This window comes from Quercus lobata, chromosome 7 (assembly GCF_001633185.2).
Source record: "Quercus lobata isolate SW786 chromosome 7, ValleyOak3.0 Primary Assembly, whole genome shotgun sequence".
Lineage (NCBI taxonomy): Eukaryota > Viridiplantae > Streptophyta > Magnoliopsida > Fagales > Fagaceae > Quercus > Quercus lobata.
The window spans coordinates 26,758,282-26,826,309 of record NC_044910.1 but is presented as its reverse complement, the minus strand read 5'-3'; the positions used below and the strand labels follow the sequence as shown (position 1 = coordinate 26,826,309).

General features: G+C 40.2%; 4 protein-coding genes across 5 annotated transcripts; 2 read left to right on the top strand and 2 right to left on the bottom strand.

The window, feature by feature from the left end:
• Positions 1–14,350: 14,350 nt before the first annotated feature.
• On the top strand, positions 14,351–15,274 carry LOC115951814. Its single transcript, XM_031068957.1, has 2 exons — positions 14,351–14,779; positions 14,939–15,274. The coding sequence occupies exons 1-2, from the start codon at positions 14,351–14,353 to the stop codon at positions 15,272–15,274; spliced, it is 765 nt and encodes a 254-aa protein (XP_030924817.1).
• A 15,747-nt stretch (positions 15,275–31,021) lies between these two features.
• On the bottom strand, positions 31,022–32,290 carry LOC115951813. The gene is made up of 2 exons (XM_031068956.1): positions 31,457–32,290; positions 31,022–31,372 (listed from the first exon to the last, which is right to left on the bottom strand). The coding sequence occupies exons 1-2, from the start codon at positions 32,288–32,290 to the stop codon at positions 31,022–31,024; spliced, it is 1,185 nt and encodes a 394-aa protein (XP_030924816.1).
• A 1,245-nt stretch (positions 32,291–33,535) lies between these two features.
• On the bottom strand, positions 33,536–35,129 carry LOC115951812. Its single transcript, XM_031068955.1, has 2 exons — positions 34,946–35,129; positions 33,536–34,539 (listed from the first exon to the last, which is right to left on the bottom strand). The coding sequence occupies exons 1-2, from the start codon at positions 35,127–35,129 to the stop codon at positions 33,536–33,538; spliced, it is 1,188 nt and encodes a 395-aa protein (XP_030924815.1).
• Positions 35,130–51,930: 16,801 nt separating this feature from the next.
• On the top strand, positions 51,931–58,729 carry LOC115953680 (protein WVD2-like 4). 2 transcript variants are annotated; one of them, XM_031071438.1, is made up of 9 exons: positions 51,931–52,276; positions 55,693–55,967; positions 56,080–56,460; positions 56,544–56,602; positions 56,708–56,785; positions 56,895–56,988; positions 57,067–57,138; positions 57,265–57,372; positions 58,047–58,729. In XM_031071438.1, exons 2-9 carry the CDS (start codon positions 55,731–55,733, stop codon positions 58,557–58,559), a joined length of 1,542 nt encoding a protein of 513 aa, XP_030927298.1. In that variant the 5' UTR covers positions 51,931–52,276; positions 55,693–55,730; the 3' UTR covers positions 58,560–58,729. The 2 variants fall into 2 exon arrangements, with proteins under 2 accessions (XP_030927298.1, XP_030927297.1); XM_031071437.1 differs by having other exon boundaries at positions 51,931–52,293.
• Positions 58,730–68,028: the final 9,299 nt, after the last annotated feature.

Below are 68,028 nucleotides of genomic sequence, written 5' to 3'. Positions count from 1 at the left end.
TCGTACTCGGCCTCGTTGTTCGTAGCCGAGAACCCGAGCCTTAGCGATTTTTCAATGGCAATACCTTCAGGCGATATTAGAACTAGCCTAATTCCCGATCCTTTTTGGTTGGCCGCGCTGTCCACGTAGACTTTCCAACGCGAGATCTCCCGTGCTGAGATTGTGCCAACCGATTTTCCATCCACGTCTTCCTTCTCCGTTATTGTTTCTACAGAGGGTTCAGCGAATTCTGCGACTAGGTCCGCGAGGACTTGACCCTTGACAGAGGACCTAGGCATGTATTTAATATCAAAGGCCCCTAAAAGTGCACTCCACATGTTGATTACACGAGGAAGCTGGGTTAAAACAATGACCGTGTGTGCCTGAAAATAATGGGGGAGTTTTCGCGTGGCATGCACCACTGCTAGAATTGCTTTCTCCATTGGTAAGTAGCACACTTTAGCCTAATGTAATGATTTACTTATGTAATACACCGGTCGCTGTATTCCATTATTATCCCGTATCAATACCAGGCTTACAGCATGAGGGGCTACCGCTATGTATGCGAACAGTACCTCGTCCGCCTCAGAGCTAGACATGATGGGTGGTCACGACAAGTATTCTTTGAGTTACTGGAAGGCTAGGACACAATCCTCCGACCACTCAAACCCTTTCCACTTATTTATTAAGAGGTAGAAAGGTCGGCATCGGTCTGCAGATCGTGATCTCCCCCTTTGGCTATTCTGTGACAAAACCTTAAAACAAACTCTAGACTTAACATGTGAGTTAGGAACAGTTGAACAAAACTCACTCACACCTAACTCTAGAAGCTGTGAAGCACTTGAATCATATGAACATAATACTCCTGAAACACAACAATACACCATGATCATTGTAAGCAGAAAATCATAAAATGCATATGAAACAGGCAATATGTGATCAAGCAAAGATGGAGTTAAGAAACAAACCATGGCTTGATCAACCAAGTGAACACCACAAGGTAGTGATCACAGTGCTCATTCACACTTGGAATGAACACAAGGACATACAAGTTAACAAGCACAAGGCAAGATACTTATATGCTCAACACTCAACCAATGCATAATATACAAGGTATATGCATCTAGGAACAATCCTACAAGGGCACAAGAGTGACAGTACATAAATCAAAATGCAAGACATTTAGATTGAAGTACTGATTTCAACATAGCATAAAGGCTGCATTAAGTAAGGTACATACCATAAAACCTATAAACTATGCATAAAACATTAACCCTAAAAGCTTACAAAAGCACATGGGTACAAACTCAAAACTTCCTGAATATCATCATCAAAATATATAAAGGATTAAACCAAGAGTATAAGTTATGAGTTAGAAACAACTATACACCAAAAACACAGTGTATCAAACCCATAAAAACATTAAATACCCAAAACATAAGCATATATAGAAAAAGTCTCTGATTTTGACAACTTTGACAACTCCCCCTCAACACATTACTCCCCCTTAAGAGCTGCTTTTCTGCTTCTCATCATCAATATCATCTCCCCCTTTTTGACCGAAATGGCCAAAGGGTCACTGATCATGCTGTGTGGTGAAGCTGTCAAGTTTTGCAGACAAAACATCAATTTGGTCCTGCATGGCTCTCATCCTCTCAGAGTGCTCAGTCTGGACTTCTCTGATCCCATCAAGTCGTTCCAGAATGATTTGGAAAGCATCTGGAGGTGTATCTGAAGAAGTTGATGCTCTAGACCTTTTGCCACTCCTCCTGGGTGTTGAGGTTGATGCATACCCTGCTGCCTCTGCTTCAGTCTCCATTGGGATACCCTCTCCTTCATCACCTTCATCTTCTTCTCCTGGAAGCCTAACACTTATCCTTTTGCAGGTAAGCTTGTTAATTGCAGAGGGTGTGGACATGGGACTGATGTCTTGAGGGATTGGAACACCCTTCCTTCTAAAAATCCTCATTAGCAAACTGGGAAAGATCAATTTTGGCCTAGAGGTTGTTCTGGTCTCATCCACAATGGTGTCACATATGTGGGAACTTATGTCAATGAAATTCTTTTCTTTGAGATCCATCAGAAAAATTGCTCTAGCACAGTTGATTGTAGTCAACTTCTTTATGGGATAGAGGTTAAACATCATGATTATTGTTAGACACCTCATGTCCACTGGGAAGGCAGTGGTATTCAAACATTTTCCTTCTCTCTGCCCACCTATCCTTTGTTGAACTGTTTCAATAGAAACACTCCTATCCTTGTAATTGATAAATTCCTGATCTTCTAATCTATCAAGCCCTAGCACATCATCAATGACATGTGCATCCAAAATGAATTCTTTACCTCTAACCCAGCAACTTAACTCATTCTCCTTTATCACAGCATTTGAATAAAATTCCCTAATCAGGGGTTCACGCACTACAGGGAAATCACTCAGAAGCTTTTCCCATCCTCTTCCTTCAAAACAGCTGGGGATAAAGGATTGTCTTAAGTCCTCCAAATCTACAAATCTTTCTTGAATAATTCCTGCTTTCAAGAAGATATCCTTGTATATCTCAAAGTGATGAACTGACCTAAACAGTTTAGAATCCATTTTCAATCTTTTGTCAGCCTTCTTTGCAGGAGTTTTCTTCTTCGGAGGTGAGGGAACCATCTGTGAACAATCAGAAGAGGCCACAACAGCATAGAACAATATATGTGTAGAACTAGTCAGTACCATGTAATTAACAAAGAGATTTCAGCCACACAAAAGAACTTGAACACTTAAACAAGAAGCTACTTAAATCAACCACATGGATAAACAAGCCTAAACTAGAAAACACAAGAACAACAGGGAGAATGCAGGGAAAAATTCAGCAAATATAGGAACTATCCTAAAGGCAGATATATGTCATTGAGACATATAATGAAAAAATGATATGAATCATAATCAGCATTTTGAAACTAACAGATGCTCCCAACAGAATAACACAATATAATATGCACATTCAACACAGTAAAACTCACATCCTCAAACGGAACATTTTGAAACAACACAACAGCTCAAGATCAGATAAACTAAAAGACACACTTAGCTAAGCACAAGATGAAGACCAAAAGGGAAACAACCAAGATCAAAACAAATTTTAGCAACAGCATCAGCAAGCTAAGCATGAACATAGAGCAATAGCCGAATCACAAACCCATTTCTAAAACATAAACATATGCGAAAAATCAAAGGGAAAAACACAAAATCAAGTAGAAATGAGTTCAAAACTGAAAATCCATACCTGTGACTTGAAGAATTTGAGCAGAAAATATGCAACAATGGAGATTGGAAATGGGTGCACGGAGAGTTTGGGAAGGAGATAGTTTAGGGAGAAGATGAACAGTCACAAATGTTCGAGGGAAAACTGAAAAAGATTTAAAAACTGCTCCTATTTCTGCCAAACACGCATTTTTCACGACTTGATTGAGTCGCCACAAAGTCGCCAGTTCAAGCCGCCAAAACACTTAAGGACAAAAACTTGAAAAATTTTTCTAAGTGTTTTTCGCGACTGGAAGGTCTACCTGCGAGTGAGTCGCGAGATGAGCCGCGAAAATCTCTGAGTAACCTTCGCGATTGGACCTTCCACTTGCGAACAAGTCGCCAAAAATGACCCGCGAAGACGCGACTGAGGCACGCGACTTGACATACCCGCGACTAAGCCGCCAAAACAGGGCAAAATTGGATTTTTGAAATTTTCAGATTTTTCAAACAAAATACTTTCCAAAAACACCTAAAACACTCAAAAATCTTTTTGTGCTTGAATTAACAAAGATTGAGCATGTGAAAACACATTTCATCAAGCACAATCACACAAATGAATATGGCATTTATTGAACATAAACTTGTGTGTTGTGTGTAGATATCAACAATGAGATAGTCCTTAGTCTAATGTGAAGCTTCAATGATCAATTCAACCAAGACATACACAATTAGCACTAGATCATGTGACCCATCTCAATTATAGAAATATGTATATATGACCTCCCACAAAACTTGATAACATAATTTGGAGCTTTACATTTAACTCCACTTTTAATCATGACATTTGATCTTTTTGATCTTTTGAGGTAATCACCTCTCATTGTGAGAGTGATATTTGATATTTCACTTTAATGAACAAGCCTTTGGCCTTTTGAATGAATATTTTCTTTAATATAAAGTCGCTTACCCTTTTTCCTAGTCGAATACTAGAATGTGCGACAGGCTTTTACAGCTCAATATCTCTTTTCATATGGAGATTTACATTTGGTGAGCTCTTTTTAGCAAAAACAAAAAAAAAAAAAAAAATAGTGGGAAGATATATAGACACAAGTCTATGCATGTCTCAAGATCAATATAACCATTCACTAATCATTCATGACAAGTTTGAAGATCTATTTACAACAATCACATAGATTTCAAGATTTTCCTACAGTGATATGAGTGCAATGAAACAAGCAATGCTCGAAAATGCACAAAGCCATTAGCACAAAGGTACAAGGCAAAACAAGTTTTGAGACAAAAACTCAACAATGTCAATCAAACTTTTTGATTTTCTAATTTTTATGTGATTTTTGGATTATTGACACTAAAAGAAAAAAGATTGATAAAACAAAATTAAAAATATGCACAAGTAGGCAAACAAACAACCAACAGCAAAAACAACACGCAAACAAAAAAACATCGTCACAAAGCATAGGAAGTATTAATGCATGGACATGTTGTAATGCTTATGCATGAGTACCCTTTTTCACCCACACGTCACTTGCGTTTGGGGTGATTTCCTTATAGGATTGGGTATAGGAGTTAGGACTTTCAAACCTTCGTGAGAAGCTTTCCAAACAGTTGGTGAATGCACCAATCATCTTCATCACGTTCATCATTCCGGGATCACCATTCTGATCTCTAGATTGATCACCTGCCCAATTTCTTCTATAATTTCTAGGTCCTCCTGACCTTTGAGGAGTTGCACTATTCTTTGCTCTCAGCTTTTGGCAATTTGGTCGAGTATGTCCTTGAAGTCCGCAATAATGACACACATAAGTTGCTCTAGGACCTCTTTGTGGTCGTGGACGTGACTTGGCACGAGATTCAGACCTGCCCACAGATTGACTACGGGGATTCAGCATCCGTTGGTTCACCACATTCTTCTTCTCCTCCATCTTGAGCTTCTCATCAGTAAGGTCAGCTACAACTGGATCTTTGGCCTTTACAAACTTCACTTCTTTAGTGACATTTCCAGATGAACTACTTCCTCCGGTATATCCCAATCCGGATTTGTCTGAAAAGCTCTTTTGAGATGAGATAACATCATCTAGCTTCTTGGTGGTGACCCTCTCTATTTTAGCATTTGCTTGCACAACCTCATTCTCAAGAAATCTCACTTTTGTGTAAGTTTCGGACAACTCACCATTCAGTGTTTCTATCTCACATTTGGCCCCCCCTATATCGGATTAGGAGACTTTTGTAGTCCTCCTCTGCCCTCTTCATTTTTCTCACAGCAGTCTTGGCTACCCTTGTGTACTCACCCGACTTCTCCAAGAGTGAGTTATAATTCTCTTGAAGATTTGTTGTGCTTTCATCTTCTTCAGCATCTGATTCTTCAACAATTCCTAGTGATTCATCATCACTATGTTCTCCAAGGTCTTGTACAAGCAGATTCAACTCATCTGAGGACTCAACATGAGCAATGGTCATAAAAGCTGAATAGTTCCCCTCTCCATCACAGCTCTCTTCAGATTCTGAGTCAGATGAATCCAAGTCACTCAATGTCGTGGCATACACTTTACCTTTCGATTTCAAATAATTCGGACATTCCTTCTTAAAGTGTCCATGCCCGTTACATTCGAAGCAAGTGACACCTTGTGTAGGTTGGGATTCTTTTCCATCTTTCTTTTTGAATTCCCTTTTCTCCTTTCTAGAACTTTGGAATTTTCTTTTATCATCAAATTTGCCATTATTTTTGAATTTCAAGAACTTTCTGAAATTTTTGACAAGGTATGCAACATCTTTGTCAACCACATCTTCTCCCGATGAGTCTTGATCTTCCACCTTCTCATTAATGGTCTTTAGAGCAAGAGATTTACTCTTCCGTTGATTGAGCAGCGACATCTCATAAGTCCGCAGAGAACCAACCAGCTCCTATACTTTGATGTCATCAAGGTCCTTGCTCTCTTCAATCACTGTCACTTTAGCACGAAAACTTTTCGGCAATGATCGAAGGATCTTTCTTACAATTTTTGAATCCTCCGTTTTCTCCCCCAAGTTGAACTTGTTGACAACCACCTCATTTAGCTTCCCATAGAAAGAGTCAAAAGACTCATCCTCACTCATCTTGAGCTCCTCAAACCGAGTGGTCAGCATTTGCAACTTGGTGTCTTTCACTTTCTTCGTGCCTTCATAGGTGGTTTCCAAAATCTCCCATGCTTCTTTGGCAACGGTCATGTGAGAAATCCTGTGAAATTCATCTGGAGACACACCACAGAAAATAGCATTGAGTGCTTTACTGTTAGCATTAGATGCAGCAAATGCTGCCTTATCCCATGTGGATTTGGCTGCCTCAGGTCTGGTCCAACCAATCTCAACAGCATCCCAAACAGATTCATCAATAGAACACAGAAAAACTCTCATGCGAACCTTCCAAAAAGCATAATTACTACCATCAAAATATGGAGGTGCATTTAGGGATTGAGACCGATCCATCTCAGAAGGGAGTCAAGGATCACACAATGGTAATGAAACCAATAACAGTGTACCCGCTCTGATATCAAATGAAAGTTCAAAAACGTGTATAAACACCCTTGAACGTTTAGACCCCCAAATTACAACTTAACCAATTCAAGCAATATGTCAAACAACAAGTGTGCGGAAACTTAACATATGCTATAATATGAAATTGGTAAAAACTATCTAAGCCGAAACAAAACACAATCCACAGCAGATAATAAAAAGGCAAAGATAGAGAGGAAGGAAGATGCAAACACAAAGACAACACGCGATGTGTTATCGAAGAGGAAACCGAAGCTCTCGGCGTAAAACCTCTCCGCCGCCCTCCAAGCGGTAAACAATCCACTAGAAAATACAGTTGGGATACATAGACAGCAATAGACCCTCCAAGCCTAATCTACCCAGTGCACCTAAGCCCTTCAAGCTTCTTGCTCCAACGAGGTTGCGCCGAACCTTTTTCTTTTCTAGCTTCCCGGATTCCGCTACTAAACCGTAGCATCAACCAATGAAGATTGGTTCCTTCCTAACTGCTTCCCAGAAATCCAAACAGCTCTCTCACAGTAATGATAATGGTGAGAATCAGGTTTGGTATAATGCCTCTCAAGGATTTGACAATGGAGAGGAAGAGAGATGAGGAATTTGAAGAGACTCTAATGTATAGATTGTGGATGAATCAATCTTGTTTTTCTTTAGGGTTTCTCTCTCAAAATTCTCTCTGGAAGCTCTCTTACAATCGTGGGTAAAAGGGGTATTTATACTGGAGTGGGAGAGGAATGTGAAACGTCAGGTTTTACAAAACAGGGGTGGCTCGCGGCTTGACCTCGCGGCTTGACTAAGTCGCGAGATCCAATCACGAGATAACCGTATGGCCAGTTGTCCTGTTTTGTCCTGTAGTGCTCCAGCTTGCATGACTGTTCACCTTCCAGCATGCTTGGCACGTGTGCTGCGTCTGGCAGCTTGAAGCCGCGAGTCACCCGCGAGGCCTAGCCGCGAGTCTCTGTTTTCTTGCACACTCTTGAGCAATATTCACTCTATCTCACTCACTACCCTTACATCAAACCCACCTAAATACAGGGTTACTAAATGTTGAATTATAAGCAAATTTGGCACGGAATAAAGCTAATTAGATGGTTGAATAAATTCAACCTTACACGTGATATGAACCAGTTCAACACTGCGATCATGCCAGTGAGTTTCTGTATTTCTTTCGGATTTCGAGGAGCCTGTAGGCTATTAATTACTTTGATTTGATCTGGGCTTACCTCTATTCCTTTGTGAGTTACCAAATAGCCTAGGAATTTCCTAGATCCGACCCCAAATGAACACTTGGAAGCATTGAGCCGCAACTTATACTCCCTTAAGATGCCAAAGATGATCTCCAAGTCTTTCACGTGCTCGGACACCATCTTACTTTTTACTACCATATCGTCTATGTAGACTTCAATAACCTTACCTAGCTGAGGTTCGAACATTCTGGTCATCATCCTTTGGTAGGTTGACCCTGCGTTCTTTAGTCCAAAAGGCATCACCTTATAGTGGTAGTTTCTGACGGGTGTCATGAACGTCGTTTTCTCTTGATCCTCTAGTGTCAGTGGTATCTGATGATAGCCCTGGAAAGCGTCCAGGAAGTTCATCCGAGGGTGGCCTACAGTCGCATCTATCAATCAGTCAATTCGAGGTAACGAGAATGGTTCTTTCAGGTATGCCTTGTTCAAATCTATGAAGTCCATGTAGACTCGCTACTTTCCCATTTTCTTTCTTACCACCACCGTATTTGCCAGCCATTCGGGGTAAAAGACTTCTTTGATAGCCTCTGCCCTTTTCAGCTTCATCACTTTGTCTCTAACGGCACTGGCATGTTCTTTCGAGGGATGTCAGGGTGGTTACTTCTTTGGAATGGAAGATGGGTTAACATTCAAGTGATGACAAATGAGACTAAGGTCAACCCCCGGGGCATTGTAAGCGTCCCACGCAAACACTTCAACATTTCTCCTCAGAAACCTGACCAGTTCCTCTTTTTCTTTAGGAGGCAACTCCGAGCCAACCGGGAAAAATCTCTCTGGGTCATTGTCAATGATAAAATTTTCCAAACTTTCACACCTTATCTCCTCGGCTGGTTCACTGACTGGCCCTGCCAAGGTGGCTGGTTGCTATAAGTTTTCAGAAGCCAAGGACTCGGCCTTGGACCGACGTGAGATGGCGGCCTCCATACACTGCCTAGCCATGGCCTGATCTCCACAGATTTCTTCCACTTGGCCTTCGGACGGGTATTTTACCTTTTGGTGAAGTGTGGAAGACACGGCTTTTAGGGCATGGATCCATGGCCTGGCTACTATCGTTGTGTTGGGCAAGTAGGCATCGACCACGATAAAGTCCACCTCCACCACCTCTGACCTGGTCTGGATGGGTAATCTAATCTACCCTTTTGGTACAACTGTCTTCCCTTCGAAGCTGATAAGGGGAGAGTCATAAGCCTTCAAATCCTCCGGCCTTAAGTTCAGCCCCTTGTATAGATTAAGGTACATTACCTCTACCGCGCTGCCCGGGTCTACCAGTACCCTCTTCACATCAAAACCTCTGATTCTCAGCGTAACTACTAAGGCATCGTCGTGAGGTTGGATAGTTCCCCTCTTATCTTCATCCGAGAATCCTAATATTAAAGGGCTTCCCTTTCTAGACCTTTTACATTCTCTTTCCCTGTCCTCGGTAGAGAGCCGAGCTACGGACAGCACCTTGGAAGGAAATGAGCCGGTTCTTCCTGAAGCGGCGAGAATGACGTGTATCGTCCCCGTGGAAGGTCTTAATGATACGTCTTTTCGAGGTTCTTGCATTGCCTGGTCCAAATGACCGCTTGAGGGGTGCAAAAGGTGACGTAACTTTCCTTCTCGGACCAGCTAATCTAGGTGGTTCCATAGATTCCTGCAATCCTCAGTGGCATGCCCATGGTCTTGATGATAGTGACAATACAGGTTTTGGTTACGTTTCGAAAGGTCCCTGCCATTTTTCCCGGCCATCTGAATAAGGGTTTGTTCTTGACTTTCTCTAGCACTTGCTGTACTGGCTCTCTGAACACGGCATTAACCGTTTGCATGTTGCTTTGTCTAGCCTGTCTCAAAAAATTTCTCCTCTGCTGGTTATGGTTATATCGTTCCGACCTAAAATCATTCCCTTTGGGGGGAATGATCTTCTCCTTTCCTTTTCCTTGTAGCTGATCTTCTTCCACCCTTTTGTACTTGTCAATCTTATCTATCAACTGATGAACGTTAGCAACGGGTTTACCAGTGAGAGATTTCCTTAAGCCATGCTTGGTGGGGAGACTGCTTTTGAATGTGCTGATAGCGACATCATCGTGGTTCTCATCCAACTCGTTATACATCTCCCAATACCTATCCGAATACGCCTTTAGGGTTTTTCCCTCGCGCATGGACAAGGACAACAATGAACTTAGGGGTCGAGGGACTCTGCTATTTGTAATAAAGCGAGAACAAAAAGCCTGAGTGAGCTGCTTATAGGAGCCTATGGAATTTGCCTTCAGGCTATTGAACCATCTCATCGCCATTGGCCCTAAGCTGGACGGAAAAACACTTTGCACATCAGAGCCTCATTTTGGGAGTAGATGGCCATTCTTTGGTTGAGCTGGCTCACGTGCTCCATCGGGTCTACTCGAACGTTGTAGATGGCAAACGTTGGTTGATTAAAACGTCGGGGTAATTTAGCCCCTTCGATCCTGTGCGCGAAGGGTAATCTGGAGATTTGATCCAACACCTTATTCATGGTGTCATTACCCAATCCCTTGCTAGATGGGCTCTCATACCTTCGTGCAGGGCGCACCTCATTCTCGTAAGAAAAAGTTTCGCTCGGGGGAGTTCTCGACCTCCGTCTGTAGCTAATGTCCTCCTCCTCATTAGAGGACGCATCTGAACTAGAGGGAGATTGCTTTCGCCGTGCATGGCACAACTTTCTTTTCAAGTCTTCTATTTCTCGTTGCATGGCCTGATGATTGTTACGCCTTCAGGATGCACGACTACCTATTTGGGTACGGCTTTGGCTAGTCTGGGTAGTATGTATGCTTCCCTCATGATTTCCTCCATTGCCTAGATTTGTTCCCGGGTTGGGAGGATTATTTTACCATTGAAAGCCAACAGGTTCCGTTAGTTGAGGGTCAGCTTGGTGGGGATTCTCCAGGTGTGGACCTAATTCCGCCATGCCTAACCGTTGCACTTGCCAACACTTAAGTTCTTCTTCCCACAGACGGCGCCAATTGTAGGCGAATAATTTGGTGACCCAATCCTTGTCACTCAAGTCTTGGTCCAAAAGGTCCCACACAATGAATTTTTGTAGAGTATGGGTTAAAGAACTCGGTTTCAGTTAGTTTAAATGGTTTGATACATGGGTTAAGGGAATACACAAACAAGAACAAAAATGCCATTGTGTAGAAAGGTCTCCAGAAGTGATAAGGCTAAAAACTTGATTAATAGATACATATAAATGCAGTGAGGCTTCTCTACAGTATTCTCTCCTTTTTTTTTTCTTCATCCCTTCTCTTGGGGGACTTTTACATATTATATAGGCCATTTCCTATCATCTGGGCTTTACACTTATTGATCATCTAAACCCCCACTTGAGCACCTGTCCCATCAGACACCCCTCTCAATTCTTTGTGAGTTGCGATAGCCAAGGTAGCACTGTTTAGGGGTCTTCTCCTCATTAACGCAGCCAGGAGAGTAGTTGTAATGCATTTAATGTGGTGGTGGCAGCTTTTATTGAGATATTTCGGGTTTCCTTCCTTTTTACGTATTTGGAAGATGGACTATAGTGGCCAGGATGTACCTTTACTCCGGATTTTGCAGTATCCGAGGAGAAATTACTCCTCGGACATGTTCTCTTTGCCCCAGTGGGCCTGAATAAGGATTGCTTGGGCCACGCTGACTCTTCAAACGGGCTGCGTCCTCGGACGGGCCTAGGGCCCAGCCAGCCTGTTATTTTGGGCCGGTCCCCACAGTATCTACTAGATATTCATGGGAGTGGTTTTGTAAAATTGCATGAACATTAATGTGATTATATAGCCCATTTGTATTTTGCAAATGAGGCATATGCTACTGAAATAAGTAGTGAACAGTATATGATATACTTAACTTTGAGAATTTAATTCTAAAGTTAGGGTGAATGTTTTGAGCTATAAATTAGTATGCTCATCTTTTGGTATGTTTGGATCATAGAAAAATTTTGTATGCCTTGGTTTCTCTATGGTTTGGTATATAATGTGTTTGATGAATGTACCTTGTGTTGTGGGAACCATTTGATATGGGAAATAAGATTTTTCTTGAATTTGAGAGTTAGGTTGTGATTCATGTATAAGTTTAAATACTTAGGAAGAATTTGTCAATAATAAATTTTGGTCTTTCATTTAAGTGATGAGAACAAGAACATGGACACTTGAGCTCCTCTTACACAATCTATTGCGTCTTCTGTTTTCAGGCAATGGATGTGTGACATGTGCGTTTGATAAGTATAAGGATTGTTTAAAAAATTATTATGCATCAAAACCTTTTAGTTAGAGATATTACATAAAAGTATGATTTAAGTAAAGATATATGTTCGTGAGTTGTTCAGTCTTATATATATAATAATTTTAGCATATTGATGTTATTACTTATATCACGAACATAATATTTAAAATTGAAGTGGATATACTACTGTTATAAAATATTTATGTAAAAGCATAATTATCAGAAAAATTTAGTTTTCAGTTATTCCATTGTTATGATTTGAATTCAGCCAGTAGTGGTTATAGTACTAGTATTTCCATGAAGATTTTTATTGGCCATTATAAGTGGTGAGGACTCTATTGTACCCACCCTTGTTGGGAATGGCCAACTTGTGGAGGATGCCAACTGACCCCCATAGTTGATGATATGATTACATCGAAAGGGGTGATACCTTCTGATATGATTCCTGAGATTTCCTAGCATTGTGAGGATTGCTGGATGCCTAGCACTATGTACTAGAAGCCTCCGAAAGTTGTGATAGACTTATAATTGGACTGACTAATATGTATTGTAAGGGTAAAATTCCTAAGTCAAACAATGGGCCTTGGGCCCCGTACGGAGTCCAGCCACGACCAAGGAGAAAATGGGGCACCAGAAGACTTCCAGCCCAACCCTGATGAGCCCAACTTATTTAAAAAGACGTCCGAGGAGAAATGTCTCCTCGGACATACCAAATCTGGGTCCAACGTGCGCCCTATCCATAATGAAGAATCGTCCCAAATGAGTATGGGTAGTAAGGATGAGCCTCACAAAACTGGGAGAAGGAAGAGAGTATAAGACGTCCATGGGGAGACCACAACTGCCGCATTAAATGCAAGGAAGCTATTTTTCTGGCCGCATTAATGTGGAGAAGACAAGCAAACAGTGTTACCTTGGCCAATGCAACTCATAGAAAGATAGGGTGGATGTTCGATGGGACAGGCACTCGAGTGAAGGTTCAGATGATCAACAAGTGTAAGGCTGTTATTAATTTAAGGAGGCTATATAAGAGAAGGAAATCCCCATGAAGAGGGGATCGAAAAAGGAGAAGAAAGAAGGAGATATAGAGAGAGAAAAAGATTATAGCCTTTAAATCAGAAACAGAGGTGCACCCATATGTCTCCTTGGACTGAGTATTCAGTAGAGATAAAGGAGGTGTTCTTACGTCCAACCCGTTGCATGGCTTAAAATTAAGTAACATTCACTTCGTCAAGTCCTAGTTCTGTAACCCGCTCTCTACAAATTCATTGTTTAAGGTCCTTTGGGCCAGAACCACCTACTTGCTGGGCCTGGGCCCCAAAAACTGACCTTATAATTGGCGTCGTCTGTGGGAAGAACTTGTGTCTTGACAAGTGAAACCGTAAGAAATGGAAGGATCAGGTCCGCACCAGACCGGACGCGCAGATTCTCAACGGCAGGACAATTTTTTGAATCTCGAATGGGAGAAAGATCAAGACAAGCAGCGAGAGGGCAGTGTGAATACCTCCCACACGAGCAAGAGCCGCTCGAAAGGGAAAGGACATGCATCCCATAAGCAAAACGATCGAAAGGCTTTACAGCAAAAAATTGATGACTTGAAGAAAAAGCTGCACCGAGCGCAGCGAAGACATCCTTCACCCAGCTCGGACACTAGCAGTAATGAGGATAATGAATACAGGTGGAGATGAAGAACCCCTCCAAGCGAGACTTTTTCCTATGAGGAAGAGCTGCCTCGCAAACGCTGCCATAAAAGCCTATCTTACCAAGGCCTGGCCAACGATGCCATGAGCAAGGCCCTGGATTGCATCTCTCAGTCGCTTTTCACGCGTAGAATAGAGGGGGCAGAGCTTCATCGGCGGTTCCATCAACCAACATTTGCATATACAATGGTTGGAATAACCCAGTAGAGCATGTAAGCCAGTTTAATCAGAGGATGACTATCCATTCCAGGGACGAGGCGTTGATGTGTAAGGTGTTTCCGTCCAGCCTCGAACCTATGGCAATGAGATGGTTTGATGGCCTTAAGCCAAATTCCATAAATTCCTTTAAGCAGCTGACACAGGCTTTTGGTTCCCGCTTCATTACCAGCAGCAGAGTCCCTTAGCCCCTAGATTCCCTCCTATCCTTGTCCATGCGAGAAGAAGAGACATTGAAGGCCTATTCAGACAGGTACTGGGAAATGTATAATGAGATAGAGGGAAATTACGATGATGTCGCCATTAGTACGTTCAAGAGGGGCCTGCCGACAGAGCATGGCTTAAGGAAATCCCTGACTGGGAAACCGGTCACTAGTGTGCACCAACTCATGGACATAATTGACAAGTACAAAAGGGTCGAGGAAGACCAGCAGACGGGAAAGGGCAAAGTGAAGGTTGTCCCTCAGGAGAGGAGGGACTTCAGGTCGGACCATATTATCAATAGTAACAGGCCGAGAAGAGATTACTCAGAGCAGTCTGGATCCACTGGGGCGCAGGCAGTTCATGCTGTGTTCCAAGAACCATTACACAAGATCCTAGAGAAGATAAAGCACGAACTGTTCTTTCAATGGCCAAGCAGGATGGCAGGTGACCCCTTGAAACGTAACCAGAATCTGTATAGCGCGTACCACTAAGAGCCGGGTCACATCACAGATGATTGCAGGAATCTGAGAAACCATTTAGACCGGCTTGTCCGAGAAGGGAAGTTGAGGCATCTATTACATCACCCTGTGGGATGGCAGGAACAGTCAAACACCGAAACCAGGCAAAGCACATTAAGGCCACCCATTGGCACAATAAATGTCATTCTTGCTGCATCTAGAAGGACTGGTTCCCATCCTTTCAGAGTAATGTTAGTGGGCAGGCTCCCGGCTGAAGCGGACAACAGGGAATCCAAGAGGGCTAAAGCAATTGCCATGCCCTTAATCGGATTCTCGAATGAAGACAAACAGGGAACCTTTCAACCCCACGATGATGCCCTAGTCGTCACGCTCAGAATCGGAGGATACGACGTGAAGAGGGTGCTAGTTGATCAAGGCAGTGCCGTGGAAGTAATGTATCCCGACTTGTATAAATGATTGAACCAGAAGCCAGAGGACTTGTCGGCATACGACTCCCCTTTGATCAGCTTTGAAGGAAAAACTGTCACCCCGAAAGGCATGATCAGGCTACCTGTACAAACAGATTCAGACGTGGTGAAGGTGGACTTCATTGTGGTAGATGCATACTCCCCCTACACAACTATCGTGGCCAGACCATGGCTTTATGCACTAGGGGCTGTGTCATCAACCTTACACCAAAAAGTGAAGTATCCGTCAGGAGGTCAAGTGAAAGAAGTAATAGGGAACCAGGCGATGGCCAGGCAATGCATGGTGTCAGCAATCTCACGACGACCAAATAGTGAACCTTCCACCTCAGCTGAGAACGGCTTATAAAAATTAATGACTCCGGTCCCAGCTTCGGGTGGTGGAGGACCATTCATGGAGGTGAGTTGTGAGGATCTGGAGAACATACTCATCGGATCAGACCCAGAGAGGTTTTTTCAGGTCAGCTCAGAATTACCGCCCCAAGAGAAGTCAACACTAATTGATTTTCTCAGACAGAATGTGGACGTATTCGCCTGGGACACCTATGAGGCCCCTGGGGTTGACCTAGATTTCATCTGCCATCACCTTAATGTTAACCCGGCTGTAACACCTAAGAAGCAGCCTCCTCGGTGACCGTCGAAAGAACATGCAGACGCTGTGAGAGAGGAGGTCAAAAACTTGAAGAAAGCGGGGGCTATCAAGGAGGTATTCTACCCCGAATGGTTAGTCAACACAGTCGTGGTAAAAAAGAAGAATGGGAAATTGCGGGTCTATGTAGATTTCACGGACCTAAACAAGGCCTGCCCGAAGGATCCCTTCCCTATGCCGTGGATAGACCAATGGTTGATTCAACTGTCGAACACCCCCAAATGAGTTTTTTGGACGCCTTCCAGGGCTACCATCAGATACCCCTGGCTACTGAGGACCAAGAAAAAACTGCTTTTGTCACCCCCGTTGGAAATTATCATTATAAGGTGATGCCCTTTGACTTAAAGAATGTCGGGTCGACCTACCAAAGGATGATGACTAGGATGTTTGAACAGTAGATGGGAAAGAGCATTGAAATTTATATAGACGACATGGTGGTAAAAAGAAAATTGGTGGCCGACCATGTCAAAGACCTCGGTGACATCTTTCGAATTCCTGCTACTTAACGCGTCCAAGTGTTCATTTGGGGTGGGATCAAGGAAATTTTTAGGCTACATGGTGACCCACAGAGGCATCGAAGTTAACCCTGACCAAATTAGAGCTATACATAGCTTGTAGCCACCCCGGAATCCCAAAGAGGTCCAAAAGCTCACCGGCATGATCGCCACTTTAAATCGTTTCATTTCTCGCTCAGCGGATAGATGCAGGTCTTTCTTCCTCCTATTGAACAAGTGGAAGGGTTTCGAGTGAACTGAGGAGTGTGCTTTAGCTTTCCAACAACTTAAGGAATACCTCGTCTGACCACCAATTATGTCCAGTCCTGAGGCCGATGAGATGCTGTTTGCCTACATCGCTGTAGCCCCTCATGCAGTGAGCTTAGTGTTAATTCGAGAAGACAATGGCACACAACGGCCCGTTTACTACGTAAGCAAATCGCTCCACGAAGCGGAAACACGTTACCTCCCTCTCGAAAAGGCCGTTTTGGCAATTGTACAAGCCACACGAAAACTCCCCCACTATTTCCAGGCGCATACTGTAGTTGTGCTGACCCAGCTTCCACTGAGGTCCATTCTTCGAAGTGCTGACTACACCGGCAGAATTGCAAAATGGGGAACGATTCTGGGCGCCTTCGACATTAGATACATGCCTCGCACCGTTGTGAAAGGTCAGGTCCTCGCAGATCTAGTAGCTGAATTTACAGAGCCCACACCGGAAAGAAGGGAAGATTCAGGGTCACTAAGCCCTGACGGGAAACTGGTCAGCACAATCTCTCAGCAAGAATCGAATTGGTGGAAAGCACACATCGACGGCACAGCCAACCAGAGGGGCTTAGGCGTAGGGCTCGTTCTGGTCTCCCCCAAAGGGATCACCATCGAAAAATCGTTAAGGTTTGGTTTCTCAGCCACGAATAACGAAGCAGAGTATGAGGCACTATTGGAAGGAATGTCAATGATCCAGAAACTGGGTGGAAAATCCGCGAACATGTTCTCGGATTCGAGACTCGTCGTGGGACAAGTAAATGGGGAGTTGGAGGCGAAGGATGAAAGAATGCAAGAGTACTTAGCCCAGGTTAAACGCCTGCAGACCCATTTTTGTCACTTCTATCTGGTGCATGTGTCAAGAAGTAGGAACACCCATACTGATTCTCTTGCAACGCTAGCCACCTCTTCAGCTCAGCCACTTCCCCGGGTTATTCTAGTAGAAGATCTCTATTGCCCAACAACGACGAAGGCCAACAAAATACGAGTCCACAACGTCAGGGCTGGGCCTAGTTGGATGGATCCTCTAGTGCTGTTCTCAAAGCATGACACCTTACCAGACGATAAGAATGAGGCCGACAAGATTAGAAGGAAGGCCTCTCGATTCTGGTTGTCCGAGGACTCGAAACTGTACAGGGGCTCATTCTCAGGGCCGTACTTCCTGTGTGTGCACCCAGAGGCCACTGAACTCATCCTGGAGGAATTACACGAAGGAATTTGTGGAAGTCATAAGGGGGGTAGGTCCCTGTCTCATAGGGCCATAACGCAGGGTTACTGGTGGCCGAACATGCAGAAAGAGGCGTTGGAATATGTGAAGAAGTGCGATCAGTGCCAAAGGTTCGCCCCGAATATATACCAGCCGAGCGGAATACTTAACCCGTTGTCCAGCCCTTGGCCATTTGCACAGTGGGGCCTAGACATCCTAGGACCATTCCCTAAAGCAGTAGGGAACAAGAGATTTCTTCTCGTCGGCACGGATTATTTCACAAAATGGGTCAAAGCTGAAGCGCTGGCAAACATTAGGGACGTTGATGCCAAGAAATTTATTTGGAAAAATATCGTCACTAGATTCTGGATCCCTCACACACTGATCTCGGACAACGGCCTCCAGTTTGATAGTAAAGCTTTCAGAAGGTACTGTAGTAAGCTGGGAATTACCAACAGATACTCCACACCGGCTTACCCGCAGGGTAATGGGCAGGCAGAGGCCGTCAACAAAACTATAGTGAATGGGCTGAAAAAGAGGTTAGACGACGCGAAAGGGAGGTGGGTTGAAGAGTTGGCCCATGTCTTGTGGACATACCACACCACACCTCGCAAGTCCACAGGGGAAACCCCTTTTTCGATGACCTACGGGGCTAAGGCTGTCATTCTACTGAAGGTAAACTTCCCAACACAAAGGACCACTGGATTCTGCCCCGGTGCCAACAACGGACTTCTGGAAAAAAGCTTGGACGTCATCGAGGAAAGAAGGGAAAGCGTAATGGTGCAGCTTGCCCACTATCAGCAAAAGCTCAAGCAAGGTTACGATGCCAAGGTGAAGCTAAGGCCCTTGGCGCCCGGAGATCTAGTACTGAGGAAGGTCCTGGGCACTGCGAGAAACCCTGCGTAGAGGAAACTCAGACCAAATTAGGAAGGCCCATATCGTATCACCTCCATAGCCGGCATAGGAGCCTTCTTTTTGGAAGATTTGGATGAACGTGTAGTGCCACACCCTTGGAATGTAAATAACCTAAAAAGATACTGTTATTAATGAAAGACATAATTCTTGGCGCCACATTACTGTACAGCTACTTGGACTAAGTGTTAAACAGAACTCAAGTTCTGCCTGGCTCCTCGGACCATAGACTTGGGGGAAATTAACCTCAAATCCATCTTCACTAAGTGTTAAACAGAACCCAAGTCCTACCTGGCTCCTCGGACCACAGACTCGGGGGAAATTAACCTCGAATCCGTCTTCACTAAGTGTTAAACAAAACCCAAGTCCTGCCTGGCTCCTCGGACCACAGACTTGGGGGAAATTAACCTCGAATCCATCTTCACTAAGTGTTAAACAGAACCCAAGTCCTGCCTGGCTCCTCGGACCACATAAATTAACCTCGAATGTGTTAAACAGAACCCAAGGCCTGGCTCCTCGAACCATTTGGGGGAAATTAACCTCGAATCCATCTTCACTAAGTGTTAAACAGAACCCAAGTCCTGCCTGGCTCCTCGGACCACAGACTTGGGGGAAATTAACCTCGAATCCATCTTCACTAAGTGTTAAACAGAACCCAAGCTCTGCCTGGCTCCTCGAACCACATACTTGGGGGAAATTAACCTCGAATCCATCTTCACTAAGTGTTAAACAGAACCCAAGTCCTGCCTGGCTCCTCGGACCACAGACTTGGGGGAAATTAACCTCGAATCCATCTTCACTAAGTGTTAAACAGAACCCAAGCTCTGCCTGGCTCCTCGAACCACATACTTGGGGGAAATTAACCTCGAATCCATCTTCACTAAGTGTTAAACAGAACCCAAGTCCTGCCTGGCTCCTCGGACCACAGACTTGGGGGAAATTAACCTCGAATCCATCTTTACTAAGTGTTAAACAGAACCCAAGCTCTGCCTGGCTCCTCGAACCACATACTTGGGGGAAATTAACCTCGAAAGCCATTTTCACTAAGTGTTAAACATAACCCAAGTCCAGCCTAGCCCCTCGGACCACAGGCTTGTGGGAAATTAACCTCTAATCAGTCTTATCTAATTATTGACTATCATTTTTTTACATATTCATTCATTCGTTCATGCTTGGTTCTCAACAGTTAGTGGCAGAACAGACATTCATTCATGATGAAAGCAGAAAAAGGAAGTAGAACAGAAAAATTTAAAGGAAAACAACATCTTTCATTGAAATCCAAAAATGTTCTTTTACAAACATTAACAGAACAAAATATAAAAGGTAAAACAAAAAAAGGCAGCTACAAATAAAATCCTACACTACTTTCCTAAGTCTAAACCCTGAGTAGACTCAGGTTGATCATCTGTTGCCTGAGGTCCTGGAACAGCCTCCTTAGCTTGCGCGACAACATCCCTGATTGAGAGACTGTCCTCGGGCGACTTATCCTTCGCGGCCGGCTGCGCGTCCTCAGCTTCAGGCACAGGGGAGTCCGAGGCTAAGGCCTTCGTTGAGAGAGACTCCTCAGGGGCAACCGTGTCTAGAATCTCACGAATATCTTCTGGAAAAAAGATATACTCAACTTTCCGGAGATCGGAGTTCGCTGGAACTGCTGCCCGATCCAAGGCTACACCCCAAGACATGGTGATGTAATCCCTGCATACGGCGACCACCTCCTCGGTCAGCCTAAGCTTAGTGTCCCTGACTCCGCGATCATATGAGGTCACCACTACTTTCTCGACCGCTTCCCTAGCCACGCGGGCCGCCTCCTTGACCTTTGCAAGCTTGGCCTTGAGATCTGAGACCGCCTACTTCTATGTTGCGAGTTTTTCCTCGGACTGATGGAGCTGTTGGCGCAGATCCTCAGCTTGCTTGGTTGTGTTTTTAAGTCCGACTTCGGCGCTCGCGCGACCCTTTTACGCCTCTTTCACTTCACTGCTCAGGCGATCCTTCTCCTGCCTGAGGGTGCCGGCAGCCTTCTCAGCAGCTAGGCGGGACTGAGCCTCACTGTGCAGGTCCTCACGAGCCTTCTTGGCCCATTCCTCGGTAACAAAAATTTGTTGAGTAACCTACGCCAAAAAAAATAGAGGCCTAATTAAAAGAAAGTGACGAATAAACAAATATGTAATAAGAAAACTAGATAGGAGAAGTCTTCACTTATCATAGCCATGTCCCTCTTCAGCGACATCAAAAGGTCTGGTTACCAAGTAGCCCGAAGACCCTCCATATCACGAGGCAAAAGAAGGGGCTGTTGTAGGGCCTCAGCCAGGAACGACGCCTGCCCTCGTTGGGACTCCCATAGAGTCGCGTCCCAAGAAATCGGGACCCCATCCAACTCGAGCCGTGGCGACCATGTCCACTGTTCCCTCCGAATAGTCACCTCGTCTCGGCTATTAACGGACCTAGTCCTCTTCTCCTTAGGCTCTTTACCCTTCTTTTGGTGCTTGGCCTTTTTAGGGCCGACCTCGCCCTCTTCCAAATCTTCCACAGGCCTTTTTCGCCTCAAATTGGGCATAGGCTGTAATGCTGCATCCGATGTGGGAGGAAGAGGAGGAGGAGCCTTGGAGGTAGGCTGTTCCTTTGAGGCATCTTTGGAGGACTGCCCCTTGTTTCTGTTGGAAAGGAGGCCCCTAAGACCAGACCTTGGTTTCAGATCCATTCCTTCTTCCTCGATCTCTTGGCTGGTATCAACTTGTGCAATTACCAAACCAAGATTGGGGGCTGCCGAGGCACGGTCTAAGTCTAAATCGGAGTCCGAGAGCTCTACTGGCCTGGCCGACACCTCTCCCTCCTCTGCGAAGTGGAACTAGTCTATCTAATCTTCCAAGGACGAGTGCGAGGAACCAGCTTCTTCGCCTGGGACAACTGCTGTGGGAAGAGCACACTGAGCAGGCAGCTGGACAGGAGGTAAATCTCTCGAAGCGAGAAATCCCGGTATGGAGACGTCAATGCGTGCCAATCGTGGACTACCAGCTCTGATGGCTTGACCAGTGTCCACCAGAGCACGCGAAAGGGGCTCGTAATCCAAGATCAAAGAAGCAGCCCGTAGTTGCCCGTCCGCACTCACGTAAATTTCAGACCTCAGAAGGAAATTGAGTGCCGGGACGTTGACCAAAGTTAGCCGAGGAGTCGTTTGCTCCTTGTCTGCGAAGCCCAAAGAAAGGGTTACGTTAGTTCGAGGAGGCAAATAAGCAAAACCAAAACTGAAACAAAGAAAAGAAAGCTCAAGACTAAGGTCCCCTCTAAGAGATCTAATTCTACGGTGCCCCACCTGGTGTTCTTGCCCTGACCGGGTAATGAATACCGTCGTGCCATGGTCCGGAGACGATCAAAAGGTCGTCCTTCAAGCCTTTGTTGGACTTGGGAAGGTAGGATATCAACCTCACCTCGTCGGACCTGGACTTTAGGTAATATGATTCGCCGAGGCTATGGCATTCATATAGATGAACCATGTCGTGCCATGAAAGGCCAATGTTCATCTGATCGTTCAAAGCGTCTATGCACCCCAGGATCCCAAACATATTCGCGGCGCACTGGTAGGGGGCCAACCTATGACCACGCAAATAATCCCTAGTTATCCTCCTCATAGGGATCGTCATTCCTCCTTCCACAAAGGCTATCATTGGAATGGCGACCTGCCCCGTCTTTCTCCTGATCAAGATTTCCTCCAAAGAGCAATACTCTAAACCTACTTCCGGCGGAATACGGTACTTTGCCTTGAAGCCTTCCATACCTGCCAGAGAGTTTACCATTTTCTCAAGCTTACCTATCCCCCTAATCCTAGGCAACGCGAAGACGATTTACTTAAGGAAGAACACCGGGAAAGGCAACGGAAAGGAAGTGTGCACTTACGGGTGAGGAACTTGCTGGGAATCTTCAAAGGAGTGACTGCGGAGGCTTGAACGCTTTGAAAGAGAAGTTGCTGGAATGCTCTGGGTGCTTGAGTGCTTGTCCAAAAAATGGGGAGTAAACTCCTTTAAAAATCTTATATACCCGAGAGAAGCTAAACAGACTTACTCCCGCCTAGAGAAATGGAAATAATATCAACCGTTGATCTGGCGCCCCACCGTCGGATTGAAAGGATATAAATTCGCTAAGCGCAATAATTAGCAGCTCGTGGGTTATTAAACGCCTTCAGTAATAATGAGGCACGTGGGAAGCATATCCCCGCACGGGTGAAGCAGGAATCCATAATAAATGACCCTATGAATGTCAAAATCCCGCCTTTCCTCCTCGGATAAGAGAGAAAGAGCCGGAATTTTGAGGGGCTATTGTAAGGGTAAAATTCCCAAGTCAAAAAATGGGCCTTGGGCCCCGTACAGAGTCCAGCCACGACCAAGGAGAAAATGGGGCTCCAGAAGACTTCCAGCCCAACTCTGATGAGCCCAACTTATTTAAAAAGATGTCCAAGGAGGAATGTCTCCTCGGACATACCAAATCTGGGTCCAACGTGCGCCCTATCCATAATGAAGAATCGTCCCAAACGAATATGGGTAGTAAGGATGAGCCTCACAAAGCTGGGAGAAGGAAGAGAGTATAAGACGTCCATGGGGAGACCACAACTACCGCATTAAATGCAAGGAAGCTACTTTTCTGACCGCATTAATGTGGAGAAGACAAGAAAACAGTGTTACCTTGGCCAATGCAACTCACAGAAAGATAGGGTGGATATCCGATGGGACAGACACTCTAGTGAAGGTCCAGATGATCAACAAGTGTAAGACTGTTATTAATTTAAGGAGGCTATATAAGAGAAGGAAATCCCCATGAAGAGGGGATCGAAAAAGGAGAAGAAAGAAGGAGATATAGAGAGAGAAAAAGATTATAGCCTTTAAATCAGAAACAGAGGTGCATCCATATGTCTCCTCGGACTGAGTATCCAGTAGAGATAAAGGAGGTGTTCTTACGTCCAAACTGTTGCATAGCCTAAAATTAACTAACATTCACTTCGCCAAGTCCTAGTTTTGTAACCCGCTCTCTACAAATTCATTGTCTAAGGTCCTTTAGGCCAGAACCACCTACTTGCTGGGCCTGGGCCCCAAAAACTGACCTTACATGTATTATAAATGAGCTATTAAGCTATTTGGAAATTATAAGAAAAGTATGATGATAAGAAAAGTAAGTGGAATGTGTTATAGGTATGATGGAAAGTTTATGAGTCTATTTAAAGATAAGGTTACTGAATTATTTTAAGTTCCTTATTATGTCTTTTTATTTTTATATGAAAGGAAAATGATGTATTTTCATCTGAAATTTCATAAGTTATTTTAACAATAATATGAAGACTAATTATCCAAGTTGGTGTATCCATAAAATATTTTTTTACATGCATTATTATTAAATGCTCATGGAGCTTAAAACCTTACTGGGTTTCGCAGCTCATCCTATTATATTTCAGTGCACAGGTTTTTTCTTGGAAGCAACAAGAGTATTAGAGGTGACAAGGAATCTGTGATTCTTGTTTGTTAGAATGTATAGTTTTTGTTGTATATTAGTTTAGCTCTTTTGTTATAGAAGAGGAATCAAGATGTTCTTGATCCTTTTGAGCACAGATGTATTTCGGAACCTTAGTTTGTTTTGAACCCCAGTTGTATGTATTGGGTTAGATTTGTAAATAGAAATTTTGCTAAACGTTTAGCTATATAATATTTACACGAATACCTTAAATTTCAGCCAAGCTGTAATCTTACAAAGTTCGAAATGAAATGAAGTTTCAAAGTTTTACAAATTTTGTATATTATGTCTTTCATGCAAGGAAATAAAAAAAGGAATATGAGAAACGATTTTTGGTAAGCACCTTTAGCTTTAGTTGGTTCGTGTTAGTATTGAGGTAAACTTGATATTAACATGCCAGTCATGCTCTAAATTCTGAAGTATAGGTTTGGGTCTTGACACAAAACCTATTGGGTAATTGGGTGAGTTGGGGTTTACCCATAATAATTGGGTTGGGTTGGGTTTGGGTTAGAAGTAATTGGTTAAATGGCCAATAAATGGGTAAATGGGTTTTATGTATCCAACCCAATTATACCCACCCCAAACCCACCCATTTGACACTCCTATCTATGAGCAAGGCCAACTCTAGTTCCATCAACAAATATACCCCAAAATTGTTTGTGTTCATGTATCATAGTTATATATTTTTTGTGTGTTTATTGTTGTATTTGGATTTCATGAAAGTAAAATAAAAAAAGGGGATGTTGATTTTTTTTTTTTTAACTTCATTTTATTTCTTTAATTCATTATTTTGGACTTTTTTGTCATGGGTTTTTTGAATTTATTAAAATTTTGGCTTGGCTTTTTTTAATATTGATTATTTTTTTAAAAAAATTTATTAATCACGTGTCAGTTGAGAATTCAGTTAGCCATATAAGTAGTTTCCTTCATTGAGATGTTGTAAGAACAAAAAATGAAAATTTCTTAAATACTCAAGGTTGAAATTGAAAGTACTCAAAAAGTAAGGACCAAAATGAAATACTAATCCAAAAAGTAACTCTTGGAAATCCTAATTCACTTCACAGTTCATTCATAATCATATGTAAAGGTTTCAAAATAAATGAACTTTTTTTTTTCCAAAATTGAATGAACCCAATTTTTCAAGTAGTGGGGGGTAAGAAACTTTTTAATCTTAGACACACAAAATCCATTTTGACTGATTTTACTGATGCTTATTTTACTAATTTACCCTTCAAAACCCTCGCTATATAAACTTTTCTCTTCTTTAATGTTAGGCCATGACCTTAACATGACTTATTTATTAAACATGTTATGTGAGATGTAACATGACGTTTTACTTGTTTAGTAAACTGTTCATGTTAGGGTCAATGAATATTGATACAATTAATAAACGTTTTATGTTTATGTTGATCTATATATTTGAAATTTTGAATACTTATGAGTCTGGGTGGAGGACAATACATGACTATCTTGGATTTGGTAATGTGTCTAGGTGTAAGACAAAGGGTTATCATTCTTGTTACACTTGCAATGACAAACCATATTCAGAAGCTTTGGAAATATGGCATTCTAAAAGAACTTGGCATGAGACCTTCATCTTTTCTTATAACCAACGCCTCATCTAGTTCCTCGGTAGAATATATCTGATGGAACACAAACTCGTCAGTAAGAGTGGGCAGATGGAATCCCTTGTGGTGTGCGAAGGTTTGCTCGATGAGGGTCATCGGTGTGGTGCCTGCCACAACGTCTCCGATGCCAAAGTTAGGATAATGATCAAACAAAGTAAAGAATCAAAATGTACTCTCAAAGTGTCAGTGTATATCGCACCTTCTGTTGACTGTGTGAGAGCTTTATACCTGCGGCCTTAGGGGCTAGCCGTTGGGGTTGTCAATGCTTTCTCAAGTAACGCCCCTGGTCCAGTAATGAGACTTTTAAGAGGCTCCCAACGGTCTGCTTGGTTGATTTCGTAACTGCTCAGGTCATTGATTGACTGCATTGAATGACTCCTTGCCTTCGTCAGTGATGATAGCTTTCTTCGTTGTTCCTGATGACTTCGTCAAGGATGCTTCCTTCGTCATTAATGTTATCTTCGTCCGTGGGATGTAGCATCGTCATTCCCATCAGTTGCCCCCCAGGTTCTGGGGTCGTCGGTGACTTGTCATGACGATCACAGAAGATGAAAAGTTTTTCTTGTGACTCTTGGGGTTCTGTTCCGCTTTTAATGCTTAGTGGCGGCACTACACGCAATCATGGCCACGTGGCGCGTGATGATCTGTGGAATTAATGGTATGACCCTTGGGTTTTCCGCTGGTTTTTCAATCGTTTTTTGGCCTAAGTTTAAAACTTCTCCTCTTTAATTTTTCTTTTACTTTTCAGAGAGTAAAGACAGAAAAATTCCCCAGTGATACTCTGAGCATTCTCTTGAGACCTCCTTTTTTCTCCAAATCACCTTGCGCTGTGCTTTTGCTGTTCCGCCATTGGAGGTGCGTTTCTCTTTCCTTTTACTTCCTTCTTTTTTCTTTTACTGTAGCATAATTTCTGATTCTCTGTTTCCTTTTATTTCTCTTCTGTTGTGGGTTTCTGTTTTTCTCTTGGGGATTTAGTTTGTACCGTATTTCTCTGCCCTCCGATTTCTGCATTTCCATGGTTGATAGCTTGGAGGTTAGGATAGCTTGCCCGTCGATCTCCTTCCTTTTTGTGCGTCTAGGGGGGTCTTTGGGTACTTATCCGTTTTTAGAAAATTTTGTGTTTAAGGGCAATTGTCTGAGCGTGGTTTTGGGCGACTTGTTGCCCTTGCTCCGTCAATTGCTTAATTGGTTTGAGGGTTTAGCAAGGAGAGGGTTAATGTCTGAGGTTAGGTCTAGTGACCTTGAGACTAGGTTGTCATCTAGTGGTGACCCGGCTGAAGGAGATACAGCCGTCTCTGGCCCTCGGGAGGTTAGGGCTTTTTACGCCCTCAGAGAGGTTTGTGATCTGGACGCCGAAACCGTAAATAGGTTCAAGGATAGGTTTCAGTTTCCGTCTAGGGTTCGTGTTCGTCTACCTAGGGAAGAAGATAGGGCCTGCCACTTTTTTCCAGGTGAAGTATGTTTTCACGAGTCAACTTTCACCTGCGGGTTTAGACTCCCCGTCCACCCGTTCCTGATGGAACTCCTAGCTCACTTTGGTATTCCTCCCGGGCAGCTCATGCCTAACTCGTGGAGGATCATGATCAACTGTATGCAAATATGGTTGGCCTCCAACGGGGATATGATCAGGATAGGTGAGCTCACCTACTTGTACCGTTTGAAAGAGTCCAAGGAGTGGGGGTATTATGAGTTAATCCCTTGGGAGAGAAAGACTAGGATCGTCAAGGGCTTGCCCTCGTCCTTCAGATATTGAAAGTCGCGCTTTTTTTTTGTGTCTGGGGACGACTTCGAGACTCAATCCAGCAGTGATTGGGGTGATATCCCGAGGTTGCTCCGTCGGTGGGGAACCCTGACCTTAGGTGCATCAGTATTTCTCCCCGTCGTTTAATTTTGCCACATTTGAGGCTCTGGTCTTGCTAACTTCTTTGTTTCTTTGTTTGGTATAGTTAAGAGACGGCCTGAACTTAAGAGCCGGTATAAGGAACGCATCGAGACTGCGATCAGGTATGCTGAGACGATTGAGAGCTGGGACGAACTGGTTGACCCCGGTCTCTTGCATTTTATAACCTCGGTCCTGACCCGTCTCCTTACGTTCTTCGTCAACTTGGTATTGAAGGCAAAAAAAGTAAGTATTATCCTCGTCAGTGCTGATTCTTCTTATGTGCATTTAAGCATTCTTGATAGGCGTTTTCTTCTTGCAGAGATGACGACAAAATTTAACAAGGATATCTACGCGAAGATGAGATCGAAGAAGGACGAACCGCTGTCCAACTTGGGGAAGAAGATTATGCGTGTGACCGGGAAGGGTCCTGCTCCCATTCCCCTTAATATCGTTCCTTCCATAGCTTCTGAAACGACGAGGACTGCCTCCCCGACCGCTTCAATAGAGGAGATTCCTACTCCCGGCTCCAAAAGGCCATGTGTGGCTGGCAAAGGGAAGGAGAAGGCTGATACTCGTTCGTCCACAATATGGGATGACGAGACGTTGGTCGTAGATAAGGCTCACGAGGTTGTCACTCCAGCGGACTTGAGGGCTCTTTCTGACATGTCTTTAAACGATGTCGCCTCTCGTCACGTTCACAAACTCGTCCAGGTACGGAGTTCTTCCTTCTACATTTCTTTTTTTTTTTTCTTTTTTTTTTTTTTTACTAATGACTTCATAATTTCCTCCAGGTGTTGGGAGAGAGCCTCCATATTACCACTGAATATCTCACTCAAGAGGCCAAGGTGGCGTCTCTGACAACCCGGATGGAGGCCTTGGAGAAAGAGAACTCTGACCTGAAGATGAACCTGATCACCTCCATGGATGAGGCAACTTCATTGAAGGAGAAAGTCAAAGTGCTGGAGGACGACCTCAGGGTTGAGCGCGGGTTGACTCATGAGAAGGACGAGCAGCTTCTTGCAGCCAAAGAAAAACTTGTAACCATCGCTGCCCGATCTGTGGAGGCTTTCCAGACCACTGATGAGTACAATACTGTGCTCTTCAGTTGGCATTTCAAAGGTTTTGAGCTTCTCCGGAGGTATATGATCAAGCATCCTTCCGGAGTCAACATGGAGAGCCTGGATCTGGAAGAGGTGGACAAGGAGATGGCTCTGGATGAAGCGGCTCAGTCTTCTGCCCCGGGTGATGATGCGCCTGAGCCTGCTGCTGACGTACCGGCCAGTGAAGACACTGCCGATGCCTGATTTAAATACTTAGAAAATTTTTCCTTTTGTTTTATGGTGGGTGCCCGTCTTGTTTTGGGCCTTTTCTTTTTGTAAATCTAATTTCAAAACAATCAATTTTATTTTGAAAACAATGATAGTGGCCCAGTGGTTATGGGCTTGAATGAAGCATAATTACTTTTCCTCCAGATGTTTTGGTTGATTTACATTCGTCTACACTTTTGTACCTTGTTAATCGGTTGTTGCATCCCATCTTGATTTGATGTATGACTCTCTTTTCTCCGTCAAATAGACTCCTGCCATTTGCACCTGCCAGGGGGTTCTGCCTGGGTGGCTTATGTCCGTCAAGGCAGACTCTTGTCACTTAGTTTTTTTTTTTTTTAAGATTATCGTCAGTAACTTACATCCGTCAAGGCGAAATCTTGTTACTAAGTCTTTTAAACCTCCTAGGATGGTCGTCAGTAACTTACATCCGTCAAGGCGGAATCTTGTTACTTAGTCTTTTAAACCTCCTAGTATGGTCGTCAGTAACTTACATCCGTCAAGGCAGAATCTTGTTACTTTGTCTTTTAAACCTCTTAAGATGGTCATCAGTAACTTACATCCGTTAAGGCAGAATCTTGTTACTTAGTCTTTTAAACCTCCTAGTATGGTCGTCAGTAACTTACATCCGTCAAGGCGGAATCTTGTTACTTAGTGATTTATTGGCCTACTAGGGTGGTCGTCAGTAACTTACATCCGTCAAGGCGGAATCTTGTTACTTAATGATTTATAGGCCTTATGATTGACCAGTACTGCCTGCACAAAGACATCAGAGGAATAATTCTTTTATTAATTTCAAGAACGAATGCATTCGTCTATTACATTTACTCATGGTATTTCTTTAAATGCTCAATGTTCCATGGCCGAGGGAGCTTTTGTCCGTCCATAGTTTCCAGATGGTAACTTCCTTGTCTAGAGTAGTGAATGACGCGGTAAGGCCCTTCCCACGTAGGGCCCAGTTTTCCTTGAGTAGGGTCTTTAGTTGCTGTAGTGATTTTGCGAAGGACGAGGTCCCCTATGTCCAGTCGCCTGAGTTTAACCCTCTTGTTGTAGTACTCGATCATTTTTTTTGATACTTTGTCATTCTACTAGATGCGTTATCTCTTACTTCATCCAGGCAGTCCAGGTTGAGCCGCAGTTCATCGTCATTGAGTCCTTCTCTGAAAGTTCCTCGTCTGATGCTTGTTACTCCAACCTCTACTCGGATTACTGCCTTTGTGCCATAGGTAAGCCTAAAGGGTGTCTCTCCTGTCGGGGTTCTGGCTGTGGTCCTGTAAGCCCACAGGACACTAGGTAGTTCTTCTGGCCAGGCACCTTTTGCTTCGTCCAGCTTGGTTTTGATAATCTTGAGCAGCATCCTGTTCGTCACTTCCGTCTGTCCGTTTGCCTGGGGATGTCCCGGGGATGAGAACTGATTCTTGATTCCAAGGTCTGAGCAGAATTCTCTGAAGCCTTGGCTGTCGAACTGCCTCCCATTATCAGATATGATCGTCAAGGGAATCTCGAACCTGCAGATTATGTTTTTCCACACAAAGCTCCGGATCCGAGCCTCAATGATCGTTGCTAGGGCCTCTGCTTCAACCCATTTTGTGAAATAGTCAATAGCAACTAGAAAGAATTTTACTTGACCTTTACCTTGGGGCAGAGGACCGACGATATCGATTCCCCATTGTGCGAATGGCCATGGGGAAGCTATAGTCGTCATTTTCTCTGCTGGAAGCCGTTGCACATTCCCGTATCGTTGGCATTTATTGCACCTTCTGACGATATTAGCAGCGTCCACTTGCATGGTTGGCCAAAAATACCCTGCTCTTATCACCTTGTTGACCAGGGATCTGGAGCCGGCATGGTCGCCACAGATTCCACCGTGTACTTCCTTCAGGATCTATTTGGCCTCTTCCTCGTCGACGCACTTCAAGTAAGGCATAGAGAAGCCTCTCTTGTATAAGACGTCATTCAGGATCGTGAATCTGGCTGCTCCCTTCTTGACCTTTCTGGCTTCTTTTGTGTTTTGAGGGAGGTGCCCGTCTTGGAGGAAAGACATTATGGGCGTCATCCAGGTGTCTGTGCTCTGGAGGGTGAACACTGCAACCTCTTCAATACTAGGGCGTTTATGGACCTCTATTGCCAAGTCCATGGTCATCCTCCCTTCTTCTGATGATGCTAGTTTTGACACTTCATCAGCCCCCATATTCCGGCTTCTTGGGATCTGTACGAACTCCACTGTATCGAACTCCTGAGTTAGTTGTCTCGTCAGTTTTAGGTATTTCTGCATCCTTTCTTTCTTTGCCTCGTACTCTCCCCTGATCTATCCGATTACCAGTTTTGAATCACTCTGGATCAACAAGTTTTTGGCATCAAGAGCTTTCCCAAGCCTCAGGCCCGTCAGTATTCCTTCATACTCGGCTTCATTATTCGTAGCTGGGAACTTTAGTTGGACCCCATATTTCATCACTTCTCCGTCGGGGGTGGTTATGACGACCCCTACTCCCCCCTTCTTTTTGACTGACGAACCATCTGTCTGTATTGTCCATTTATCAACCCCGTCAGGAATTCCATCTTCGTCTGGGAGAGTGAATTCAGCGATGAAGTCGGCCAGAGCTTGCGCCTTGATAGCAGTTCTTGGATGGTACTCGATGTCAAATTGACTAAGTTCAATTGCCCATTGGACCATTCTCCCTGCTGCTTCTGGTTTGTTCATTGATTTCTTGATTGGTTGATCCGTCATCACAAGGATAGGATTTGACTGGAAATATTGCCTGAGCTTGCGCGAGGCTACTATTAGTGCAAACGCAATCTTTTCGATTCTTGGGTATCTGAATTCAGCTCCTTGGAAGGCTTGGCTGATGTAGTAGACCGGGAGTTGCTTCTTGCCTTCTTCTCTAATAAAAGCTGCACTCACTGCCGAGGCTGACACCACCAAGTACAGGTATAGGTTTTCTCCTTCTTTGGACGGGTTTAGAAGAGGCGAGCTGCTCAGATATTGCTTCAGTTCTTGGAAAGCCGCTTCGCACTCGTCAGTCCAAGCAAAGGCCTGCTTCAAGGTCTTAAAGAAGGGCAGGCATTTGTCTGTGGCCCTAGAGACGAACCTGTTTAAAGCCGCTATCCTTCCGGTGAGTTTTTGAACTTCCTTGACTGTCCTGGGGGACGTCATGTTGATGATAGCTTGTACTTTTCCTGGGTTTGCTTCTATTCCTCTTTGGGACACCATGAATCCCAGGAATTTTCCCTAAGCAACCCCAAAGACACACTTACTTGGATTCAATCTCATCTGGTGTGCTTTGAGGGTTGTAAATGTCTCCCTCAGGTCGTCCAGGTGTGCGAGCTCTTCTTTGCTCTTGACGAGCATATCGTCCACGTACACTTCCATGTTCCTGCCAATTTGTTGGCTGAACATTTTGTTCACCAACCTCTGGTACGTAGCCCCGGCATTTTTCAGCCCAAATGGCATCACCCTGTAACAGTAGAGTCCTTGGCTTGTGATGAAGGCGGTCTTCTCTTGGTCTTCTTCAGCCATCCGTATCTGGTTGTATCCTGAGAAGGCGTCCATGAATGTCAGTAATTTGTGTCCGGCTGTGGAGTCCACGAGCTGGTTTATCCTGGGTAGGGGGAAGCTATCCTTTGGGCATGCCTTGTTCAGGTCGGTGAAGTCTACGCACATCCTCCACTTTCCGTTTGCTTTCTTCACCAGGACTACATTTGCCAGCCATTCAGGATAATACACCTCCCGGATGAACCCTGCCGTCAGGAGTTTGGTAACTTCCTCTGCAACTGCCTGGTCTCGTTCTGGAGCGAAAGTTCTTCGTCATTGCTGGACGGGTTTCCGTTCTGGGTCCACATTCAACTTATGCTGGATGACTTCTGGGGATATGCCCGGCATGTTCTCGTGACTCCATGCGAAGACGTCTAGATTCTCTTTAAGGAACTTTATAAGTTTTGTTCTCATCTCGGGGCTCAACGTCGTTCCTATCTTGGTCGTCTTGTTCGCCTCTCCTTCTACCAACTCCACCGTCTCCAGGGCCTCTATCCTGTCTTCTTCCTTCTCCTCAATCATCCAAGAATGGTTCTCCTTCCCAACCAGGACGACTTGGTAGCATTCTCTTGCCAGGACTTGATCTCCTTTCACTTCACCGACACCATTATCTGTTGGGAACTTTACCTTCAAACAGTAAGTTGACGTTGCCGCCTTCCACTTATTGAGAGTGGGTCTTCCAACGATGACATTGTAGGATGAGGGACAATCCACCACCAGGAAATCTACTTGCCGAGTCAACTGCATTGGGTAGGTCCCCGCCGTCACCGTCAATGTCACTATACCCCGGGGGTAGACCCTGTCTCCACTGAAGCTGACGAGTGGAGAATCAAAAGGGCGTAGTCTTTTTGGATCTAGTCTCAGCTATTAGAAGGCTGGGAGGTAGATGATGTCCGCAGAACTGCCATTATCGACGAGGATCCTTTCGGTATTGAACCCTTCTATATTTAACATTATGACCAAGGGATCGTTGTGGGGTTGCTTTACTCCCATGGCATCTCCCTCATTGAAAGACATGTCTTCGTATGTTCGTTGGTGCTTGGAAGGGGGTACGGTGTGGACGCTGTTAACTTGTCTCTGGTATGCCTTTTTGAGTGACTTAAATGACCCTCCTAAGAACGGCCCTCTTGTGATCATGTTGATCTCCCCGATCACTTTGTTTGGAGGATGGGACGGACGATCATCATCCCGGGAGAACGATTCGTGCAGGGTTTTGTCGTCGTTTCTGGACTTGCTATATTCTCCTTTCTTCACATATTTCTGTAACTTCCCTTTCCGTATTAACTCCTCTATCTGCTCCTTCAGGTCCCTGCAATCTTCGGTGTTGTGGCCGTGATCCTTGTGGAACCGGCAGTACTTGTTCTTGTCGCGAACATTAGGGGATAAGTGCAATGGTCTGAGCCATTTGAGATAATGCTCGTCCTTGATCTGCGTGAAAATCTTGTCAACAGGCATGACCAGAGGAGTAAATCTTACCGTCCGAGGATTTTTATCATCTTTCCTCTTATTCCCGTCGTTGTTCCGACGATCTGGTCGATCTCTCTTGAGCCCCCGACGATCGTCTTCCCTCCTTGCCTTGTAGCCTGGCTTTTCGGTATCCTTTATGGCAGCTAAAGCGTATTCAGCATTCATGTATTTATGTGCCTTCAGGAGCATTTCTGCCATCGTCTTTGGTGGATTCTTAGCGAGGGAGGCCACAAGATCTTTAGACCTCAGCCCTGCTTTGAAGGTCATCAGCTGCATCTTGTCATCGGCTTCGTCCACCTCCAAAGTCTCCCGGGTGAATCGTTTGACATATGACCTCAGAGTTTCCTTCTCTCCCTGCTTTACGGTAAGTAAGTAATCTACCGGCCTTTTTGGACGTTGCCCCCCTATGAAATGGCGTAAGAAGGCGCTGCTTAATTGCTCGAAGTTGTCTATGGACGAGGTCCGTCGTGAACCATTCTCTTGCAGCTCCTTTGAGAGTGGTTGGGAAGGAGCGACACAGTATCTCGTCAGGTGGTTGTTGAAGACCCAAAGTCGTCTTAAAGGTATTAAGATGATCCTGAGGGTCCTTGAGTCCGTCGAATGGCTCTAGTTGAGGTAAATGGAATTTTGACGGTATGGGGCATTCAAGCACCGTTGCGGTGAAGGGTGAATCCGTAGCCCTTACCATTTTGTCCACACTCCGGTCTGTTTTTTCTTTGATGGCGCTCCTTAGTTCGTCCATCTCTTTCCTCATTTCTCGAAGAAGATCTGAATTCTGTTCGTCCGGGGTAGCTAGCCTTTGGGGGGTACCTCTCCTGTGGCTATCCCCTTCTCCCTCCAAGTTACCCTTGGACCGGCTTTCGTCCTGTTGGGCCTGCTGAACCTGCTGGAGTCGTAGCTTCATCTCCTGGTTTTTTTTGGTAAGTTCTTCAATGGTGGCTGCAAGGGCTTGAACTTGCTGGGCCAAGGCTACTGAATCTGGGTTGGATTCCATCTGGATATAGAGAATTAATGGAAACTACGTTTTCGAATATGAATCTGAAAACTCGTCCCCACAGACGGGGCCAAACTGATGGAACACAAACTCATCAGTAGGAGTGGGCAGATGGAATCCCTTGTGGTGTGCGAAGGTTTGCTCGATGAGGGTCACCGGTGTGGTGCCTGCCACAACGTCTCCGATGCCAAAGTTAGGATAATGATCAAACAAAGTAAAGAATCAGAATGTACTCTCAAAGTGTCAGTGTATATCGTACCTTCTGTTGACTGTGTGAGAGCTTTATACCTGCGGCCTTAGGGGCTAGCCGTTGGGGTTGTTAATGCTTTCTCAAGTAACGCCCCTGGTCCAATAATGAGACTTTTAAGAGGCTCCCAACGGTCTGCTTGGTTGATTTCGTAACTGCTCAGGTCAATGATTGACTGCATTGAATGACTCCCTGCCTTCGTCAGTGATGATAGCTTTCTTCGTTGTTCCTGATGACTTCGTCAAGGATGCTTCTTTCGTCATTAATGTTATCTTCGTCCGTGGGATGTAGCATCGTCATTCCCATCAATATCCATCATCTAGAAAGTGAGATAATTGAGCAGAAAGAGGCAAGAGTTAGGGTCCAAGAGGCGCAAGCTAAGCAAGAAGAGGTGCAAAAGAATATCCTTAACTTTTTGGGGAGTAAGGGTTATGATGACACTATTACCTATGGGGGTGGTTCGTCTTCAAGCTATAAGACTTATTGTTTAGTCTTTTATCTTAGCAATTGAGCAACATTACATGGTGTGACTACTTTTAATGCATTATTTGAAACTAATTATATTACATTACACTTGAAAATGTATATTTGCTTTCTACAACTTATATATTAGGAGTTGTGATTTTAATTCATTGGTGTGGCTACTCTTGATGCATTGTTAGAAATGTTTCTTATAACATAGTTAATGTTTTTACTTTACGATTTTAATGTAGTATTGTTTTTATATTTATGCAGATTTCTTATTGGTGGCTTTTAGGGAATTTTCTTTTGGCACTACTTGAAGACACTTGAGGACATCTTCTTTTGGCCCTAATTATATTATGCTAAACTTTTTTTATTGTTATAAAACATCTTGTGTTATTGTATGTGTTGCAAACAATTTGTATGGACGGATTGAATTGGATACTTGTTTTATTTTTACTTGTGGAATGTATGGATTGTTTTCTTATAAATGTGTTATTCAAATGTGAAGTTTTAATAATGTAATGACAGGTTACAAGTTAATATCAAAGACAGAAAAAAAAAAAAAAATGAAAACAAAAAATTAGTTTTAGCGACGAATTTTTCCGTCACCAAATATAGCAAAAAATAAAATAAAAATTTCAGTGACAAAATATTTCGTCACTAAATGTAGTAGAATTTTTAAAAAAATAGTTTTAGTGACAAAAATTTCCATTGCTATATGTGCCTGAATTTTCTTAAAAAATAGTTTTAGTGACAAAATTTTTTGTCACTGTATGTACCCGAATTTTCTTAAAAAATAGTTTTAGTGACAAAATTTTTCGTCACTAAAAATGATTTAATAAAATAAAGTGTTTTTGGTGACGAAATATTTTTGTCACTGAATAGTGTTTTTAGCGAGGAAAACATTTCGATGAAATGCTTTCGTCACTAAAAGTTTTTTTTTTTTTTTTTAAATAATCGGACATTTAGTGAAGAAATTTTTCGTCACTAATACCTTTAGTGACGGGGTATTAGCGACAAAATGAATTTCATCACTGAAAATTAGATTTTGTCACTAAAAGTCCTAGGTGACAAAAAATTAGATATTTAGTGACAAAAATTTTCGTCGCTGAAAATACGTTTTGTTGTAGTGCGACACAATATGAACCCAACACATGAACATGAATAGTCACCCTTGCTTTAGACCTTATTCATATGGAGATGGGTTAGGTCAAAATAAAGCAAGGTATAAGGTGTTGATGCGATCTACTTTCAAGTTTCAAGTTTCAACTACTTTGCTAGCAGTTTGAAGTGGACAAGAATTTCAAACATGAAAACATAATTTTTTTTTTTTGGAGAGAGTTTTAACCTGTGGCGTCCACTTTTGATAATAGCTCTTTATTATCAGAAGACACCAATCAATTTTTGGTGTAGGTGGTGATTGAACCTCAGATTTTTTATTTAATCATCAGAAACATGAAAACATAATGGGTTGCTTAAAATTCGTGAGAGAAGGAGGTAGTAGTTTGTGAACTGGACCAACTGGTTTTTTTTTTTTTTTTTTTTTTTTTTTAGAGAGAATTTTTACCTATAGTGTCTGCTCCTGATAATAACTCATTATTATAAGACCAAGACAGACCAACTGGTTGTTTATACGAAGTTACAAGAAGTTAAGCATGATTTACGTTATAGGAAGAGAATGAAATTTCAATGAATAACTAAGTGGGGTTTAGGTATCTTAATAAGTGATGGAATAAGAAAAATTAAAAAAACTACCCACGTGGGGCGTTCAAATTATTCATAAAGACACCTTAATTAATCCGTTGACGAATACATGCTAGGCCCGGTTTGTGTTTATCCCAAAGATTTAGCAAGATTTCAATTCCTGTCATTTATCAACCACTAGTTGGCCCAACCCAACTTCATGATCAAATATAATAAATACTGGAAAAGATTATGGTTGTTGATTATTATATGGATTATGGACTAAAAATTATAATAATCATCATTATTCCAAATCAAAGCTGGCTAGCAACAACGAAAGCCATCACAGTGATGCCCCCATTTGGTGATTGGAAAGATGGAATGGAAAGGAAACAACTAGAAAATGAAATCTTCATTTTTCATAACTGGCTTGACATATTAACTAAAAATTCAATAATATTAATTAATTAATGTTATCCTTTTATTTCAAACATGAATACTCAAATGTTGAGAGGGACGCATGATGTTGATTAGATGTGCAACTGGACCTTAAACTTCAAGGGGTAATCATGCAATCCACCCACATAAATGCAAAGAAACAACTGGACATTGTCTATGAATTATGAAAGAATTTGGTGAAAATAGTATCAAATTTTAAGAAGTATTGAATATTGATGAATTTAATGGGTAAACACTCAAATGACTTAGTGAAGTACATTTTACAACTAATGTATATTGTTAACAATAAAAAAAAAAAAAATCAATTCCGAGTCTTCAATACTATTATTTTGACTTTTTAAATATGTATAGCGTATCACACATTCACACTACCAAATAAATCTCTCTCTCTCTCTCTCTCTCTCTCTCTCTCTCTCTCATATTTGTTAACTGAAAAAAAAAAAAAAAATCTAACTTATGTTCATGTGAAATTTTAATAGAAAAGAAAATGTTAAATACAAAAGGATTTCATGCATTTAACATAAAAATGCATAGTTACAAGAGAGGAATCCCTTGGAGTTGATCCCAAAATACTGCCTATAACGCCATGGGCCATACATATCACTTTTGTGTAACCACATTTCTCATCCCATCTACAAAATAAATGCTTGAAGTTTTTAATGTGAACAGCAAGATGCATTTACACCAAGAGCTCAAAGAAAGAAAGAAAGATACATTTACACCATTTATGTGCACACATTCTCTCGTATACTCTTCCATACCATGAAGCATAGATGCACTATAATAAAAAAATAAAATAAAAAGAAAAAAGAAAGTTGTAGTGGTATATAATTTTTTTTATAAAAATACAACTAAATTATTTATGTGGTTAAACGATTAAGCTTTTGAGACAATTTGTAATTTAATATGGTATCAAAGTAAGAGGTCATAAGTTCAATCATTATCTCTTCCACTTTACCTCTCATTTAAAATCCCATGTGTTGGATCTCACCTATTGAAATGGTAGTTTCGGTATGTCGTTATGTTAGGTAGGTTAAATGATTAAATTTATCATATCTCAATAGCTGAAACTTTTAAAACAATTAGTAATTTAACAAACCACATTTCTCATTTGATCTAACTATTTTAAAGTTTATAACATACTAACAAGATGCATTTAGAACATAATGTATCACGAATAAATTATGTGTGAATAAAAATAGTAAATACTAAAGAAAAGTAAAAATGAACCTTACTATTAATTTATAAGTTATATAATTTATAAGTAATGGGAACTAAATTCACAAATGAAGAACTAAGCAAGAGATCAAATCATAAACTAGTAATATTGGAAGTTTCTTGTATTCTCTTTGGTTAGGCCGATGAAGATTCTTACAAGTTAGGATTTACACTTCACACTCTCTTTTTCCTTCTATTTTTTATATTCTCATTTTTTTTATGGGAGAGGGGTCCTCTCTCTCTCTCTCGTCATTTGTGTGGTGGAAGGGTATGGAGAATGATATTTGTCCCATTAGATGTCTCATTTCTTTGAAAGGAGTAAGTGGGTGCATCACATATGGAAGAAAAACTCTGTTTTGATGGGTCATTCGGTACGTAATAAATGCGATATAGTCATTCAATGCGGAGGTGAAAGTTATTGGATTTAGACACTTCCACCCCTAGTTTTTCAACTATACTTCTCTATTGGTTCTCTGGTAATTGTTAGTCTTTCCTCGATCAGATCATATCCTTGGCAGTGGGCCGAGGATAAGGATGTCCTCGACCATGTACCTAAAGAAGGAACGAGACTTTTTTGTTGTCTTCGCCTTTTTCTTCCTCGATGTTTGGCTAGTTCCTTCTATAACTTCCTTGGGTTGGATCTGCTGCTTCCCCTTCTTCTTTTCTTACTCTTGTGGCTTTTGGACCCATGAGCCTCTTGTACTTATCCTATTCCCCACAAATACATAAATATTTTTTGGCTGGTTTCTAAAAAAAGGAAAAGAAAAAAAAGAAATGCATAAATACACTTAAAAAGAATAATATGTAACTGCTACATATGTAAAGTACATAGAGAAATAATGTTAGAGAATATCTCCCATTAATACTTGAGTTGTAAACTCATTAATGTAAAATGTAACGTAAACTCAAATTGTGTTCTTATTGGTTTGGGGTGTGTCATACACGAGCTGGCCCCGCAAATTATTTTTTGGAATACGGAAGTATTAGAACTTAGATGCCAACCTGGCCCTTGATGCTTTGAATGCAATGTATCACCCACAAAATCCCGAGCAATAAGAAAAATACAAAAATTTTCTGTGTCACTAAAAAACGTGGATCATGATCAGGACCCCACCAAAAAAGTAACGGACGGTCGAGATTGAATGGTCCAAACGAAAAACAGTCGGAGGTTTGAGGCTGTCTTATTATCTATCCAGTTTTATGATCAACTCCGCACGTTGTGACAGCTCACGCAATAGTAGGTGGTGGGACACATGTCGTCGAGGTTGTCCTAACCTGTTACGTGGAGACCAATCATGTTGCTCGGTCGTTCCACGTCATGAAACGACAGGGCAAGTGGGCTCACCTACCTGCGACCTCTACGTTCCCCACGTTCTCGAACAGTTCCTTCTGTTGTATTTCAATCATTGACTCATTCCTTAATTGACTCTCATGCCCTTGCTTATAATGCTAATCACTTCATTTTCTTAACCTACTCACCTTAATTTTTTTACTGATCATGATGAAAAGTGAAAACTTTGCTCAACCTAACATGTTAAAATGTTATCTAATTCCTGGAATATGTTGATGAACACAAAATTACTAAATTGTGATGTCATATATATCCGTGTTGTCTCTATTGGGATTAAATATATTGCATTAGGGGATTTGGAAGCTTAAAAGTGCTTCTTGAAAACCCAAAACACTATGGGTTAATGATTTAAAAAAAAAATTATAGATATGATAAAGCTTTATCTTATAGCATCCATTCTTGAATATTGTTTTTTATCATCAAATTAAAACACTAGTTGGTTTTTGGTGTGAGCGAGATCAAATCTCAAATTTTTTATTTGTTGACGAGATATTTTACCAGTTGAACTAATTGGAACATATAAGGTTATGATTTTTTTTTTTTTTTTTGAGGGTCTATAAGGTTATGATTTGATCAGCGAATCAAGCAATTATATTTCAAAATTAAATAAATAAAATAAAGTAAGCATAATAAATAACCATTTGATTTTAAAAAAAAATTATAAATTGACCCAAAAAATTTAAGCTATTTACAAAATGATGATATTTGACCAATATTCTAACACTTCTACCACTTTTCAAGTTCATGACCAATTATTTTTATATTATGATAAATTACCATTCCATCGCAAAAAATTAAGTTATTAAGAAATGATTAATTTAAATTATTTAACATTTACTCTAACAATAGTAACGCAATTAAGGTTAGTGAAAATCTCCAAAGCACACTCTTTTTTGATACATCCACAATTGTTATGGTGCTAAAAAATAGAGTCATGTGAATATGTGATTGTGATTGTTGAATGATGCTCTTTGACTGAAATTAGTGCACTCAATTTGGCTATTTTCATTCCCTCTAAGATTGGCCCATTTTACTGAGCTTGCTAATCTAAATGGAGTTATTTTGTAGTATTTCTTTTAGTCATGCGTGTAGGAAAAGCAACAATGTAGCCCATGTTTTAGCTAGTCGGGTCTGGTTAGAAGAAGCGCATGGTGGAATAATCAGTTATCTTGGCATAAAAAAAAAATTGGAGTCATGAATTGAAATGAATATCTGTTTTAATTGAAAATTATAATTAATCTCCTAGTTAAGTGAGTAGTGTGGCTATTAGCAAAAAAAAAAAAAAAAATGAAAAGAAGAGAGAGAGAGAAAAGGTGAGTAGTGTGGCTTGGTTTTTTTTTAATTCATACATTATACGGTCCATACACCATAAGAGATTCTCTTTCTTACCTCTCCTCAAAAAGGAGATTCTCTTTCTTACCCTTTTTTGGCTTATAAATTATAGGCGTAAACACTATTTTGGTCCCTATATTTTGGAGTTATAGTCAATTTGGTCTCTACATTTTAATAGCAGTCAACTTTGTTCCTATTATTTTGAAGTTGTAGTCAATTTGGTCCCTACCGTTAACTCATTAACGGAAAATACTTACGTAGCACACATCATGCACAGTAGGCACACTTAATGCCTACGTGGCCACTGAAAATAATTGTAATAAAATTATTCATCATTTAAAAAATTCCATGTTAGCGTTAAACAAAAAATCCAAAGCAGGAAAAAAAAAATTTTTTGAATGGATTATTTTATAAAGTTCCTTAGTTTTTCTTGGTAGCCAAACACAGAAACCCATGGGTTTTTGAAACACGGCTATAAACCCCTTTTTTTGTAGTGCCAAAAACACAAAAATCGAACACAATCCAAAAAATTCAAAATAACCAAATTTTGTTTCAACAAAATGAACTTGGCATTCGCGTACTAACTCGAACTTATCTTCTCCTCCTTAACCATTTGCAATATTAACACAATACAACAGACACAGATCTGTCTCAAAATTTGATAAAACTTGGATTCAAATAGATAATTACACAATAGTATACAACAATGCCTAATAGTAAGGAGGGTGAGAAAGTGGTCTTCTAAAAGCATAAGCCTTGATGGCTTTATACTCCTTGGCTTTCTTGGCTTCAACCCAAACAGGTACACAACGTGGCCCAATAAAACTGTAGAGTTTTTGAGCCATTGGATTCAACCCTAGCAAATAGCAACCACTGCCACCATTCTCTCGAGAGAAGTTTCTCAAGAGGAAAAAGATTACTTCTGCTAATGCCTTCGTTGACGTGGATTTGGTTATTATGAATTTTCTGGGTTGATTTTTGTCTTTCTAGATTGTTGTGTTTGACTGCCAAGAAAGAGCAAGAACAAACAATGACTCATTTTTCTTTTTCTTTTTCTTTTTGGCCTAATGTGGATTTTTTTTTTTGTTTTTAATTTTTTTTTTAATGTAGACATTACATTTTTAAATGATAAATAATTTTTTTATTATTATTTTAGTAGTCACGTAAGTGTTAAGTGTGCCAACTGTGCATGTCATGTGCCACATAAGCATTTTTCGTTAATGAGTTAAGGGTGGGGACTAAATTGACTGCAAGTTCAAAATAATATGGACTAAATTGATTGCTACTAAAATGTAGGGACCAAATTGACCGTAACTTCAAAATGTAAGGACCAAAATGGTATTTTTGCCTAAATTATAATTAAAAGTTGTTGTTTTCTTCATTATTTTGCAACATGATCAAACCTTTTCCATTTGGAATCTTCTCCAAATGTACACAGTTCATAGAAAACCCATATCTTTATCTTTTCGTCCTTGACAAATATGACAGTCCTAATCAAAATAAAGGTAAGGTTAAAATGTTAAATGATTTTAACAGAGCTTTGGACGGAATATCCTGCCTACAATCTCATACCCCAAAAACATAAATCATATATAATGAAGAAGCCCACACCGGAGACTCCTTTTTTTTTATTCAGCAAATATATAGATATATATATAAAACGATAAAGCAATGATAACAACAAAAAATTATGAACAGACTGAACAGTGATACTATAAATAAACTAGTTTGTTTATAAATAGTTTGGACCCAATTCAAGGATTAGTTCTTTTATGTACATTTATTAAGTAAATGAGTCAAGTTTAAGTCTAAAATTAAACTCAACTATCAAAAAAATCGAGCTCAAACATTCTATTATATTCATGAATGAACTCTTGAGTACTAGATTCAATTTAAATATGAGAATCAATTTAAGTATATATAGTATTAGTATATGTTTATTTGTACACATATATAAAATTATAATTTTGTAGACTTAAGATTGAATTATATAAGTTCGTAAAAAAATTAACAATTTTGTCCCTCCGTCGGTGAAGTTAGTTTGACTTTAGTGTCTTAAAAGATGGAATTGGCTTGATTTTGGTCCCTTAAATATATAATTGGTTTGATATGGTCCCTAAAAAATTAAGTGACTTAAGTGGTTAGTCATGTAAACAGAAAATTACATGAAAATTACACGGAGAGACCAAGTTGTTTTATATTTTAAATTCTAAGTACCAAATTCGAACTTTTAAATTTGAAGGATTAAAATTGAAGTTAGATAAAAGTTTTAGGAACAAAAACTGTAATTTAATATTTGATTTGTCAACCAGTGATTTCAAAAGTTGCACTTTATCCAAGGGATTTTAATTTCTTTAAAAAGTTAGCTCAAAATAATTTTTTTAATCAAATATTTAAATCACATTCTTTAAAAATTAAACACACACAAAAGTATATAATCTTATTATTATTATTATTAATAAAATGATTTTCGGTTTGAGTTTCATCATTTTGTGTAATAAAATATCCCCATACAAATTCTTAAACTCTCTAAATCATCACTATCTTTTAGTTAGATAATTTTAAATTTAAAAACACAAACTAGTTAAAAGAGTAATTTACTATTTTAAAAAAAGATCTCAAATTTTTATTAACTCTCACGTAGGGAAAAATCCTAAAAACTATGACACTATCTTTATCTCACTTTAATTTAAACATTATTTCACTAAACTGAAAAAAAAGGTCTCATTGCATGTACAAATCATGTGTGATGAGGTTAATCCATACTATTTATAAGAAGATTCTCCTTTTTAGATTAGGTTTTTATGTGGTTCAAAAATATCCATAAACCTTACGTTTAACAGGGAAAAAACTTGAGGACAACCAGGTAAAAATATATCTCCAACTCCACTTAAAATGCCTACAAAATAGGACACTCTCCTACTAATTCATATCTTCAAAACAAACTTATCCAAAATTTAAAAAATAAAAAAGGAAAATTATGACACTAAACTAAAAAAAGCCACATCCCATGCAAAGCACGTGTGATGAGGCTAGTATATATATTAAATTTATACACTAAAAACAAATATCATCATACTTTAGTTTAGTTGGATAAGCATAAATTTTAAAATGACAAATTGGAAAATTGAATTCAACCATATATGGGTAAAATATTATTAACCAAATATTTTTTTTTTTTTTTTTAATAGTTATCTTTAAAAATTCTCTATGACTATGTTTTCCTCTAAAATCTTTACATTTTTAAGTCAGATCTATTTGACAATATCATAAGAGATTTTTCCCCCATTTTTCCTAAAAAAATTCTACATTTACAAGCAAGAAAAATAATAATTCCAATTCATTTTACTATATATATATAGGATAGGATTTGAAACATGATTTTTTTTCCTTAATAAATAGTTAGCTAAAAAAATACTTATAAAAAGTCACATATTTAATTAACATTCTTTGAAACATAATGATAATCACACCCAAAAAAAACACCTTATTATGATAGAATATATTAAATATATAAACTAAAACCAAGTACCATTAGTGGGTTCCAGTTAGCTCAACTGGTAAAGTCTCTAATGATTGTATAAGAGATTTGGGGTTCAATCTCCGTCTACACAAAAAACTGATTGGTGTCTTGGTTTGATGATAAAGAGCATCATCAGGAGTGGACGCCATAACTCTCTTAAAAAAAAAGAAAAAAAAACACAAGTACCATTACACTTTAGGTTGATAAATTGCAATTTTTAGAATGACAGTTGACAAATTTAATTCAACCCAAATCATAGCTGGATAAAATATAATTAACCAAATATTAAAAAAGTAATAATTTTAAAGAATTTTTTATAATTATATATTCCTCTTAAAACTTTGCATTGTTAAGTTAGATTTGATTCATAAAATCATAAGAGGAAAAGAAAAAAATTTAAAAAAAATGATTTTCATTTTTCTTATAAAGAAATAAAAAGCCCAATTCCTTTTACTTTTTCTTTTATAGATAGTGTAAGGACACGATTCCTGCGCGGCCCAGTGACATTTTTGGGTTCACGCGGGAGAGATTCCTCACAATACGATTTGTAGAGAGTGGGCTTGAAAAGCTTGGGCTTGGTCACGGGGCGATGGTCCGGTCTGGGTTTCAGAAAGGTCCCTGTGGAAAATGGACTGGGCCTAAACGTTTAAAGCCCCGCCATGCTGCCACTTCTGAGAATGGGCTCCTCGGACTTGATCCGAGGACCCTTGTGATCCTTTCCGGCTGTCCAACGGAGGACCTTTTCCGTTCCGTGCATGGATCGTTCCGGCGATCTTATTCATGAAGTCTTTCTTTTTTCTCCTCCCTTTACTAGATTCACTTACTTCTCCTTTTATACTAGCGTGCATTCGATGTCCTTCGTCCACGTGTAGGGTCAGTCTTTACAAATACTGACATTGGTCCCATCAGTCTAATCCCGGAATTGTTGGGGATGACTTGATAAAGCTGCAGAGTACGGTTCTGTCAGGCATTGGGCCTTATCTAGAAGGGTATTTAGGGTAATCGCCCCAAGGTATTTTGGATTTCCTTACGAATTTATCCCTTTATTCTGGGCGGATTATGGGCCTGCCGAGGACTAGACTGTCCTTGGCTGCCTCCCAAAATTGGTCTGTGCTCTACGTCATGGAGCTTGGGCCACAGTTCTCCTCGGATTGGGCCCTCGGACTCTCTAAGGGCAAATGGGCCTGGTCCACGAATTGTTGGGCCCCACAATAGCCCCTCAAAACCCTTCTATCCGAATTCCGGATTGGAAAGGAGGGTTTTGGCAAACTCGGGCCCTTAATATGGCCCATTTAGCTTGATCCCGCATTTATGTGAGCGGTTTCCCAGGAAGTTAGGCGGTTTTTGAGGGATTCCTTTTAATCCGCTCGGAATCTGCTCCTGCCGCTTGGATGTCCCAGACGCGCCCTTAATGAATCCCCTTAACGAGGCTCATTTATATCCGGCGGCTCATTTGATAAGGTGGAGAAGTGGAACGGACGCCTCTTTTTTCTTCAGATTCTTTGGGAAGGTTGAATGCATTTAATGCCATCCGTTCTGCTCTTCCTATAAGAAGGCAAGCAGGAGGCCATCACTTTCGTACTAACTCCCTTCTATTCTTCTGAGATCGCAACAAATGATGAAGAAATCATGCCCCTCCTCTAGACACCATATTCTGATAAAGCTTGAAATGGCTCAATCAGGGCAAGGGTGGCGCAGACTTAAGATCCGTCCCGCCTCTCTTTTAGCCAAAATCCGAAGCAGGGGCTCACCACGCCGAACTCTTGGCGTGACTGAGTCGAGAATACCCAATATCAGCACCACCCGGCTCCTCACGAGCGTACCTAATATGGCACCAACGTGTTAGGAGTCAGGGCTGAGGCAGGGGCTAAGTGCTTCTGCTTCTCCCTCTTTTGCTCCTTGGTGCCCTCCTCCACCTTCCTCTTATAGTCTTCCCAGCACCAGTTCCACCTTGGTGCCTTCTCTTTTCCCTCTTTTGCTCCTTTTCTTTCTTTTCATCTTTTCTCTCTTCTTCTCTTCCTTCTTTACTCATGTCCTCCATCTTCCTCATCCATCTCCTCCATCTTCTTCATTGATTTCTTCCTTACTATTTCCTTCTCCTTCAATTCTTCTTCCTTCTCCTTCGATTCCTTTCCCTTATTCTTCATCCTTTTCCGAAGAAGGTTGTTATCATGATATGAGCAATATTGAGGCAGAGACTGAAGAGACCTTGAAGATGAGTTTAAAAGAAGCCTGACTGCTTACTTCTCTGTACTGCGAATGTTATCGTTGCTTCAGCAGTCCTCCTTTTGTATAGGCTTGTTTGAGCCCTTTTTTGTACATTGTAATAATCTCTTATATTAATAAAAGTGTTTATTATTTCATTTTGCATATTCCGTTTATGTTTTTGTATATTGGTAAATGCTGCTCGGCTCAATGAGAAAGTATCTAAACCGATGACAACTAAGACCAAAATACTTGATAATAAAAAGATGTTGCCATAACTCTAATATAAGTGTTTGGCCCAATAAGGCCGACTAGTGAAAAGTAATGATTACCCATGCTGGCCGAGGAGAGAGCTGGAGGCTTGATACCGTGTTTGGGTCCGAGGACCATACAAGGCCTTGGTTCTATCCAAAACTCGTAATAATAATAATTTTTATACCTGGTTTCCCCATAGGCTTGAGTCCGAGGACCATGCAAGGCCTTGGTTCAGTCCATAACTTGTAATAATAATAGTTTTTATACTTGGTTTCCCCATAGGCTTGAGTCCGAGGACCATGCAAGGCCTTGGTTCAGTCCATAACTTGTAATAATAGTAGTTTTATACTTGGTTTCCCCATAGGCTTGAGTCCGAGGACCATGCAAGGCCTTGGTTCAGTCCATAACTTGTAATAATAATAGTTTTATACTTGGTTTCCCCATAGGCTTGAGTCCGAGGACCATGCAAGGCCTTGGTTCAGTCTATAACTTGTAATAATAATAGTTTTATACTTGGTTTCCCCATAGGCTTGAGTCCGAGGACCATGCAAGGCCTTGGTTCTGTTTTATTCCCTCTCCTTAGGTATCCCGTACCCGGCCGGGCAGGAGGTTGTCCTCGGCATTAGTTATTACCCGGCGTGGGCCGTAGTCCGTGGGCCATCATGTAGCAAGGGCATGGGCCGCGAATTCACTAGGCCCACAGATCAGGAGATATTTCCATAGTCTTTGGCCACGCGGTACTTTTGGGTGTCCCGATGTTCGAGGTGCACCTCCACGAGGCTCCTTTAGTCTTGTCGTTGCAGAGGTTTGTTGGAAGTCGAGCTGGAGACGTTTTGTCTGTAGCGTTCCTTGGGAAGCTGCGCTAATTAAATGCCACCACCCTATCTCCTCAAATAAATAAGAGAGCAAGTTTTTTTGCCTAGGCACCAGCTCCTTAGTCTCCTCCTTCAGCTTCCTCCCGCAGTAAGTCATGTTTGAGACGAGGGTCGGGGAAGAAAAACTCTCTCCGCCGCAAAGGCGCCACGTTCTCCTCAGGCTCAGAAGAGTGATATACGGGCAACGAAGGCATAGATTTAAAGACATATTCCCTTATGACAGAGGGGAGAGGGTGTTTCCCACGCTTTTAGTCAAAATCCGAAGCAGGTTCTGGCCATGTCAGATTTTTGGTATGTCCGAAGAAGGAATTTCCACCATCAGCACTGTCTACCTTGTAGCCGGCAAATTTCTGCGGGGGCTTCCCAACTTCCGGCTCCCTGCATCTTCTTTGTAGATGGTGTTAACCTGAGGTCAGGTTCTTTTGCTGCCTGAGTTTCGGGCACGTGAAAGCGTTGAGGATGAAACGAGGTCTCGAAGCAGTAGCCAACCTCTCGTCTGTGCTACCTCCTCGGCCTTCTCTTGCTTCCTTGTAACTTTCCTTTCTATCATGTAGCAAGTTTTATCACAAGTTGATTTCAGCTTTTTGTTGTATGCTGTACTGTTTCTTTGTTTTAATAAAAAAGGAAATTTTGCCTACTTATTTTGAATACTACTCTCTTTGCAACATTATTTTGTGGAATGGTGTGCTCCCTGTGTTTGTTTCTTCAATGATACTTAGAGCAGGAAGTTTTGAAACATAATCCAATCAATTCTAATGTACCAACACTACCAAACATTACGGCGATAATTCATAGCAAGTTTAACTCAGGAAACTAGCAAAAATAACAATTGAATATTCTGTGATAAGTATGAGAGTACCGTCCGAGGAGTTGACGGAGGGTAAAGAACTCAAATCGTTTCTCAGGTGACGTATTGCCCTACGTCGCATCGATTCCCTTGGTGCTGTAGATCTAAGAGCAGACTTGCGAATCCCCGCAATTTGGGAACTGACCCAATGACGAGTGGAGAGTTTTCCTCAGATGAATCCAAATTCTACGTAATGTAGTTTTTCCTTACGAGTAGTTGGTTTTCCCATAGGTTTGAGTCCGAGGACCATACAAGACCTTGGTTCTGTCCAAAACTTGTGATATTTATCTCTTGTACTTGGTTTCCCCATAGGTTTGAGTCCGAGGACCATGCAAGACCTTGGTTCTGTCCAAAGCTTGTGAGATTTGTTTTTTGTGCTTGGTTTCCCCACAGGCTTGAGTCCGTGGACCATGCAAGACCTTGGTTCTATCCAAAGCTTTTGATTTTCATCTCTTGTACTTGGTTTCCCCATAGGTTTGAGTCCGTGGACCATGCAAGACCTTGGTTCTGTCCAAAGCTTTTGATTTTGATCTCTTGTGCTTGGTTTCCCCATAGGTTTGAGTCCGAGGACCATGCAAGACCTTGGTTCTGTCCAAAGCTTTTGATTTTCATCTCTTGTACTTGGTTTCCCCATAGGTTTGAGTCCGAGGACCATGCAAGACCTTGGTTCTGTCCAAAGCTTATGAGATTTGTTTTTTGTATTTGTTTGTTTTTCGGATGTAAGCCCCTAGATCAGGGCGGGGAGAGCCGGCTTGAGGCCAAGAGCCCCTAGGGCTGCCTACGCCATGGGCGCTGCAAGGCGTAGCCCCTAGCAGAAGTTTATGTCGGAACAACAGCTGCACGTCAAAGGAGACGGAGGAAGCTCCGTGAATTTTTGCTTAGTAGAGAGTTGACTCCACCGCCACCTGCGCCAAGCGCGCATGCTTTCCCACAGACGGCGCCAATTGTAAGGACACGATTCCTGCGCGGCCCAGTGACATTTTTGGGTTCACGCGGGAGAGATCCCTCACAATACGATTTGTAGAGAGTGGGCTTGAAAAGTTTGGGCTTGGTCACGGGGCGATGGTCCGGTCTGGGTTTCAGAAAGGTCCCTGTGGAAAATGGACTGGGCCTAAACGTTTAAAGCCCCGCCATGCTACCACTTCTGAGAATGGGCTCCTCGGACTTGATCCGAGGACCCTTGTGATCCTTTCCGGCTGTCCAACGGAGGACCTTCTCCGTTCCGTGCATGGATCGTTCCGACGATCTTATTCATGAAGTCTTTCTTTTTTCTCCTCCCTTTACTAGATTCACTTACTTCTCCTTTTATACTAGCATGCATTCGATGTCCTTCGTCCACGTGTAGGGTCAGTCTTTACAAATACTGACATTGGTCCCATCAGTCTAATCCCGGAATTGTTGGGGATGACTTGATAAAGCTGCAGAGTACGGTTCTGTCAGGCATTGGGCCTTATCCAGAAGGGTATTTAGGGTAATTGCCCCAAGGTATTTTGGATTTCCTTACGAATTTATCCCTTTATTCTGGGCGGATTATGGGCCTGCCGAGGACTAGACTGTCCTCGGCTGCCTCCCAAAATTGGTCTGTGCTCTGCGTCATGGAGCTTGGGCCACAGTTCTCCTCGGATTGGGCCCTCGGACTCTCTAAGGGCAAATGGGTCTGGTCCACGAATTGTTGGGCCCCACAGATAGCATATTAATTTTCTATTAAAAAAAAAGGGAAACTTCCTAATATAAGTTAACTCAAAAGTCAAAATTGTTATAAAAAAAGAAGAAGAAGAAGATTTAAATATTTTTTATTTGATTTACTTTCTTTGAAAAGTAAACACAAAAATAGAATTTTTTTTTTTTTTTTGGTTAAAACAAAAATAGAAAATTACATCCATATTAGGATGTGAATATAGGAAATTTATAAACAAAAAAAAATATTTAGAGGAAAAAAAAGTAGATATAATATAGTTTAACTTTTAAAATGACAAGTATACAAATTAAATTCGACGCAAACCATAAATGGATAAACCAAAGATTAAAAAAGTAACAGTCTTTGAAATTTCTAAAAAATTATCACTGTTAAGTTAGATCTGATTCATAAAATCATAAGTGGAAAATTTTTTTTAATTATTCCTAGCTAATTTTCTACATTTCCAAGCAAGAAAAAAAAGTCTAATTCCTTTTACTTTCTGTTCCATCAGTACATTCCGGTCCCTCCCCTTAACGTTCAGATTTCAAACTGCTAGACCTTTTTAGTAGTTAGGAGTTACAGTTACAATTAGAGCCAATGGCAGTTAAGTCATTTTAGAAACTTCTATCAATCTAATCCATTGCATTGAAAAACTCATCATACTTCATTGCTCTCTTATTTCTAGAACAAACCAGAGGAGTGGAGAGGAGTGTGTGTCACCAACTCTGTCTCTGTCTCTGTGTGTAGCTTTCAAGCTTAGCTATCACAACCCACTTCACCCTTCACTAGTGCTTCTAATCCAAACCACTATCAATCTTTCCTCAAACTCCACTCTGTTTCATTCTTCTAAACCAAACCATCAATCTCCATTCAATCCATCCCATAATTCTGTTTTGGAATAAGTCTTCATCTTTATCTCTCTTCAGGTTGCTTTCATTGCCTACGGGGTGGGTTCCTATTAATAATTCAATTCAAACCCAATACAATACTCATCACCCAAGTTTCCAAGGTACATGCTAGCACTATGTAAGTATTGCATTGCTTTGACTTTTTTGAATTCTTGAAAATCCGGTTGCTTTGTGCTTGATTTCCTATGTTTTGATGCGTGAAATGGGTGATTTAGTGCTTGGGTTATAATATATGGTGTTTGTGTTTTTTCTGTCATTTGATTTTATGTATCTTCTTCTCTTCTGAGTGTGCTTTAGTTTGGCAAACCTTGGCTGTCTATACTGAGTTATGTTAATCCTCTGCTTGGTTGCTGAGTATTTAAATGAAGTACAGAAATCAAGATTTAGAATCTTTATAGCTTGAGGAAAAGTGAAAAACCATTACTTTTAAACTCATGTCAGACTGATCTATACTAATTTAGTTTGTGTAGTACTTTTTTTTTTTCTTGGACAAAGTTTCTCTCCAAACTCTCACCTAAATGATTATATATTTTGAAAATCCAACCGGTGAATTGCATGTTATTTATGTTCTTAACATTTATGTCAAATTTCGTTCAAATCAGATTTTAATTACTAATTGAACCATAAAAAAAAATTTATGCATAATTTAAGACAACAAAAACTTGAAATTTTAATGTTTGATTGATGACATAACTATTGATCGGTGAAATTTTGCAAGCATGGAGGTTATAATAAGAAAATGCAATCTAATGGTGGATTTGTATTCATATCCAACAAAAAGCTATGAAGGGAATTTGGAGAGAAACTTTGTTCTGTTTTTTTTTTTTTTTCTTCGTTTTATAATAGATTATCATCTGCAAAAGTGTTATGAAAGACCTAGAGGATTTGAAAGGTGGGGGTTATGAGGGAGCTAGAAAAAGGGCTATGAAAGGTGCAGTTAGATGTTCCTTTTCTTAGAATACTTATCAAGTGGTGAAATTTTCTACATGCTATCAGAGCCACGGATCTGCTGTATTGAGCCTCTCTCCAACTTCTACTTCCAGCCAGCAGGCCTTTTCTTTGTCATTTCTCCAGCCGGCAGGCCTTTTCTTTGTCATTAGCCTTTTTCACATTCTTTTAGACTTCACAAGCCGGCAGGCCTTTTCTTTGTCATTAGCCTTTCTCACATTCTTTTAGATTTCTCTCTCACTTAAGTTCTTTCACTCTTGTATACTATTTAGGTCAAGTTTGGATTGCACTGAAAATTGAAAGTTGGAGCGTTTGGCATTTTTTCTGTGGGTCCCATGCACTATTCACGGGACCCGCAAGTATGGAAAAACGTAAATGTTAAGTTATAACTGGGTCCCACGATACTATTCACATATTTAAAAATTATTTTACTACAGTGTTTTTAGCAATAAGCAGTATCCAAATTCCAAATAGACCCTTAGACTCCTACCACCATTTAATTATATCTAATTTTAAAAAATAAAATATTCAATAATTTGGTACAAGCACCCATGGGTTTATGTTTTTCCCCTCTTGTATTCATGTCAAAGTCATTCATGATGGTCACCACCAAGATCACTGTGTTCATACCATCACTAACACTAATCTATATGAGTTTATAATCCAAGATCACAAACTGAAGAAGCATTTGGCTTGGACCTTTGCACACAGTGATTCAAAATTCAACCCATGAATCTTTCTTTTCCACATTGTTAAGGTTTAAGGTTTCAAGTTTAAAGGAAACTTGGTGTGAAGGTTCTAAACTGTGTCTCATGGAAACCAAAATATTGGTCCATGAAGTTCTTATTTTGTCCATATAAGGTCTTGTTCATGATTGCCCAAGTGACGCTTTTTTTCTTTTCTGGTGGTGGTCCAGTGGATGATATGGAACTTTGATTTGTGATGGCAAAATCCAAATTTGGTTTATGCAAAGTGTTTTTTTTTTTTTTTTTGGGTCAAAATTATCGTAAGTTTGAGGGGGTAGTGTGAGGAAATATATATCATGGAAAGAATCACCCATCAAGTAAGAAAGAGTTGAGCATATAATGAATTATGAAATTGGATACAATAATATTATGATTTTTTTAATTATTTTATTGTATAAATCCTTTAACGAGTTGATTGTAATCAAGTAAATATTTTGAATTATATTCATTTTTCTATATGCTATCGTAGCAAGTGATCTTGAATTCAAACCTTGTCTCCATCGTATCTCCATTTAGAGTTAAAACTTCCACATGTTAGACCCTCCTACTCATTGAGTGGCATTTTCCCATGTGTATTAGGCTTTTAGGTAATTTTCATAATGGTTTGTGAACATAGTGAGAGGTTAGACCTTGGTGAGATGGAAAGTGTTCTCTGCCCAAGCAATGTGCTGCAAGTTTGAGTCCAGGAATCAGCCTATGTAGAAATTGAAGAAAAGACTGCCTACCAACCACCTCGTTCAATCCCACATAAATGGGAGCCTTGCACATCAGGTACATTTGTGAAACATAGTGAGAAAGCAGGGTAAGAACTACTAGACAAAGGCTTGAGAATTATGAATAATAGGTTGAGGATAAAAAAAAGGCTTTATGATCTAGAGTTTGTGATGCATTTTCATGATGGTGATATGTAGGAAGGATGTGTTAGTGTGGAGGAAGCCTTGTGAAATGTTTTTCAGTTTAATCTTTATAGTGAGGTCATGGTGATCTTGCTCTTCTAGCTAAGGTGTGCTAGTCCTTTGGGCAATCTTTCAGTGAGAAGCAGGCATGCAAGATCCTTCATAGGAGCAGCAGGCATAAGAGTGATGTTACTTCTGTTGATGGTTTGTTTAGTCATTTCTTAGAAGTTTGGGAGCTTTGGGTGTTTCGGTGTTTGTGTTTTTTTTTTTGTTGTCACAAGCTAGGTGATGACAAAATCCATATTTGACCCTGCCTATCATGATGGAGGGTTAATGTTGGCAAATAAAGAAACATGGGTAGCTCCTCATTGATTGTTTAGTGAATATGGGAAAAGCATAATACAACAGATTTTTCCTTGAGATTTCGGGCTTTGCCATACTTTAGTTGAAAAATATTGCACTTAGAATTCCAGTTCTTTTGAAAAAATTCTTTGATTATACTACTAATGATTGCACTTATGCCAATTTTCCTTATGTCGATCGCTTTCTCTTTTGTTTAATTTTTTCCACCCTTATCTTTAATGTGTATGTCTACTTGGTGTGTATCTGGATCTGGATCCTTTCTTTTGCATTTCTCTGCTGCTAAATGAAATTTTGGCCTAATTGTCCTAACTGAATTGCTTTTCTCTGCAACGAAATGGATCTTTACTCATTTAATGCAACTCCTTTTGCATTTGAATAAGAAATAATAAAAATTTGATCACAGATAAGGAAAGGAGAATATCACAGAAGAAAATATAGGAGAAATAGTGTAATCTGTGTGATGTTATTTCCAATACTAGTTCATGGGAGTTAGGGGATCAAGCAGTGCTTTTTTTTTTTTTTTTTGCCTAAGTGGGGTATTAACATTTTTTATTGTTTCTCCAGAAATCTTTTCTATCCTTTCTGTAAGCATCTGTTACGCAATGGAGGCTGAAAAGGGGGTTTCTTTGGAGGATGAGAGTTGTGTTATTGAGAAAAAACATGTGGAAGAATCAGTTGAGCATTTGAACAAAGAGGGTGAGAATGTTAGTGACTGTGCAGTTCCCACTATTAATGGAATATCTGAACCAATAAAGAAAGCTGAAGGCTTAAATTCTTCTGGAGTGGTAGTTAAAGCCTCTGCAGCTGTATCTACAAGTAAAAACTTAAAATCCATAAAGGTACAACACAAAGAATTTTCCAACTTGAACTGATTCTCTTATGATTATCATAGCACATATGTAGGGGACCTTCTTATTATTATTTTTTGGTTTATCTGTCTTTTGTGATCAGGAAACGAGAACTCTGAATAGTGGTTCACCAAAGAACAATAAACTAGCCAAGGATCATAAAGCTAGTTTGAAAGCCACAAGTCCTTTTTCTCGTAACCAGAGGTTGCTTACTCAGAGTCTCTCCTTCCCCTCAAGAGGAGTATGCTCTGATGTTCTAAACAAGAGCATTGAGGTCTACCCAGTGAAAAAAGAAGTGAAACATGCTCAAAGAAATGGGACTAGATCCCAGGCCTCCGGTGGACCAGCCACTTCAACTTCACGTCTGACTCATCCAAACAGGCCTGCATCCATTGGACTCCACTCAAAGGAAGCTAATACAATTGGTGGAACTTCTGGTCGGCAGACTTCTTTAGCATCCATGCCTAGCATTAGATGCTCTGTGGTATCGTTTTTTTGGCCATATGTTCCTTTTATGCTCCCTTTATTACTCTACCTCATGCTAAAGTGTGTTCTTTGTTGTATCAGCCTGGGAAGTCTCGTACTGTGAGTGCAACTGCTACCTGTCCTCCAACTGAGGCACCCCCGTGAGTCACAACTTCTTCAATATAGTTTTTTATTATAGATTTTGGGAGAGCATCTATATATCTCTGCTGAATAAATTCTCATGCTATGATTTCATGTAATTGCAGATCAGTTGATCAAAATCCAACTCCTGTGAAAGCAGCACTACCAGTGAAAGAGGATGATGATGTTAATTCCACTACTTCGTATGATCCTTGATCAGCATGTTTTTTTTACATTTGCTACAAGAATAATCATTCATTTTTTCTCATCTCTTTCTTATAATATTCTCATTATCTTCTTTATTTTTATCAGAAGTGCTACTCCTTGTGGGACTCCTAGTGAGCGGAGGAGCAGTGGTTCAGGATTTTCCTTCAGGTTGAATGAACGAGCTGAGAAACGAAAGGAGGTTGCTGATGCTCTTTTAAAACCCTGTTAAAAGTTTTCTTTTAAATGCAAAAACTGATCACTTTTTTTTATTGGCCAGTTCTTTTCAAAGCTAGAAGAGAAGATTCAGGCAAGAGAAGTAGAAAGAAATAGCTTGCAAGAAAAATCAAAGGTGTTGGGGACAACATTCTTTGCACTTGGAAGATGCTTTGCATTAATCATTCTTTCTTTAACTTTTCTGCTTGATATCTATTCCATTTCAGTTATTTAATCCGTGCTCATTCTGGGTATCTTGCAGGAAAACCAGGAGGCGGAGATCAAGCAACTGAGAAAAAGCCTGACATTTAAAGCTACACCCATGCCAAGTTTCTATAAAGAGCCACCTCCAAAAATTGAAATAAAGAAGGTGACTCATCTATTTGTTTGATGCTTTCAGGGGTTTTTTTTTTAAAAAAAAAAATTCTTTAACACCAATGACCTTGCAATTAAAACCTTCCCAATTGAGTTGGCATTCTATGCAAAACAAAGTGGGTTAATTTAACTTGCATGCTATAGGGTTCCAAGACACTCTTTAAACTCAAGCAGTCTTTTCACTCTAATATTTGGGAGAACCCCACTTAAAATAGTAAGTTTATTCTTATGGCCAACATCAGATCTGGTGCAATGTTACAAGCTTGAACTTAAATTTTTTTATCCTAGAAATAGTTGAACTTCAAGCAGGTTGGGGCTAGAACTTAAGCGCTTGTTTGGATTGAGGGGGGAGGGAGGGGGAGTGGAGAGGAGTAGAGTAGAGTTGGCTGGAAATAGGCTAATTTCTAGCCAACTCTACTCTATTCCCTTCCACTCTCCCCCCTTCCCCTCAATCCAAACGAACCATAAAAGACATCCAACTCTTTTAACACAAAACATACCTGCTGTATTCATAAACTTATACACCTCTAATAAATATGTGTGAACTCCTATAATCTAATAGAGTTAGTGTTCAAAATGAGCTAGAGAAGCCTACTCTTTCTGCTTCCCCCCTCTGCTTCATGCACCTTGCTTTTTGTTTCTCAGCATTGTGTCTACTCATTCATCTAGATACCAACTACACGTGCAAAATCTCCAAAGCTTGGAAGGCAGAAGAGCACTTTGAATGCGAGAAACAATTCCTTAGAAGGTGATGGACCTTGTCTCGGCCCAAGTCTCAGCCTATCTCCGAAGCTTGAGAAGAACAAGAATTCCATTGCTGCAAACAACTCTTCAGAAGGTGGTGGCTCTTGTCTTAGCCCACGTCTTAACAGAGGACAGAACAATTCAACTAAGGGATTTCAGGCAAAATCTGATAAAGATGCTGCTTCAAAGAAACCAATTAGAAAGTCCCAATCCAGGCTTCAACCTCAGGAACTTGCAGTCACTAAAACTGAAGGAAAGCCTGCCAACTCTAAACCTGAGGCCCCAGGAGAAGACACCAAAAACCAGGCTCTGCATGTTTCAGAATGCAAAGATAAGATGGACTCGGAATCTGCAGTGGATACCTCTCAGAACAATGCACTGGTTTTGAATTCACCTGCCACTGAGATTATGCCTCATGAAGTTTCTGTTGGAGGTTAAGGATGCAATACTTGGACCGTGTGTTTATAAATTATAGGTATACAATTTTTAAGTTTAATTGGACTTGTGAATCAAAGGAAAAAAGATGTGTGTTGTGATTAAATCTTGTATGTTAAATATTGTTCTCTACAGCTTAATGTAGTTATGCCTTTCTATTTTCTTATTTTTTATTATATGGAAGTTTTTGCTTCTGTGATCCTATATGACCTTCATGCAGAGTTAATGGATGTCCCGCGTCTTGCAAGAATTAATAAATTTGTGTGGGAAATTGAGAATTAGCCTTCTCCTTTTTCTTGTTTTGTTTGTGTAAGCTCTTCTTCTACATACCTATAAGTATTCCAGTGAGGAATAAGCCTTTTTAGTTGTCTCTCATGAATTAAAGCACTAGTCAAGGGCTTGTGTATATATATATATATATATATATATACTTGGACTTAAAAGTTGAGGATGAATTAATTTTCTGAAACTCATGATTACCCTATATCTCCTATCACGAGGGAGAGGGAGACATGGTAGCATCTTCCCATTTTACTTTTTACTTTTAGAGTTCTTATCTAAAAGTTGTTTAGGAACTGCTTCAATAAATAATTTTGATAGATACAAATAGAATTTAACTACTTCGTGATGATTGTTTTATATCACCACATTTAAACACCAATTGATTTTTAGTAAATAGTTATTATCGGAAGCAACGACTTCTTTCCTTTCATTCTTGCAACCACGGTGTCAGAGTCGATTTCATTGCCAACATCAAACTTTCCACAGTACTTAAGATTAGAACTTTATGTTGGCCCATAAACCAATAATTTCCAAAAGGTGCATGACAAAAAGCACAACAATTATTAGTCACCACGACTGATGAAAAAGTACTAGATGAAATGGGCTATAACCTTCACTTAGAGATGAGAAATGAGGAGATCCTTCATAACCTCGTAGTCGTCCAAACCTATTTGGGCACCATCCAACACAGATTTAGCCAACAATTAGACCAGTAAGTCCAGTTAAAACTTTCCTAATTCAAAAGACATGGAGAACACCCAAAATTGTAGTATTGATTCCACATTAACAAAATTAAAGTACGAAGGTATGAATATTGGCATTTGGGAGCCATCTCTTTAGAGTAGTATAATGCGGCCAAAACTCCAGGAACTTAAATTTTTTACTTTCAACATCAGATACTCCTTAATTTTCCAAAAAACTAATTTCCAGATGTTGAGGATTTTACCAAATTAAGAAGTAACAATGAGAGAACAAAATGAACACATTAAGTAAATAGAAATTAGTGATTGACTTGGAGACACAATTGAATATTATCCTTAGACAATATTTGTCTCCATACGCAAGTTACTAAGGGTTTCTACAAATAGCAATTTTCGAGAATACCCATATGATTTCTTGTGTTTCTTTATAACTTACTATTTTGGGGAAATAGTCACCATTTTCAAGCGAGCATTAACCTCTATTTATACTCATAGAGTTATAACCCTTCAAAAGGTACGTATAGAGAGTTACAATGTCTCATAAAACCGTTCATAAGGCTTGAAACTTTTTCAAACGTTCAGAATAGTTATTAGAAAATTCTGCAAAAATTCAGTTTTTCACGAGTCTCGATTGATCGAGAGGAATCGAGCATCAATCGAAGGCTCTTTTTGATTGATCGAACAAGAATCGAGCATCAATCGAGTCAAACAGAAGCTTCAGATCAATTCGATCAATCGAGCAAAAGCTTCGACCGATCGAGAAGCCTTTCTCATTGCTTTGATCGAACATCCTGAAACTTGAATTTTCACAAAGAAAATTCTAGATCTCGAAATTCAATTTTATTTATTTTACAAACGAATACTCTCTAACCTTATATCATTATTATAACCTATCCCTGTATATACCTATATATACAACACTAGACTCATAAGTTGATTTGATCTTTTTGGAAATGGTTGATGAGAAATTATTCTTTCTTTTTAACACTGAGTGTCCGTCTGGCAAATATTATTTTTGTCAACTTATTTTACTATTCAGCTTATTTTTGTTACTATTCATGGATCCCACTACACTTTTTGGTATTATTCATGTGTTTCACTGTACTATTTTAGCTAACTTTTACCTTTACATCTATTTGCAGCAAAAAGTTTTCGGTTTCTGTAAAATAAGTAGATCCCAAACAGACCCTGAATATATTAAAATTCTAACATTTAAATAAACCGACTCTATAATTTCCTAACTGCAATACTATAGTTTAACTTCCTACAATACCTAACTACGAATCTAAGATGCATGTACCAAGCTTGACATAATGCTAACGAGAATTTCACATGACTACTAAACATATAAGAAGTGACAATTGATACTTACCCGTTGGAAACTCCAACACCAAGAAGTGTCAATTGATTTACAAGGCTCTTGGCTTCATCATTCTTATTATGAATATTTGTAAACATGTTTGATTGCATTTTTTAAATATTGGTAAGGTAGTTAATGGACTCTAGCTCAAATGACACTTTTTTTACCCCTTAAAGATTGAAGGGTAAGGTTTTGGATTCAAGATCCATGGATAAGTCAATTTGAGTAACTACAATATCAGCTCGATCGATTGATGTCAAATATGGCATGTGAACAAACTTGAACTGAGATATGCCTAAGTCTTGCCAATATATGCCTAACAATGATGCCCTTTTCTTATTTCTATTTATTCTGGTAATATATTTGTTTACAGGTAAACATGTATTTGTAGGTTCTTTTATGACTATGTTTGGCTTGATGTAAAATGTTTTCCGAGTGCAAAATATTTTTAGGTGAAAGTATTTTTAGTTGTTTGGTTACGTTATGGAAAATATGTCAAAAAATGGTTTCCAGTGTTGGGTTTGCACGTAAAAAAATATGTATATACGCCGAAAAATATGCTAGGTGATCTCTCTCTTTCTCTCTCTCTCTTGGTTTGGGTAGAGCCCGGAAAATAAGAGTTTAATTCGGTTGAAGGTAAAATAGAAGTGTAAATGATTTTACATTGAAGGGGTCAAAATTTTACGGTCAAACTAAAATTGATTTCAGTTTGACCATATTTTCTGATTCACCCAAACACTTTGTCCGGTGTAAAATATTTTCCGTAAGGATTTTTCACCTGAAACAAACACAATCTAAAAGTAACGAATTGGGTTTTCAATTTCCTATTTCCTAATGCCAATGAGTCCTAGCTCAAATTGAACTTCCTTCTCTCACAAGTGAGGATAGCGGGTGAAGTTATAGATTCAAAACCAATTGGGTGCATATGTAGCTTACCTATAAAAAAAAAATTTCCTAATTTCTTTGAGTAATTCTTTAAGCAATTAAAACAAACCAATGCTTTTTTAAATATACATATGCCCATGCTAATCATGTATGTAAATAGTGATTTATTCCTTGATACATATTACATAAGGTAAGGTGTATAAAATCTCACAATGTCTTACTCACCATTTGGGTTTTAGTTTCTTGAACAATATGGTGAAGTACGTTGGACATAAAAGGTGAAGATGAAGCTATAGTTATTCTTGTTAATGACACTTCATTCATTCGGGAGGGCTCTGGTGTCGGTGTTTCATTTGCTGGCTCAATGGGGTGTGCACAACATCCCGAGGGATTAGCTATGAGTATGGTGCTTGCATCAAGGGTGTTTCTTCCCATAATGCCATGTTATGGAGTGTAATTACCTCATTACCTCAGATAATATGTTATGCTTTGTAATCCATTGTACTTTTGACTTTTGAGTATACTTGTCTCTTACATTGTAAAGGTAAAAGGCATTCTAAGATCAACTTGGTCATATGCTTCTCTCCACATAAAGAAAATAAATAAGAGATAAATGGAAGTTTCTGGAAGATCAACATTATCCCAGCTCGTAAAACTTTTCTGCCATTCTAGCCTTTATACTGTGACTTTTGCAGTGCCCCTCGTAGTTTGTTACATGATCTTAGTATGCTTTTCTATATATATGTATATATATATAAACTTTTATTAATCCCAAAAAAAGAAAAAAAATAATGTATGTGGTATATCTAGTTAGTCTTGCTCACACTCTTTTCACACGTCCTTAATGCAAAATAGTCTTGATTTATTGATAAAGCTGGCAGAAAACAAAGACAGTGCAGAATGTCTGTTCCCAGTCGCGGCCTAATTGGGACCTAGCTAGGTCGCGAGTTCGTTGCAACTTGCACTTGATAAAGGTTTCACCTTTAGCTGCCACATGTTCATTTTGTGACACAAGGGTTTGTTTAGATATCAATTATTTTGTTGAAATTAAAAATTTATTATTGAAAATACTATAAATAAATGTAAAAATTAGTTGAAATAATATAGTGGGACTTATAAATAGTACCAAAAAGTGCAATGAGATCTATGAATAGTAGCAAAAATAAGCTGAATAGTAAAATAATTTATAATTTTCATCCAAATCCAAACGCACACTAAGGGTGTTTTTGGATTTGGATACAACTTATTTTGCTGAAACTGAAAAATTATTGTTGAAAGTATAAAGGTAAAAGTTAGTTGAAATAGTATGGACCTATAAATAGTGCCAAAAAATATAATGGGACCCATGAATAATAGCAAAAATAAGCTGAATAGTGAAATAATTTTAATTTTTAATCCTAACCCAAACGCACACTAAGTGTCAGTTTGACAAAAATTATTTTTGCCAACTTATTTTACAATTCAGCTTATTTTTACTACTATTCATTGGTTTCATTGCACTTTTTGGTACTATTTATGAGTCTCACTATACTACTTCAACTAACTTTTATCCCTATTTACAATACTTTCAACAAAAAATTTTTAGTTTCAGCAAAATAAGCGGATTCCAAACGGACCATAAATTTGAATCAGAATCAAGCCAATAAAAACAAAGGATAATAGTAGTTATAAGTGTTTATTTATAACCTTTTGAATGATTATCATGTTTAGTTGCTTAGAAAATCTAAGAAAGTTGAACAAATTAGATATTTAATTTTGGGGTTTCTTTATTTTGGGTTCAGGAACTTGAGTCTTTAAATACCATTTTCATAATCACCAAACAAAGGGTATAGTGTTTTTGGAAAATCCAGAAAGGTTTTTCTATATATAAAAAGGCTATATTCTATGTGTTCTAATTATTAGGATTTTGTGTATTTTCAAGGGTTCCATTCACTTAAATTGAAGTTTGGCCTGTCTGGTTGCCAAGAATAATATAAGAAGAAAAGAAATAATAATAATAATAATATATTGGATACATATATTATAGAGGGCAATGAGTGGCGAAGCTAAGGGTCATGGCTTTCTCAAAAAAATCCCCAACAATAGTAATAAAAAAAGAAATAATCTAAAAAATTAAGCATAATTTATTTACATACCCAAAATAAAGAACCCAAAAAGGAAAATAGAATATGGCGTATAGCTCCTCCAAAATACAAGCAACGAGACAATTTTAATTACAATATATCACAAAAAGGGATTTAGGTGTACGTTGATATCTATAATTTTAAAATTGATCCATCTACAGCAATCCAAATTAAATATGGAGGAATTTAGTGTAAACTGTCCATGTAGTAGCGTTAGGATATGGAGATAAGACAGAGGGAACCGAATTGATCAAGTATTGAGAGTATCAAAATTCTTGGGGTAAGAATTGGAGCGACGAAGGATTCAGGAAACTTCTGAGAGGTGTGTTAAGGTGCATTTTTTTCACTCATGCTATGTGCTCTAATCCTATTTAATCATATTTATTTTTTCACCAAAAAATACCAAAATATCATCCATAAATTATTTTGGGCCTCCATGAATATTTCTTATCTCATTGGCCCACAAATATTTTCTATCTCATTATCTAAATTGGGCCACAATATATACCATCACAAAAATCCAAAAACTCATATCTAATTCAATTTTATTATCATTATTTAACTAAGCCCAATTTACGTTGGCATTATTAAAAACTCAAGCTAGCTACTTGGCACTATTTAGTAAAAAGTCCAAAGTTATCAATATTTGACAAAATACTATATCACAAGCATTTTACTTAAAGTCCAATGATGAACAATGTTTTAAGTTCTTAAACCCATTATTATAATATTACAAGCTCATGAAATCTATCTTATAAAACTTGTGGGGGCCAGTTAATCAATAATTATTAAAACCATGTTAACTGGGCCTGTGGCCCATCCGAGGATGTAAAATTGTCCAAGGAGGCCCATATCAAATTATAAGAGTAACCAAATGAAAAAAAGAGTAGATATCACATGAGGTGAGTTCAGTATTCGTCCGAGGACAAAATTCTTCTCGGCAATATGTGTCCGAGGACGACCTAAACGCCATATTATTACAAACACACTTCAGAGCTACATTACCACTAAAGGTGGGACATGGGACCAAGGGTAAGAAAGAAAAGGGAAACAAATATCTTAAACAATTGCTACATTTGCATTAATTGCCTCTCAACCAACTCTCTAGCCACATTAATGTGGAGGTGATGTCTGAACAGTGATGAAACAGCCTTATAGCTGCTGGTTAAAGGATCCAGGAAGTGTTGGATGGGACAGGAGGGGATTCCCCGAATCCAACCTACACGTGTGTGGTAAAGATGACACCAACGGGGTAGTATATAACATAGAAGAATGCATTGAGAGAGGGGATCGGAACTTCTAAACAAGGGACGCTTAGAGGAAAACCTTATGAAATAAGAACTTAGCTTGATTAACGAAGAAATTGATTGTAATATTTGTGTTAATCCATCTAAGAAACGTTAAGTTTAATCATTTTTCTTTTGAAGTTAATCTAGTTCTTTTATATCCACGCTCTACAAATTTATTGTTTGGGCCTTCAACATTCGAACCCAATATGAGTTTGGGGATCGTTACAAATTGAGTCCTTACAAAACCCATGGTGACTATTTATGTTACGTAACACTATTTATTTTTCCAAAACTCATGACAAACATATATCAAACCCATAGAGAATTATGAATTTGTGTTACTAATATAAAAGCCCATGGAAAGTTATGATTATTTATCTTAAACTCATGACATTTATTTATTAATAAACCCATGGTGACTATTTATGTTACATAACACTATTCATTTTTCCAAACTCATGACAAACATATATCAAGCCCATGGAGAATTATGAATTTGTGTTACAATATAAAAGCCCATAGAAAGTTATGATTATTTATCTTAAACTCATGACATTTATTTATTATGAACCCATGGTAACTATTAATGGTAAAAAACATTATTCATTTTTCCAAAATCCATGGCAAACATATATATCAAGCCCATGAAGAATTATGAATTTTTGTTACTAATATAAAAACCCATGGAAAGTTATGATTATTTATTTTAAACCCATGACATTTATTTATTATAAACCCATGGTAACTATTTATGTTAGGTAACATTATTCATTTTTTCCAAAATCCATGGCAAACATATATATCAAGCCCATGGAGAATTATGAATTTTTGTTACTAATATAAAAGCTTATGGAAAGTTATGATTATTTATTTTAAACTCATGACATTTATTTATTATAAACCCATGGTAACTATTTATGTTAGGTAACTGTAGGGACACGATTTTTGGTTAACCCAGTCCTGGATGGTCAGGCCCTGGCCCAAGAAATCCCACACAATGAATTTTGTAGAGTATGGGCTGAAGAACTCGGTTCCAGTTGACTTAGACGGTTCGTTGCATGTTCTTAGCAGATGTAGAAACATGAATCATGAAAATGGATGTCAAAGTGGAAGTTTTATTCATGGCTATGCATTCATACAATGAATCCTTGCTTTTCTCTCTTCTCTCCTCCCTTTTTTTTCGTCCCCCTCTTCTGAGGGACTCTTACATATTATATAGACCCTCTTTTATCATCTGGGCCTTACACTTGTTGATCATCCAAACCCCACTTGAGCACCTGTCCCATCAGACGCACTTACCAGTTCTTTGTGAGTTGCAGTAACCAAGGTAACACTGTTCAGGGGTCTTCTCTTCATTAATGCGACCAGGAGAGTAGTTGTGGTACATTTAATGTGGTGGTGACAGCCTTTGCTGGGATATTTTGAGCCTTCTTTCTTTTTAAGTGTTTGGAGTGGGGGCTACAGTAACTGGGATGCATCATTGACCTGAACTTTGGAATGTCCGAGGAGGAGTTACTCCTCGGACGTGTTTTCTTCGCCCTAGTTGGCTTGGGAAGGGATTATGGGCCGCGACGTCTCTTCGGACAGAATGGTCCTCGGACGGGCCCAAGGCCTAGCCAACTTGTTATTCTGGGCCGGTCCCCACAATAGCCCCTCAAAACTCCGGTTTTCATCTCCCTCCGAGGAGAAAAGCGGGGTTTTGACATTTATAAAGGATGGAACGGATGAAATCTTGGTCCGCGCACGTGGGCGGTTACTTTTGACGCGCCACAATTTACGAGGCGCGGCCATTTACTCCAGACAGCTTTATGTCTCCTTCATCCAACGACGAGATGTGGATCTAACGGCCAGCATTGGTCCTTGAATTTATGAGCAGGAGGGATTTTTTTCTCTCTCCCTCCTGCTATATAAAGCGCCTGAGGGGCTCCTTTTTTCTTTTTTATCCGCACATCAGAACAGAGAGCTCCAGAGAACTCCAGCGCCCAGAAATCCTTGAGCACCTCCGTTCTTCAAATCTCCATAATCGTTTTTGCGAAGCGCCCTTCCTAGAAGAGATTTTCGATCACCTCACCGGTCATTTGTGAAGATATCCGTAAGTTCCGTTCGCTTCGTCGCTTCGATTTTCTCCTCGGATTTTACTTTTCTTCTCGGTCTTTATTTCCATTCCTCCAGTTCAGCTTAGATGGGTAGATTCAAAAACCTAGTAGACACTCCAGCTGCCATGGAGGTTTTTAGGGCAAAATACCATATCTCGCAGGGGGTGGTTCTGCGGTACTGTCCCCTAGAAGGAGTACTGTTAGATAGAGACGTGGGTGAAGTGGTCATTCCCATGGTTGCCTTTATACAAGGGGGAATGACACTTCCATGCGTAGGATTACTCGAGACTACTTGTTCCACCATAGGTTGACACCACACCAGTGCGCTCCAAACATGTTCAGGGTATTAGGCTGCATAGATGTCTTGAACGAGCGAATGGGTCTAGGTCTGACCTGGCATGATGTGGTACACATGTACGAGTGCCACTACGTCGAGAATGGAGGATATTACCTTAAGTCTCGATCCGAGGTGGTTAGGCTAATCTCCTGTCTCCCCATATCCAATAAGACTATAAAGGATGACTTCCTCATTGCCTCAGGAGAATGGAGCGATGGTCTTCATTGTCCAACTCAGGCAGGAATTCCAGGTGCGGAGCCTTTAGGCCCAATCCTTTTAAGGAAGGGGCTTAGCTCCTCGGACTTACTATCTTTTTTGCTTGTCACAAATTTTGTAGTTTAATTATAATTTCCTTCTCGGCTGTATTGCATATAGAGCTTTGGTTGCTCCCAGGCTGAG

Bases quoted from the DNA above. Each gene is read 5' to 3' on its own strand.
- LOC115951814 (XM_031068957.1), top strand. From the start codon at position 14,351: ATGCGAGAAGAAGAGACATTGAAGGCCTATTCAGACAGGTACTGGGAA. The intron at 14,780-14,938 runs GCAGGTGACCCC...GTGGGATGGCAG, and splicing joins TTCAATGGCCAAGCAGGATG to GAACAGTCAAACACCGAAAC.
- LOC115951813 (XM_031068956.1), bottom strand. From the start codon at position 32,290: ATGACGTCCCCCAGGACAGTCAAGGAAGTTCAAAAACTCACCGGAAGG. The intron at 31,373-31,456 runs GTAATCGGATAG...CAACTAACTCAG, and splicing joins TCCAGAGTGATTCAAAACTG to GAGTTCGATACAGTGGAGTT.
- LOC115951812 (XM_031068955.1), bottom strand. From the start codon at position 35,129: ATGGAATCCAACCCAGATTCAGTAGCCTTGGCCCAGCAAGTTCAAGCC. The intron at 34,540-34,945 runs GTACCCCCCAAA...GCCATTTCATAG, and splicing joins AGGGGATAGCCACAGGAGAG to GGGGGCAACGTCCAAAAAGG.
- LOC115953680 (XM_031071438.1), top strand. From the start codon at position 55,731: ATGGAGGCTGAAAAGGGGGTTTCTTTGGAGGATGAGAGTTGTGTTATT. The intron at 56,603-56,707 runs GTGAGTCACAAC...ATGTAATTGCAG, and splicing joins CCTCCAACTGAGGCACCCCC to ATCAGTTGATCAAAATCCAA. The intron at 56,786-56,894 runs GTATGATCCTTG...TATTTTTATCAG, and splicing joins GATGTTAATTCCACTACTTC to AAGTGCTACTCCTTGTGGGA.